Source organism: Gymnoscopelus braueri (genome assembly GCF_963280865.1).
Source record: "Gymnoscopelus braueri genome assembly, contig: SCAFFOLD_58, whole genome shotgun sequence".
NCBI lineage: Eukaryota > Metazoa > Chordata > Actinopteri > Myctophiformes > Myctophidae > Gymnoscopelus > Gymnoscopelus braueri.
In genome coordinates this window covers 163,803-232,800 of record NW_027660470.1, presented here as the reverse complement: position 1 = coordinate 232,800, position 68,998 = coordinate 163,803, and the positions used below count along the sequence as shown (strand labels likewise).

Sequence of the window (68,998 nt, the reverse complement as noted above, 5' to 3'; positions counted from 1 at the left end):
ACAATGATGGTTGGATGGATAAAGGGATGGATGAATGGATGGATAAAGGGATGGATGAGAGGGATGGATGGATGTAGGCTAATAGCCTGGAGCGCACACATACACACACACACACACACGCGCGCGCGTGCACGCGCACACATACTCAAATTTTTTTTTTCCGCTTGACTAATAGTATCGATTCCACAATGTAGAAATATGTAAAAGTACTTTTTTTTCTAAATGTACTTAAAAGTACAAAAACTGTTGGCATGAAAAAATACACAGCTTGTTGTGATGACCCATCCTGTTTGGGTGTAGTGTGGCTGTGATTCTAATGATGCTCTCTGTTCATGTGTAGGAGGAGGGGACCAGCCTGCAGAGGTGTGCCTAGACGACGAGGCACACCTGAGTCCAATCATCCTCTGGAGTATTTAATCAGGCTGGTCAGAGCCATTCTGCCTCTCTCTCTCTCCTACACAGGAAACATTGTTTGTTTTTGGTTCCGTCTGACTTTAGTTCTCCTTTGTTTTGCACCTTGCAGGACGTGTTACCGGAGGAGGAGGTACTATTGGAGGACGAGGGGGAAGATGGTAAAACATTTTCAGTCCCCCACCCACGTGTGTTTTAATGAGTCTAACATTCATTAGAAGGACAATATCAGTCACCAGAAGCAGAGACGTGTGTTTTAATGAGTGTAACGTTCATTAGAAGGACAATATCAGTCACTAGAAGCAGAGACGTGTGTTTTAATGAGTCTAACATTCACTAGAAGGACAATATCAGTCACCGGAAGCAGAGACGTGTGTTTTAATGAGTAACGTTCATTAGAAGGACAATATCGGTCACCAGAAGCAGAGACGTGTGTTTTAATGAGTCTAACGTTCATTAGAAGGACAATATCAGTCACCAGAAGCAGAGACGTGTGTTTTAATGAGTGTAACGTTCATTAGAAGGACAATATCAGTCACTAGAAGCAGAGACGTGTGTTTTAATGAGTCTAACATTCACTAGAAGGACAATATCAGTCACCGGAAGCAGAGACGTGTGTTTTAATGAGTAACGTTCATTAGAAGGACAATATCGGTCACCAGAAGCAGAGACGTGTGTTTTAATGAGTATAACTTTCATTAGAAGGACAATATCGGTCACTAGAAGCAGAGACGTGTGTTTTAATGAGTCTAACATTCATTAGAAGGTCTTTTTTTTTGTTTTTTCGCGATAATTAGTAACGTAGTAACGTAGTGTCATCTTACTACTATATTACAGCTTCTCCTTGTAGTAATGCGTCATATTACCCGTTACCGCATTTCGGTAATATATTACGTAACGGCGTTACGTTACTAACGCACGTTACCCAACACTGAATATCAGTCACCAGAAGCAGAGACGTGTGTTTTAATGAGTCTAACATTCATTAGAAGGACAATATCAGTCACTAGAAGCAGAGACGTGTGTTTTAATGAGTCTAACATTCATTAGAAGGACAATATCAGTCACCAGAAGCAGAGACGTGTGTTTTAATGAGTCTGACATTCATTAGAAGGACAATATCAGTCACTAGAAGCAGAGACGTGTGTTTTAATGAGTCTGACATTCATTAGAAGGACAATATCAGTCACTAGAAGCAGAGACGTGTGTTTTAATGAGTCTAACATTCATTAGAAGGACAATATCAGTCACTAGAAGCAGAGACGTGTGTTTTAATGAGTCTAACATTCATTAGAAGGACAATATCAGTCACTAGAAGCAGACACGTGTGTTTTAATGAGTCTAACATTCATTAGAAGGACAATATCAGTCACTAGAAGCAGAGACGTGTGTTTTAATGAGTCTAACATTCATTAGAAGGACAATATCAGTCACCAGAAGCAGAGACGTGTGTTTTAATGAGTCTAACGTTCATTAGAAGGACAATATCAGTCACCAGAAGCAGAGACGTGTGTTTTAATGAGTCTAACGTTCATTAGAAGGACATTATCAGTCACCAGAACTAGAGACGTGTGTTTTAATGAGTAACATTCATTAGAAGGACAATATCAGTCACTAGAAGCAGAGATGTGTGTTTTAATGAGTCTAACATTCATTAGAAGGACAATATCAGTCACTAGAAGCAGAGACGTGTGTTTTAATGAGTCTAACGTTCATTAGAAGGACAATATCAGTCACCAGAAGCAGAGACGTGTGTTTTAATGAGTCACCAGAAGCAGAGACGTGTGTTTTAATGAGTAACGTTCATTAGAAGGACAATATCAGTCACCAGAAGCAGAGACGTGTGTTTTAATGAGTCTAACATTCATTAGAAGGACAATATCAGTCACTAGAAGCAGAGATGTGTGTTTTAATGAGTCTAACATTCATTAGAAGGACAATATCAGTCACTAGAAGCAGAGACGTGTGTTTTAATGAGTCTAACATTCATTAGAAGGACAATATCAGTCACTAGACGAAGAGACGTGTGTTTTAATGAGTCTAACATTCATTAGAAGGACAATATCAGTCACTAGAAGCAGAGACGTGTGTTTTAATGAGTGTAACGTTCATTAGAAGGACAATATCAGTCACTAGAAGCAGAGACGTGTGTTTTAATGAGTCTAACATTCACTAGAAGGACAATATCAGTCACCGGAAGCAGAGACGTGTGTTTTAATGAGTAACGTTCATTAGAAGGACAATATCGGTCACCAGAAGCAGAGACGTGTGTTTTAATGAGTATAACTTTCATTAGAAGGACAATATCGGTCACTAGAAGCAGAGACGTGTGTTTTAATGAGTCTAACATTCATTAGAAGGACAATATCGGTCACCAGAAGCAGAGACGTGTGTTTTAATGAGTCTAACATTCATTAGAAGGACAATATCAGTCACCAGAAGCAGAGACGTGTGTTTTAATGAGTCTGACATTCATTAGAAGGACAATATCAGTCACTAGAAGCAGAGACGTGTGTTTTAATGAGTCTGACATTCATTAGAAGGACAATATCAGTCACTAGAAGCAGAGACGTGTGTTTTAATGAGTCTAACATTCATTAGAAGGACAATATCAGTCACTAGAAGCAGAGACGTGTGTTTTAATGAGTCTAACATTCATTAGAAGGACAATATCAGTCACTAGAAGCAGACACGTGTGTTTTAATGAGTCTAACATTCATTAGAAGGACAATATCAGTCACTAGAAGCAGAGACGTGTGTTTTAATGAGTCTAACATTCAATAGAAGGACAATATCAGTCACCAGAAGCAGAGACGTGTGTTTTAATGAGTCTAACGTTCATTAGAAGGACAATATCAGTCACCAGAACTAGAGACGTGTGTTTTAATGAGTAACATTCATTAGAAGGACAATATCAGTCACTAGAAGCAGAGATGTGTGTTTTAATGAGTCTAACATTCATTAGAAGGACAATATCAGTCACTAGAAGCAGAGACGTGTGTTTTAATGAGTCTAACGTTCATTAGAAGGACAATATCAGTCACCAGAAGCAGAGACGTGTGTTTTAATGAGTCACCAGAAGCAGAGACGTGTGTTTTAATGAGTCTAACGTTCATTAGAAGGACAATATCAGTCACCAGAAGCAGAGACGTGTGTTTTAATGAGTCTAACATTCATTAGAAGGACAATATCAGTCACTAGAAGCAGAGATGTGTGTTTTAATGAGTCTAACATTCATTAGAAGGACAATATCAGTCACTAGAAGCAGAGACGTGTGTTTTAATGAGTCTAACATTCATTAGAAGGACAATATCAGTCACTAGACGAAGAGACGTGTGTTTTAATGAGTCTAACATTCATTAGAAGGACAATATCAGTCACTAGAAGCAGAGACGTGTGTTTTAATTAGTCTGACATTGTTAAAATTCAACAACTTAAAAACTGTCAAACACAAAAGCCAGATTAGACGCTAAAATGACCACAGCAGTTTTTTAAAGTGAAATATCCCTTTAACTCAAAGTACAAAAGTGTTAACATAAAAAATATATTAAATGTAGCAAAAGTAAAAGTACTCATTATGCAGAATATCCATTTCAGACTAATAATTAACTATTTATGCCCTATTTTATGGCTATTCGAAAATAGATATACAAAAAAGCAGATCTACAAACCACGATTATTAAGAAACCATGATTATTAAGGTTTTTGTCATTTTTAAAATCTATTTTTCATCCATGGTTTCATTAATTATTAATTATCTAAATATGAAAAATAACTAGTAAGTAAAGATGTCAAATAAGTGTAGTGGTGTACAAATGTACTGTTCTGTGGAGTCTGGTTCCCTCTGCTGGTCAAACGTAATACAACACCAATAGAAACGACCAGAGGAGGATAATTTATAATGTAATACTAATAATAATAATAATTATTATAATAATAATTACAATGTGGTCATTTATCAGACGCTCTTTATCCAGAGACTTACAATAAACAAGGTAAACACATACATAGAATGTAGAGACAGTGTAGTATCTCAGTAAACTATAGGATCATAGAATACAGAGACAGTGTAGTGTCTCAGTAAACTATAGGATCATAGAATACAGAGACAGTGTAGTGTCTCAGTAAACTATAGGATCATAGAATACAGAGACAGTGTAGTGTCTCAGTAAACTATAGGATCATAGAATACAGAGACAGTGTAGTGTCTCAGTAAACTATAGGATCATAGAATACAGAGAGACAGTGTAGTGTCTCAGTAAACTATAGGATCATAGAATACAGAGAGACAGTGTAGTGTCTCAGTAAACTATAGGATCATAGAATACAGAGAGACAGTGTAGTGTCTCAGTAAACTATAGGATCATAGAATACAGAGAGACAGTGTAGTGTCTCAGTAAACTAGGATCACAGGTAAACAATGAACCTAGCATCAGTCTAAACTTTAGACTGATGCTAGGTTCATTCTTTACCTGTGATCCTAGATTATTATTCATAGTATATTATTTAGACTCTAAAGAATATACTATCTGAATAATAATCTGTACGTTGAAACTATAGAATACCAGGTAAACAATGAACTTTGTATCTGTCTAACTCTAAACAACAACTAAATAAATGTTTTAACATTGTGGTCAAGAACAAACAAGTTTAAATGTGTCTGCATGGTCGTCATGGTAACTAACAGGTCAGTCGCTGCATCAGTGGAACAGAGGTACTCAGTACTTGAGAATAAAGTATAAATACTCGTCAAACATTACTACACAGTGAAAGTTACTATGTTGTACTTGAGTTAAAGTAATGGAGTACTTGCTTTGTAAAATATACTTTATAAGTACCGCATGCTTTCACAAATGAAGTTTTCACAGTGGGAACATGACTTAATATCATATGTTTAATATGTAACATTTTATATGATTTTTTAATCAATTTTCATCTTGTCTATGAGCTGGTGAGGATGAGGAGAACCTTCATCCCTCTGTCTGTCTGTCTGTCTGTCTGTCTGTCTGTCTGTCTGTCTGTCTGTCTGTCTGTCTGCCTGCCTGCCTGCCTGCCTGCCTGCCTGCCCGTCCGCCTGCCTGGCCCATATGTAGTCAGCACTACGCCTACTCTGCTCAAATAAATAACTACACTTCCCAGAATGCAGCAGCAAAATGGCTTCTCGTTACCTGATTAGGAGCACCTGTAAAGGAAGTGCTCAGTCATTCAAACAAACTCCAGAGAGAAGAAGCTCCAAGTTCCTCTCTATAGCCAAATTCCAAACCCGAAAATCTCGGCCACTCGCTCACTCCCACTCGGCCACTCCGACTCCAAACCGGAAGTAGTCAGGGTCCAATTATTCAGTTGCTTCTTGGAGGAGTCGAGTGGAGTCGAGTGGAGGAGCCGAGGAGGCTCTCCACTTCCGCATTTAGCGAGTGTACATCAAGTGGAGGCTCGACCACTCTCCACAGCTCCTCCGCGGCAGACTTCCGCATCACGTGAAGGGAAGAAGACTTCCCTTCTCCCGTGACGTATACATGGTCCTCCTCCACATGTGGCCACACAAACAATGCCTATAGCCGTACTCATTCAATTCTGAACCGATTCTTAACATTTTAAATTCTCTATTAGCTGTGAAGGGTACAAGCTTGTGGATCAGCTATTTCTCTTTAGATGTTTCTTTATTAGTATAAAGAGCTTAAATGGTTAATTTAAAATGTTTCATAAAAATGTTAACTTTAATAATTTAATGTTGTCTAAGGACATTTACTGTTTGAAAACATTAATTGTTTGAAAAAATAAGAGTTGTGAGAGGACCCGTCCGTGGGGGGGGCTGAGGGAGGACGCCAGTGGAGAGATCAAAGGCCCGAAAGAACGTACAGACTAAATGGACCGGGCCGCTCCAACAGAGCGGCGTTGGACGGGCGTAGATCGGTGGTGCCGTTTCTCCTCCGAGGCAACAGGAGTGAAAGAGGGGAAGCCACTCAACTCAGCAGAGTTAAGACTTGCCCCTCTTCAAGCTAAGTCTGTGACACTTGATGCGTGTGGACCTGTTTTGCTTTAACCTTTTTTACCAGCATGCAATGCGGGTCTACAAAGAGACTCAGCACTAGTTATTTCTCGACATATTCTTGACATGTTTTCGATCATTGGCTGTCCGTTAAAGGACGACTTCACCGATTTTCAACCTATCTTCATATAATTGGTCCTCACTAATACTCATGATAAAATGGTACCTTTTTTTCTACTTGGTCTGTGTCTCAGAGGAGGGCTGTGGACAGTCCAGAAACCTGTCTACCAGTGACATCATCGTTAGGCATGATTTTTTTTTTCCAACAAGATTTCACATTTTTTATTTAGATTTTTATTGACACGAGAACGATGGCTTCTTTTATTGCATTGCAACTTTCCAGGAATAGCAGTTTCTATTAGCTTGGATTCCCCATTGATGATGTCACTGGTAGACGGGACTCTGGGCTGTCCACAGTCCTCCTCTGAGACACAGACCGAGTGTGAAAATGGTACCATTTTATCATGAGTATTAGTGAGGACCAATTATATGAAGATAGGTTGAAAATCGGTGAAGTCGTCCTTTAAGTCAATGGGGATACTTTCCCATACTCTGAACGGGCGGTCTCGTCCTCCCAAGCTATGGTACTAGACACGCCTCTCGACTTTAAAGGCTCCTGCATGCTCCCCCCTTAAGGCTACTATACACGCCTGCCGTCGGTTCAAATCGCCGTGACACAGAGGAATATATAGGACAAAATGTAAGTAAAGTTCATGAGTAAATGTACTTAGTTACTTTACACCTCTGCATACGCGCCGCATAGCGTCCGTTCTGCATGCTGGTATACATGACTGAGTCATGTCTTGTTATAATAGTTATTGCTTTTATGTATTAGCTGCACAGCCCCACTTTAGCTCATTTATCTGAACACTGAGATTTTATATTCCCCATTGAGTCAAGCCAGTCAATTGATTTCATTGACCACCAGCTCTCACCTCATTTTGTAACCAACGCATGATTGTATATGCTATACTTTAGAACTCTTATTTGTGTGTGCAATGACTTTTATGCATGGTGTGTGTAGACAGCAGGCCATGTCTGGGCGGTGTAACTGAATATGATTGTGTCTGGCCCCAAGGAGACCCTGGATTTGGTTCTGGAAGAAAACGAGGACTGTGTTGAAACATGACGTGGTTGCTCCTAAAGAAGGACTCAGTGGACAGGCTATGGGACTGTGGTTTATAATGTATTCTAATTTGTCTGCATTTTTTTTATTAAATCTGTTCTAATTGCACCCTTGGTTTGTTGTGGTTTAACTCTGCTCAACCCCTGGTAAAAGAACCCGTTTGATGTAATTGGTTTCTGTGTATTTAACACTGATTTTGGTGGAGTCCTGGGCTCCATAATCCCAGGTGGCGTAGTCGGCTACTTTAAAATATAGTTTATTTTAACCTTACCACATATAATCCCCACTACCTAGACAACAATGTCTAACAATGTCTAACAATGACAACAAGGGCCCAGCATCCGCCTTTGAAATCGAGTCTAAATAGGAAGTAAAAGTTCATATGAATGGCCTGTAGTTTAACTGTTTCACCTCTGCTGCTGTCAGAAGAAATAACTCTCTATGCAAGCGGATGGGTTTTTGCCGAACTTTACACTTGATTTTATTACCTTAATAAACATTGTCATAAATACTATATGCTTCCAGTCACTAGTTTAAAGTCTTCTTTCAATCACCATGATGTTTTGGTAAATAATGGTCCCATTTATTTTAACGTTGATGATAAAGTAAAGCATGCTGTAGGAGGGGCGGGGCTATCTTGTGATGATTTGATTGAGAAGCTACACAACCAATAGCATTAATTCCCCACCCCCGCTCGGTCCCAACCAATAACATTCATTTAGAAAGATGGTGGATTTGAAATAGCTGAAAAATAGGCTTAATTTACGGTCTGTAGAGTCTATGGGCGTAACGTTGTCCATTCTTTTTACTGATATGGACCAGATCCAGATCTGCAGCCTGGACTCATATGAGACTAAAATGTAGAGATTTAAAAATGAACTACAAATATGGAGGCCAAAGTTTAATGAGGACAAAATGACTTTTCATCTCAACTCTTAGAACAATGTGATAAAGCCCTACAAACACTCAACACTACCCTCTGGTGGTTGTACAAGGAAACAACAGGGTTGAAACCACTGCTCTATAGACTCAATAAAATGATACAACGTCTCCTCATGGCCCTCTAAACCTGGGGTCTTCAAAAGGGGGTCCAGGACCCCTAGGGGTCCTCAGAGTTACTACAAGGGGTCCAGGACCCCTAGGGGTCCTCAGGGGGTCCTTAGAGTTACTACAGGGGGGCCATCAGAGTTTTGTTTGAAAGGAACTTTAAATATAAAAATCACACCCTGTGTGAAGTGGGCGGTGTCTTGCTAGCTAATCACAATACTGAATGGAGTCGATCAATCATGTACAAAGGATAAATACATTTATTGAAACACTCTTTATGATGGACAAAACCATAACTTGAAAAAAACAAAAATTTGGTTTTTTTCAAGTTATGGTTGCTTATATAGGGCTATGCACATGTGTCATGTGACACTGGCCAATCACAGTCCTGAATAGGCTGTGATTGGCCAATCACAGCGCAGGATAATTCTACTAATTTCCTGGGCCCAGATCACAGCGCAGGAGTTAGTACATTTTTCCAAATCTCACTTATAGGGGCGGTTTCACCGCCCAAAAATGTCTGAAAATACACATTAACATGAATCCAACATATTATCAAAGCTGTATGAACAAACAGAAAAACATTTAAATTGCACAACACTGATGATAGTGCTGCAACAAATCTATGAATAACATAATCTGAAGACTCTTCAGATTCCACCTCAGACGGTAGCACTTGACCCACAGTATAGTCATACATATAGTGTATAGCCTTGACGACCATGCAGGGTTATGCAAAGGTTAAAATGTCATTTAAATAGCATGTTATTTAGACATGATGCCAGGTTCATTTGTAGACCTGGTCAATGTACAGATTATTTATTGTTGATATTATACAGTTTAGACCAGTTTTTGACTTGAGAACTGCTTTTAAAATGACCAGCTCAACAAGATCTACCCACCCCAAAACGTATAATTATTCCATTGCTGAAAATACTTTGAAAATGTACCTGAGGGGCTTTGGAATAGCGGTGCTGGCGTTACATATAAGACAAAACACACTTGGAATGGGAAATAGAACATTTGAATTGGTAGGTTTTCATAATACAACTTTGTAATACTACTGACTTTTGCACCTAACACTCTTGAAAACAAAGTACTACTATAGAAGCCGTGAAGTGGGCTGACAGCAGTGGTGGAAAGTAACTAAGTACATTTACTTAAGTACTGTACTTAAGTAGGTATTCTTACTTTACTTGAGTATTTCCAATTTCCAATACTTTTACTTCTACTCCACTACATCTCAGAGGCAAATATTGTACTTTTACTCCACTACATTTACTTGAAAACTTTAGTTACTAGTTACTTTTCAGATATAAACTATGATATTATAAAACATATATTAACCACTTTAACCCTATTTTATACCTAGGCTATTTGAAAATAGCAGATCTACAAGCTCACAACGCGTCGCATCGCGACGCGTTGTGAGCTTGTAGATCTGCTATTTTCAAACATTTAGTACTTTTAATTTTGGTACTTTAAGTACATTGTGATGCCAATACTTTTGTACTTTTACTCAAGTAAATGTTTTATTCTGGACTTTTACTTGTAACAGAGTATTTTTATATTGCAGTATTGGTACTTTTACTTAAGTGAAGAATTTGAGTACTTTTTCCACCACTGGCTGACAGGCCCTTCTTGATGTCAATCAATCAAGTCACCTTAATTCAAGTGGCAGATGCCTGCAAAATCTTTTTTTAGGGGCGTGTCATGTGGTCTACCTGCACAGCATTTGTGATCTACCTTTTGGCCCCTGGTTCAGACTGATGCTAGGTTCATTGTTTACATGTGATCCTAGTTTACTGAGACACTACACTGTCTCTACATTCAATGTACTGTATGTGTTTACCTTGTTTATTGTAAGTCACTCTGGTTAAAGAGTCTCTCTCTCTGTCTGTCTGTCTGTCTGTCTGTCTGTCTATCTGTCTGTCTGTCTGTCTGTCTGTCTGTCTGTCTGTCTGTCTGTCTGTCTGTCTGTCTGTCTGTCTGTCTGTCTGTCAGTCTCTCTGTCTGTCAGTCTCTCTGTCTGTCTGTCTCTCTGTCTGTCTCTCTGTCTCTCTCTCTGTCTCTCTGTCTCTCTGTCTCTCTCTCTCTCTCTCTCTCTCTCTCTGTGGAGTGTGTTATGTTGACATGTTCACACATGTCATGTCCTTAAGTCACACTGGATTCACTGAGTAATACAGTAATACGTGTGTGTGTGCGTGTGTGTGTGTGTGTGTGTGTGTGTGTGTGTGTGTGTGTGTGTGTGTGTGTGTGTGTGTGTGTGTGTGTGTGTGTGTGTGTGTGTGTGTGTGTGTGTGTGTGTGTGTGTGTGTGTGTGTGTGTGTGGTGCTGCATCCGCTTCACTTTTCCTGGCCTGAGACATATAAGGAGAGTTGCGTCACCTCGGTTCACTTCATGGGCCAGGTCTTCTTCAGAGCCTTCTATTGGCCAATAGTGACAAAGCCCTAAACCAGAAGTTTACAGAATGCACTGGAGTCTATGAGCGTTTGTCACTATTTCCAGTTTACATGAACCATGTGACCAGTGCTGTTTTCTCCCCCCTCATTGACGTAACTCTCCAATAGAAGGCTCTGCTCCAGGCTACATTAATATAAACTGTTTTAGATTATGACATATTTTACATGTGTGGCTTGTGTGTGTGACCAGAGGATAAGACTGTGCCGGAGAGAGAGCTGTTATAAAAATCAATTAGATTAGTAAGACACAACAAATAAAACTGTTCTAAATGGGCCCTTATTTATTGTCTCCGCCAGGCCGAAAGGCATGGCGAGAGAGTATGTTTTACCCCCTGTCCGTCCGTGTGTCCGTCCGTCCGTCCGTCCGTCTGTGACCAGCTAATCTCCGCCACCGTTGCCTTGATCGCAACGAAACTGAGCACACACACTCCCTGGATGCCAATTCCGAACTTCTGGCCCAAATTTTTCACATGGGCCTTTTATAGCGCCACCAGGAGGCCGATTTGTGCAAAACATATTTTTTGACAGTACTCCTACAGATTTTGTCCAAAAATCTCGCAAATCGGTACACAGTATCTCTATAGTCATTAAACAAAACAAGTCTTTCAGATTTTTCATATTCCATCCTGATTGGCTAAAAATGGCTTCCAAAGTTTGCAGGAGTGCTTTGTTTTCAACAAAATGCCTCAAATCATGAACACAGCATGCAATTTCCGTGAAATTTTACACGCATATTTCCACTATGCCGAGGAAGAAATGCCACTTGAAAATGTTCAAATCAGCCTCATGGTGGCTGATTTGGCCAATTCATATTTTTACCTATAACTGCACCGATCTGTGTAAAGCTTTGTATGCGCACTCCGTAGAGGTCAAGGAAAAACCTTTGCCCTGCATTTTGTACATTTGCCTTTTATAGCGCCACCAGGAGGCAGACTTATGTAAAACATTTTTTTTTATATTACTCCTTCCGATTTTATCCAAATTTCACGCAAATCGGTACACATGATCTCCATAGTCATGTGATCAAGAAGGATGTGTTCGATTTTTCATATTCCATCCTCATTGGCTAAGATTTAAAGTTAGATCTAAAGTAGTGGCTTGTTTCGAACAAAATTCCGCAAATCATGAACGCACCGTCCGATCGCGGTCAAACTTTGCACGCACATTCACACTATGTTGAGGAAAAAATGCCACCCTTTTAACATTGGCCTGTTATAGCGCCACCAGCAGGTCTAATTTAGCAAAACCTTTTTTTTTGCACAAAATGCCTCAAACCATGAATGCAGTGTCCGATTGCCGTGCAAGGCCTAAGAACAAATGGCACCCTTTAAACATTGGCCTATTATAGCGCCACCAGGAGGCCACAATAACCTACCTGACCTGGTGGAGACCTCTAGTTTGTCATGTTTTCATAGACATATCATGTAGACATGATCAGTTGTTGTTTATGTGAGTAGGAAACCAGTTTGACAACCTTTCTATTCCTTTCTCTGTCTCTCCGCCCAGATCACCACTTCATCTAACCAGGACATAGACTCCATTTTAATATCAGGTATCGACTTGTATCTGACGCTGTGTTCGACAACTAGACATTAGAAGAGTCACAGTCCAGTGCCTTACAGTCCAGGAGGACAGACAGGGTTAACGACAGGTGAGGATTCACTACATTACATTACATTTCATAATAACAATTGCTACAATGGTCTTTTCTGTCACTGTGCCACAGAGCAACACTAAAACTATGTGTGTGTGTGTGTGTGTGTGTGTGTGTGTGTGTGTGTGTGTGTGTGTGTGTGTGTGTGTGTGTGTGTGTGTGTGTGTGTGTGTGTGTGTGTGTGTGTGTGTGTGTGTGGTGTGTGTTTCATTTATACACACAGCATGTATTGTTGTTCATACCTCATGTCCTGGAATGCACTCATTCTGTCTGTAATGTCACCACACCTATATCTCTGCTGCCAGTCTCACGCACACGCACACACACACACACACACACACACACACACACACACACACACACACACACACACACACACACACACACACACACATTTTATTGTGTGAGTTATTCAAGTAACGTGTGATGAAGGGGTTAACAGTTTCTCAACCTGTGGGCCGGGGCCCTTTGAGGATATTACAAGTGGGCCTCTGGGACCCTAACCCCAATATCTGACAAAACACTAAATACCATTTTAATCATCATAACGTTCATATTTTACATGTTTAACTGAAACATACTGAGTTAGTTCCATTGATTCAAGCTGCAACATCATCAATTTAATGATCAGTAAATGAACATGCTCTGATAATGTACATGGTCCACCCATCTGTACCTTTTTAGCGGTGCCAGCCGCTCTACATTTGACCGTCCGTCCGTATGTTTGCGGACGTATGTTTGCGGACGGCAAAGATGCAACACATGCGCCACTTCAAGACATGCACACAAACACACACACACACACACACACACGCACAAACACAAACACACGCACACGCGCACACACACACACACACACAAACACACGCACACGCGCACACACACACACACACACACACACACACACACACACACACACACACACACACACACACACACACACACACACACACACACACACACACACACACACACACACACACACACACACACACACGTAACATGCGGACCTGCAAGGCGCACCGCAGTTCCGATCCGCACCAAAATTGCCAGGGGTCTGCCATCACACTAGGGACCACGTGTGGCACCCAGGGGGCCCGGCAGCACTGCACACGTGCAAAGGCACCGCTTCTTTCACACAGGATGTGATTTTTTTTATCTATACTAAATCTCGATACCAAAATAGCCGATCTACAAGATCGGCTATTTTGGTGAATGTTCCCCCCAGAATAGAGATGCTGTAGCCTGGCATGGCCAGACTAATATCACTGCATAGATATTAGTCTGGAATCTCTGTAGGCTAGAGATACTGTGGTTCAAGTGGTTAAACGTCAAGTATAAAGTAAGGTTCAATGTGTCCTATAATGGAAACAGATATTCTCTCAACTTTTCCTTGTGACATAAACTTTATCTTAGAGGGACAGATTTACATATGTATGTAGTGTACTGTAATATAACATAAATGTAAGCTTCTATAAAGTAACAATGTCCTTCAGAGGTTCTGGGGATGAAAAGGTTTTTTACAGAGATGACCTGAGCTACGTGACCTTTGTGTCAAGATACAATAACATTCAGCTTCAAAGATTAGGACATGGAGCATAAGTTCCAATGTTTGGAACTACAGCCCATAGCAGCGTGTGGTAACTCTCTCTCTCTATGGGTCTGGGTAACATGGCTCTCAGTAAATACATGATTATCACAGTTAGTTACTACATAATAAAAGACATACACTTCTAATCATCTTCCTTACTGGTCTCTTGTATCATATTCATGTTTCAGGGTGTGATTATTATTAATTTAACATGAACTCACAAACCTCTGTCTGACATTGGAAAGTGTCATTCAACTTGCATGTGTCTCTTACACTTTTGGTTGGGTGGTTTCTGCTCTGCCATCTGTTTCCTGTTTTCTTCTGCAATCACAGTTAGTTCCTCTTTGGACGGTCTGGCCTCTGACCATTTTCAAACATGTTTTATATTTATCTGGATCGCGACTGTATGGAACGGCACAGCGGGAGACTGAGAGAAACACGGTCACAAGGGACGGGGGCCGCTGTGCCGACAGCCCGCTATATCTGACTCACGTACACGTACACGTGCACGTGCACGTGCACGTGCACGTGTACACGTACACGTACACGTACACGTACACGTACACACAGGTTGTTCATGTAGGATGGACAATCAGGTGCAGCTGCGGTGGATAGGATTGACTGACTGATGATGACATAAAATATTTTATATTTATATTAATAGTTCTGTGTGTGTGTGTGTGTGTGTGTGTGTGTGTGTGTGTGTGTGTGTGTGTGTGTGTGTGTGTGTGTGTGTGTGTGTGTGTGTGTTGGCGGGGTTCCGCCAAATCTTTGTGTGATAAGATTTTCTTTTATACAATAACCACTTGAACCCTAGCATCCCTATTGTGAGAAGAATTTCAGCCAAAAATAGCAGATAAAAAATAGCAGATCTCACAACGCCTCGCGCTGCGAGGCGTTGTGAGATCTTGTAGATCTGCTATTTTTGGCAAAGAGGTATAGGTGTAGAGGGAAAAAAGAGCAGACCTAATTTAAAAAAAAAAGTTATATAGAGGGGGTCCCTGCTTCATCTCTCTCTCAGCTAGGGGGTCCCTGGCCTGAAAACGTTGAAGACCCCTGCTGTACAGCCAATTCTATAGCGTACATCAGGTCAGAGCTTTGATAAATCTCACGTCTGAAAACGAGCGTCATTTAAATAACACGCCCTTAAATATTCACAAAACGCCCCGATTGAAGAACCAGAATATGACCAAATAAAGCATGAAAAGCCAATAAGAAAGAGTTTCCCCCGCTCGCCTCGCCACACACGCACACGCCTCTCTCTCTCTCGTTTCCTTCCTCTCTCTCTCTCTCTCTCTCTCTCTCTCTCTCTCTCTCTCTCTCTCTCTCTCTCTCTCTCTCTCTCTCTCTCACACACGCCCAACTTTGTCTTTCATGTAATCCGTAGCGTACAATCTTTGTTGTCACGTAGGCAGGCTTGTAGCTTACATGAATGACATATTATGATACCAATCACATCGCCATGAATGGAATACGTTTGTATACCCATTTGTGACTGAATACAATGAGACCTTCCCCAAGTCGCTTTTGTGGAAACAGAGTAAAAATGTGAAATTTACCTAGTTTTTTTCTGTTGTGTTTTTCGTTTTTTTTTTCATATTAACACAGTTCGAATGTTAAAGAAGGTTTCTATTGCAAAATATAGTCGTGGGAGAATCATTAAATGGTTACATTTAATGATTCTGATTCAAATGATTCTGATTCAAAAATAGCAGATCTACAAGCTCATAGCGCGGCACCCGGTGCCGCGCTATGAGCTTGTAGATCTGCTATTTTTGAATAGCCCAAAGAAATCTAAAAATGACACACAGATGCGTTCCCGGGCTTAATGGGTTAACTCCATCTTTAAAACTATATTGTTATAGTTATGCTGTCGTTTTGTCAGGTTTTATATGGTATAAGGATAAGGATAATTCCTTTTAACAGGTCGTTCATGAAAGTCCTTGCGGTCTTGTTTCCAATGAGAACCTGTGAGCAATTGGGGTTAAGAGTCTTGCTCAGGGACAAATTTCATATCATCGGCACATATGCTGGGATAGCCTGGAATCGAACCTGGGGCAACCAGGGCCAGCTGGTTCCCTAGGCGGGCTCACTAACCACTCAGCTATGGCCGCCACTTTTGGTTGGTAATGTATACAGACAGCTGATAGACTCGGGGGTTAAAATCACAGACGACCTTAGCAGTTATTTCAAATGACCAGAGGTCACCTCAGGTGACACCAGTGTGTTTGTGACGTTTACTTCTAAATCTCTCCTTTGATTGTCGGTTGAACAGGTTCATCAGAGAATACATGTCTCCACGCCCACACAGCGCTACTGTAGCTCACATTGTTTCTGACAGGAAACAACATTCCTGACGTTAGACGACTTCACTGACATCATTAAGGAGGACAGAGTAAAGTTTGTTGGATCCACTGAGACACAAACAACATGAGTGGTTTGTGGAAGAGGAGAGTGGAAGAGGAGAGTGGTTTGGAAAATGTTAAAATGACAGAACGGGAGCCACTGACACCAAAACTGAGACCAACACCAGAACCAAGTGACATGGCCGATCACAGTGACACAGAGAGAGAACAGGTAGAGGTAAGAGTAAATATCGACGGTGAAGACGAACCGAACACCACTGGACCAACACCTGAATCTGAACATATTGTCAGTGACACCGAGGATGACAATGAAAAGAAGAAGGTGAGCATATAAATATAAAGCTTATGTGTTTATGTTTATTCATGAAGACCTTAAACAACGTCTATTTTCAAAAGAATGAATGCTGTGGGTGAAAAGATGTAAATGTATGTAGCAGGAAGGAGTGTGAGGATTAGAGAGAACGGGCAGGAAAATTAAGGCCTGAACAATTACCATAATTTTAGGCCCGAGGCGGCTCAAAAGCCCCCCCCCCCCCCCCCCCAAAAAAAAAGGCCACCAGGCACTAAGCAGCGCTAGTGGCTCAAACTAGTGAGTGTGAGAGAACAGACTTATAGTTGCCATAATGGCAACATGCAAAGTTGCAACACAAAAAAGGTAAATCTCCCCCAGACTGTCTCTCTCTCCCTGACTGTCTCTCTGTCTCTCTCTCTCTAGCCTCGGAAACCCAGGCTTTTTTTTTTGTTACAAAAGAAAAAAAGCCTGGGGGAGCCATGCAGGAACGATGGTCTTGGACCTTGTTATCTCCTAACCAATCAGAGTGTAGAGGGGCGTCGCTCTAAATTTGGTGACGTCAGCGTGCTCCGTGCACAGGCCGAGGGGGGGAGGGGAGGGGAGGCGGGGACATAGATTGGTGAAGCAATAGGAAGCCACGCACAAATCCAGGCGGCTGTGTTTGGGTCCGCCCTTCAAGACCATGGATTGAGCTCGTAGCCTCAGGCTACTCTCTCTCTGACTGTCTCACTTCTCGCTGGCTGCTGCTGCCTGTAATTTATACTTTGACAGTACAGCGGTCGCGCACTGACCACACAGCAGAAGATCTACAAACCCACAACTCATGGCAGCCGTGTTGCATTCTGGGTTTGCATATCTGCTATGTTCAGTGTGGAACACCGCTCTGTGACAAAATACACATCAGGCTTTTGTCTGCCTCTGTGTCTGACAGACGTCTGTCTGATTTATGAGTCTAATAAGTAACAACGTGTTAGACCACAATGCATTATGAGCTTCAGTGAGCTTGCAGATCAAATGGCTATTCAGTGTGCAACACCAGAGTACAATGAAGTATAAATCAGGGTTAGGAGAAGAAGTAACTTTTCTCTGATGCACGTCTTCTCTCCATTAACCCATTAAGACCAGGAACACGTCTCTGTCATTTTTACATTTCTTTGGGCTATACAAAAATAGCAGATCTACAAGCTCATAGTGCGGCACCTAGTGCCGCGCTATGAGCTTGTAGATCTGCAATTTGTTGAAGAATCCTGGAAAATATGTGCAAATCTTTGAATATATATATATTTTTTAAAGCAAAAATGTTTAACTCAAATCTTTGCTTCTGGGAGGATTCTATAAAATGTCTTCTAAATCCTAACAGTTTGTTGAAAACATTTATGTTGCTATAAACTTTTTTCATGTCAAGGACCCCCAAAATTGTATGTATTTGGCCGCGGACCCCCATCTCAAAATATGTTGTTCCAGGGACCCCCCAGAAGCAAAGATTTGAGTGAAAAAGTTTACGATTAAAAAAATATATATATAATCAAAGATTTGCAAACATTTTCACGATTCTTTTCAAAACAATAGCAGATCTACAAGCTCATAGTGCAGCACTCAATGCCGCACTATGAGCTTGTAGATCTGCTATTTTTGTGTAACCACTTTATCCATATTTTATACTTTTGGCTCTTTTTTGAATAGCCAAATAAATCTTAAAATTACACACAGATGCATTCCCGGTCTTAAACAACCCAATCATCAGCAGTCACTGTCAGAGCAGCTACAAATACAGTATAAGGGTCCTGAGAGCACTTTAGTTGACAAAAGAGGAAACTCTGACCATAAATCTGTTTCTCTGATTTACTCTTTTGATCACCTTGGTAGCCATGCTTTCACCTGTCAGGTATTTGTATTATATTATTTGCTAGAGATAACTGTGTCATCGACTGAAGTCATTTACATTCATCTTACTGAGGGAATGTTTGGTCCCAAAGAGAATGGATTTGGTTTTACTGAAGAAGGTGTAGTGACAGTTTGTTATCAGAAAGTAACACCATTAGTAAAGGTGTGTCTGGGTGACATAATTATCATACAGTTCATGGGTGTGAAGCCGGAAGGGCATTGTGTCCTTGTTGCTGTAATAGAGAGTCCTACTAGTCGGGTCACTTGTTTGGCAGGCAGGGGAATTTGGTGAGATAGAATGAAAGTTGCATGTTAAGCAGATGTAGATTGTGTTAATAGCATCCTCAATCTGCATACACAGATCTACTATTATAATGATACCCCTTCTCTCTCTTCTTTGTCTTAAAGAAAGCAGACACGGATACAAGTTCCCAGAAGGGAGGTGAAGGTATGTATCTTTCCAGAAGACACTAACTATCATTAGGGCTCGAGCACTGCAGCAGTGTGAAGCCCTATTGAAGTTGCAAAGATTATTAATCAGACATTAAGGGAAATTTGCCACCGTGGCTTTTCAAGATCACCGTTGTAACCACTGGCCCAAGACATTCGTCAAGTATTGATCCCATAATAAGGAAAATGAACAAATGTGATCTGAATTTCCCCTAAATAAAAAATCCCTTATTTTGCCCTAAAATAAACAAGCAAAAAACCTCACTTCTGCTGCCTTTTCCATATCATGTGTAAATAATTATTTGTTATAACTACTACAACTACTATAGATAGAAACATTAATATAGGCTTCTTCTAACACTATGGACCAGAGCTAGGGGTCCATGACATGAAAATATTTGAGAACCACTGGTTTAAATAATAATTAAAAACTCTGGAAGCAAGCCCAAATACGCAACTACACTTTAAAACATTTACAGAAAAAAAAGCCCAAAGTCGCTTATAATAATCAGACATGGCAACACTGTGTATGCTAATGATTTGCTGCGGTACAACGGTGAAAATGCTGACCTTAACTCATTCAGTGCCCAGCTTATTTAAAGAGGTGGTGCCATGGTTTTGCACTTTTTCTGTTTTAGGGTTAGGGCTATGTGTCTATGAGGTTGATAGAACTTCATTAAGCCCCCCGGTGGTGTTTTTATGGTGTTTTATGTCTTCTCTGACTATTTGGAGTTTCTTCCTGGAGGCTGAAACCTTGAGGGTCAAACGTGCCAATAGAGAAACAGCGCTTTAGTGACATCACAAAGCCATACCCTCCCCCTCATTATCATAACACAACAGGTGTGGGCATGAGGAGGAGGAGGGACTAGGACAGGTGGGTGGTGCTAAGGTGGTGGAGGAGGTGCTAAGGTGAGAACCAGGTATACTTAATGAACTGGAGGCGTGTCCACATAAAAACAACATTTTAACACTTACTGTACACTTTTTTGTTGTTGAAAAAAATCCTTACATAATAATAATACCTTATGATCAGGTTTTAGGGTTGAAAAATATCATGGCACCCCATCTTTAATGAATTTGGGCTCTGAGTGCCACAGCCAAAATTCATTGTAAAAAAAAGTGCTTAGGAGCCGAGATACAGCCTTTTTCAGTAAGAAGTTAAACAAAGAGTGAATGGAGAAGCAAATCTTCAAATCATCATATCTTTAGCCTGGTTCCATACCATAGACCCCGCCCACTCTCTGAGTGGACTGCCTCTTGGTCTGGAGTTGTAAATGTGAACCTAAGACTTCTCCGGTACAAAATGCGTTGTCCAATGAGAGGCGGAGGTGGGCGTGGGGATCCCTTAGGATTGGTTTAGGGAATTTCAGACTGAAGCTCCATGCAGCTTCAGTCTGATAATCAGGCTATCATATCTTGGGTTCTGAACATGTTTTTCAAAAAAAAAACGTCTTAGACATCCAGTGGCACTCAGGGCTTCCAGAAATCCCACAACATCGTTCAAAACATTGAGCAGGGTGGGTGGCGGGGGTCTGGAAGGAGGGTCCAGGGACTACAGAAAAACCAAACTGGGGCACAGGTCTAAACAACCTACTGACAAGGAGAGGCCAAGGAACTAGACTGGTAGAGACAGGGCAGGACAGAACAGGACTGAGGAAGGGAACTGAAAGCTAGGCTAGCGGGGACTGGGCAGGGCGGAAAAACAGACTAGAAGGCAGACACAGTAAACAGTCAAACGAACCAAGCAGGGAAACAAGAAAACAGGGAGAAGCATACAAAACCAGGTACGCAGAAACACGCATACGGAAAGCACATTCAAACAGACACTGAAACAGAAACCAAGCCAACAGACAGCACTCAAGACTAGCTGACAGGCAGACAACTAGCTGTAAAACTGACAACCGGGCAGAAAAACAAGGAAACACAGGCAGACTGACTAGAGGGAAACAGTACATATACACAGAGAGAAAAAAAAACTCCTACCAATGTTGTCCAAACCTCACCCACATTGGTACACATTATTATCCCTGAAGTCATGTTATCAAGATGTATCTGAAAGCTAATGGTAGTAAAACAAAATGGAATTTGAAAACCTGACAAAGCCTTTTCAGGAGGGGCACATAATGCCCTGGACCCATCAGTGAGAACATTTGAACACACACTCCCAGTAGGCCAAGGAAGAACCTCAATTCAAAAGTATTCAGATTGTCCTGGTATAGCGCCACCATGAGGTCGATTTTAGCTACCTGCATGGCCTGGTGGAGACCTGTGCTCCGAGGAGCACTTCATGTAGTAATAGACTAAATTCATACTGATACATTTCTCTTGTTATGTTTTCCAGATCCTTGCGTGCTGCACCCTGGAGTGAAGTGTGACGGCTGTAAGGGACGTGTTGTGGGCATCAGGTATAAGTGTACAGTGTGTCCTGACTATGACCTGTGCTCTGCCTGTCAGTCCACTGGGCTTCATGAGGAACACCGTCTGAGGTCCATCCAGAGACCCATTCTGAGCCCACCCCAGGTCAGAATATAATCATTGTTGTTGGCAGAAACCTCATATCTCTGTATGTTAATTGTTATGTTTCCCCTCACCCCTCCTGTAAATTAAAGTCCTACTTCCCCAGACTAGTGTCACACAGAGGAAGCACAAATAGCCAACCTGCAAGCTCACAACGCACAGCGTTGCAATGCGTTGTGAGCTTGTAGATCTGCTATTTTAGCTTTTTTGTTTGTGTGTGTGAAAGTGTGTCTGTGGATTTTATAAATATTCAACAATGAAAAGTATTAATATGAGCTTGTGATGAAATAATAACTACATTGGATCCATTAGAACGCGGGTATTTTTATTTTTCATTTACTGAAAAGTAGCGGTTTTGGACATCAAGGTTTACACCCGACAATAAACGTTTTCATCTGAAAACCGTGCAGTTGTAACCTTTAAATACCTCAGGAAATGTAGAAAAGGAACTAATGTTGAAAATAAAAATGCAGTCACTGCCATTTCATCCTGTAATGTGGATGATGATAGATCTGTAGGCTACTTGTAACTTCCCTAGTTGCTGATGATATTTATATTTGACTGTCTACTTTATTCACTTGGATAATATTTATATATATAAATATATATATATATATATATATATATATATAATGTATGTACTGTATGTATTAGAGATGCGCGGATGGGCTTTTTCGTCACCCGAATCCGCGTATACATGTTCATTATCCATCCGCCATCCAACCGCACTGATTTTATCATCCTATTTATAGTTCCGCACCAACCGCACCACAGGGATGCACATGGGATTATATTCACCTCTGTAGTGACTGTATACAATACATATCCATGGTAACAGCAAGCCCTCCGTCTCCCATCACTTTCTCACATCACAACTTTTCATATTAGACACATCCAGTGATCAACAGGGTTCAGAACTTCACTAAATCACTCCCACACCAAACTGTTATTCCTCCCTTCTTTTTTTTATTGTCTCCGCCAGGAGCGAAAGGCATGACCGAGGCTATGTTTTGCAATTGCACCCTGTCACGCCGTCCGTTTGTGTGTGTGTGTGTGTGTGTGTGTGTGTGTGTGTCACCCCCTCCGTCTGTGATCAGCTGATCTCCGGCACTGTTGGCTTGATCGCAACTAAACTGTGCACACACACTCCCTGGATGTCACGTCAGAACCTTTGCCCCAAATTTTTCACATGGGCCTGTTATAGCGCCACCAGGAGGCCGCTTCTTGCAAAACACATTTTTTGACAGTACTCCTAGTACTCCTAAAGATTTTGCCCAAACGTCACGCGAATCGGTACACAGTATCTCTATAGACATTACACAAAACTAGTCTTTCAGATTTTTCATATTCCATCCTGATTGGCTAAAAATGGCTTCCAAAGTTTGCAGGAGTGCTCCGTTTTGAACAAAATGCCTCAAATCATGAACACAGCGTGCAATTTCCATGAAGAAGAAATGCCACTTGAACATTTTCAAATCAGCCTCATGGTGGCGCTATAACATGCCGATTACTGTTTTTAACTATAACTGCACCGATCTGTGTAAAACTTTGTACTGTATATGCACTCTCTAGAGGTCAAGGAAAAACCTTTGCCCTGCATTTTTCACATCTGCCTTTTATAGCGCCACCAGGAGGCCGACCTATATAAAACACATTTTAATATATTTTATTATATTACTCCTTATTATATATTTATTATATTACTCAATTATATCCAAATTTCACACAAATCGGTAGACATGATCTCTATAGTCATGTGATCAAGATGATGATCTGTTAGATTCCATCCTCATTGGCTAAGATTGACATCTAAAGTTTGGAGGAGTGGCCTGTTTTGAACAAAATGTTGCAAATCATGAACGCAGCGTCCGATTGCGATGAAAACTTTGCACGCACATTTGCAGTACGTTGACGAACAAATGCCACCATTTCAACATTTCCCTATTATAGCGCCACCAGGAGGCCAACTTATATAAAACTATTTTTTTTATATTACTCCTTCAGATTTTATCCAAACATCACGCAAATCGGTACACATGATCTCTATAGTCAACCAATCAAGACGGATCCATCCGATCCGCCTGATTTTTCACATTCCAGCCTGATTGGCGAATTCCCAACATTGCTGCCCCACACTATCGAAGCTGACCTGGCGGAGACCTGTTTTCCGAGGAGCACTTTTTCTAGTTGTTATTGTTATTGTTATTATTAGGTTGAACAAGGTTCAATGTCTTTATTGTGACGATCCATGACATGTGCTGTGTCCCTGCTGTGTTTTCTTATGTTCCTTGCTTGTTAGTATGGTTTTTAATTTACCCGTGTGTACTTTTATTATGAAGTGATGTCCTAGTGTTTCCTGTTTTGTCTAGTTACTGTTTCCTGTCTTGTCTCACCTCCCTGTTGACTACTAGATTTCTCCACCTGTGTCCTGTTAGTCCCCCAGCCAATCACCTGTGTCCTGTTAGTCCCTCAGCCAATCACCTGTGTCCTGTTAGTCACCCAGCCAATCACCTGTGTCCTGTTAGTCACCCAGCCAATCACCTGTGTCCTGTTAGTCCCTCAGCCAATCACCTGTGTCCTGTTAGTCACCCAGCCAATCACCTGTGTCCTGTTAGTCCCTCAGCCAATCACCTGTGTCCTGTTAGTCACCCAGCCAATCACCTGTGTCCTGTTAGTCACCCAGCCAATCACCTGTGTCCTGTTAGTCACCCAGCCAATCACCTGTGTCCTGTTAGTCCCTCAGCCAATCACCTGTGTCCTGTTAGTCACCCAGCCAATCACCTGTGTCCTGTTAGTCCCCCAGCCAATCACCTGTGTCCTGTTAGTCCCCCAGCCAATCACCTGTGTCCTGTTAGTCCCCCAGCCAATCACCTGTGTCCTGTTAGTCCCCCAGCCTCTTTGTGTTTATGTGTAGCCTAAATATAAAGTGAACATTTTGGGGCAAACAAACAGTGTAAAACCTGCAGATATATGAATTTAGATTTTCCAAAGTATAAATATCCATGTTTTACATTTACATTTATCCCATGAATAAGATTGCAGTGAGCTGTCATAACATCCCATAATCTGTCTATGTTTTCAGATATGGAAACCAGAACACTTCAAGAAAAGAGAATGCAACACCTTTATAAAAGATTCTACCAGGTAAACAAACCTCCATTATTGATAAACATGTTATGATTGTACAGACACATCATTAATGAATTAATACATTACTTATTTACTTATACATATTGATATGTATGTGACTGAGGACCTCCATATTGATATGTATGTGACTGAGGACCCCCATCTGAAAATATGTAGAGCCATAGACCCTCATGAGAGAAGACTGGCAACATTTCTCATTATGTTGTATTATTCAAAAATAGCTGATCTACACACATCACAATAGGTCATATGAGCTTGTAGATCGGCTGTTTTTGAATATAGCTGAAAGTTAAAAAAGGTATTTTTACCGGGACCCCCTGAAAGCCCCTCAAGGACCCCTGGGGGTCCCCAGAGCCCACTTTGAGAAGCAGTGGTGTAATGATGTATTGTCCTGTTGTGTCATCAGTGATGGACGGTGTCAGTGTGGACGTCCCAGAGATCATCCAACACACATCAACACAGCTGTGGACACTGAGTGGACCAGTGAGCAGCACTCCTCTGAACGGCCCACTGATGCTTTTGGAACGTTGGACATTATGGGAGTCAGATGGTCCATACCTGTAAGTATCTGACTGACAATGTGATGAATGTTCTCTGTGGTTCATGATACTCTGTCTTACATCATCTATTTAACATTATTCACTCAAGAGATTCAACATTAAAGTTTGTATTATTTATTACATCCTACATGCAAGTACATCAGAGTAAAATGATTAAGTTATATCCTAAAGCTGCTTTAAAGTCCCTGAGGATGATGTAATTGACTTTAGAATAGAAATTAGGGGCAGAAATCAGTGTGTAAAGCCAGACCCTCTTGATATGACAGTTCAGTGTGTATTTATTAGTTTATGGGACATCTAGAAATATAAGTCCAGTGAATACTCTTTACAAATTTGAAAATAATAATTAACTAGAAAAAGTGCTCCTCGGAGCACAGGTCTCCACCAGGTCAGGTACGTTATTGTGGCCTCCTGGTGGCGCTATAATAGGCCAATGTGAAAAGGGTGGCATTTATTCTTAGGTCGTTCACTGCAATCGGACACTGCATTCATGATTTGAGGCATTTTGTTCCAAAAATGTGTTTTGCGAAATTAGACCTAGTGGTGGCGCTATAACAGGCCAATGGTAAAAGGGTGGCATTTCTTCCTCGGCCTAATAGAAATGTGAGTGTGAAATTTCACGGAAATCGCAAGCTGCGTTCATGATTTGAGGCATTTAGTTGAAAACGGACCAATCCTGCAAACTTTGGAAGCCAATCTTAGGCAATCAGGATGTAATATGGGAAATCGGACAGATCCGTGTTGATCACATGACTATAGAGATACTGTGTACTGATTTGTGTGATGTTTGGACAAAATCTGTAGGAGTAGTAACTATCAATAAATGTGTTTTGCACAAATCGGCCTCCTGGTGGCGCTATAACAGGCCAATCTGAAACATTTGGGCCAGAGGTTCTGACTTGGCATCCAGGGAGTGTGTGTGCACAGTTTCGCAGCGACCGGGCCAACGGTGCCCGGAGATTAGGTGGTGACGGACGGACGGACAGGGGGTAAAACATACTCTCTCGCCATGCCTTTCGGCCTGACGGAGACAATGATATAATATATATAATAAACATAATAATTATGTTTTACATTTAGATTGATCATGTTCATCACTGTCATCTGATTTGTCTCTTTGATCACCTAGTTCCTGCGTCTGTCATCAGACACTGAACCCTCCCTTATCTACGACCTGATGAGAAGAGACAGAGACATAGATGGTGGGTGGTGTTGGGACACACCCTACATGGTGGTGTCTGTGGTGGGAGGACAAGGCAGTGCAGAGGTCAACCCCTGGGTTCAGAAGGTCATCAGACAGGGACTGGTCAACGCCCTGGCTAAAGGTGTGTGTGTGTGTGTGTGTGTGTGTGTGTGTGTGTGTGTGTGTGTGTGTGTGTGTGTGTGTGTGTGTGTGTGTGTGTGTGTGTGTGTGTGTGTGTGTGTGTGTGTGTGTGTGTGTGTGTGTGTGTGTGTGGCGGCGGGTCTGTGTGTGTGTGTGGGGGGGGGAGGATCGCACCACAACTCGGGTCCGCGGCCGTGTATGCGCGGACACGCACGTGCGCATGCACGTTGGGGAGGCACGTGTCAGAATGTACATTATTTGTGTTCGTGACGGGGGATGCTCTGGCTGTTAGATCTGTATAGCCTTTGCTATGTGTTTGTGTGTGTTCTGTGGCTCCACGACACCACGACGGGATGTGCGTGTGGTGTGTGTTGTACACACTACAGAGTACAACGTCACTTTCCATCCCTGATAAACTGTCTGTTCACAGCGCATAAGCCAAACTGCACACTTTGGATGCTCGCATCCCCCGACAGGTATGGTCTAGTTTAAGTATAACACAAGTGGAGAAAACAACTAGTGAAGCTACTTTATGGTCTGATGGCATCATGCATGATGCTGACCAGACAGACAGACAGACAGACAGACAGACAGACAGACAGACAGACTAATAACACACTAACACTCTCCCTCTTTATCTCACTGACACACACACACACACACACACACACACACACACACACACACACACACACACACACACACACACACACACACACACACACACACAGGCACACACACAGGCACACACACATACATACATCCAGGAGGCTGCAGCTGGATACTGACAGAAGGCTTTGATGATGGCGTGGGGAGATGTGTAGGAGAGGCGGTGAGGGACAGCAGAGTGGTCCATGCGGTGGGCATCACTCCCTGGGGCATCGTGCACAACAGAGACCAGTTGGTCTCTCAGGTATTTACGTTGTGTTTTCCTCCACCTAATTAATAATATTTATTAAATTATCATTCTCGCAAACTCCACTATATTTACATTGTAAAATACTGTACTGTGTGTACTGATATTTAATGTCTGTTCATTAATATGTTACTGCCACTCTCTAATAATAATAATACATACTGAGATCACAACATACAGAAAGAGGAAGATTGTGTTATCATTGTTTTTGATTCCATGAATTAGGAAGTCTCCCCCCCATCTTAGACTCACCAGAAGCCCCCAGATAACACACTGTAAGATGTAGTTCCTGTTTTCTTCCATCTCAGGGCAGAGGTGTTTATTACTCTGTTGAGAACAGAACCAGTGATTCCTGTTGTCTGGAGAAGAACCATGATGCCTTCCTGCTGGTGGATGATGGGAGTGAAGGTCGTAGAGGAGGAGAGAAGAACTTCAGCGTCAAGTTAGGGGAACACATCTCTACACAACACATCTCTACACAACACATCAGAGGTAAGAGATGATGGACGTTATGTCACTGGAATTAAAATAATCATGGTATTATTTACCATAACCAGGTCAAAAGGTGACTTAAGTTAAAAGCAGTGAAACACCCAGCATTTTAATCATTTCACTGTATTTGATTTGATGTTGAACTGCTACAAGATGTGAAATATTATTTATATTGTTTGTTGGACATACTCCTGGCTGTGAAAATGTAAATGTATGTTTGTAACAAACAATTCATCTGTCCATTATTTTCTTTTGTATTCATTAAATTGGTCTATAAAAGAACATAAATGTTGTTAAATATGTATTTCCCAAAGTCCAAATGTGAGACATAATGTCTTTGTCCACAACATAAAGATATTAATTTGACTGTCATAGCAAACCATGACATTTAAGAAGCTGTAATCAGAGACTTTAAGGGTGTTTTATTATTATTATAATTGTATTTGTTTTTGATTGTGGAAAGAATGTATCTCATGGTGCGTTCACACTGGCAGAAACATTGTGGTCCTATGTATTCAATTAATCATACAGGGGGGAGGGGGGTGAGTTATGATTTAATAATATTCATATTTCCTTACAGGCAGCAGCATCAACATTGCAGTCCTCAACATGCTCATATCAGGAGAGACATCCATGCTGGAGGTACAATCAATACTTTATACATTATTCATTCATTCATTTACATTACAATGATTGTATACAATATAACTTGACGTTTATGAGCCAGGAGCATTATAGGAGCATTACTGTCATTATACCTGATTATGTATTATTATCATAATGTAGTTAACAGCTCCAGATGTTAGGTCTGTGCTCTTCTACATAGTGTTGCTGTCAGGCAGAAACAATCTCCATGGTTCTACTTTATTATTTTCTTTAATAAATCAGTGTTATTGAACAGCCGTTAGGTCTGTGTGTGGGTTTATAAATCAGTGCTATTGAACAGCCTTTATGTGTGTGTTTGTGGGTTTATAAATCAGTGTTATTGAACACCCTTTACGTCTGTGTGTGTGGGTTTATAAATCAGTGTTATTGAACACCCTTTACGTCTGTGTGTGTGGGTTTATAAATCAGTGTTAATCTGTGTCTCTCTCTCTCTCTCTCTCTCTCTCTCTCTCTCTCTCTCTCTCTCTCTCTTTCCGTCTCTCTTTCTCTCTCTCTCTCTCTCTCTCTCTCTCTCTTTCCGTCTCTCTCTCTCTCTCTCATATCTTCATCAGAGGGTGGGCGTGTCTTTGAAGAACTCCACACCCTGGTTGGTGCTGGCAGGTTCAGGAGGTGTGGCTGACCTCTTGAGTGACATCTTGGAGAACCAATCACCTACCTCTGATGGTGTTGATGTTGACAGAGTGACAGAAGTGATCAGGAAACACTTCCCTTCTGAAGCCCTGATAGATCAACTTGTTGAACAGGTAAGAGCAGTGATTGGTTCACATAGTACAGTGGAACAGGTAAGAGCAGTGATTGGTTCACATAGTACAGTGGAACAGGTAAGAGCAGTGATTGGTTCACATAGTACAGTGGAACAGGTAAGAGCAGTGATTGGTTCACATAGTACAGTGGAACAGGTAAGAGCAGTGATTGGTTCACATAGTACAGTGGGAGGAAGGGGTTTTCATGCACCCCCCGGAAATATACTTCTAATCAGTGTTTGCTGATTGGAACAATGTTCTGAAATGATGAGCTATGTTATAAAATTAAAGTTCAAAATCTATGTTCACTATATCTCAGCCAATATTGCACTTAACTGACAAATAAGATATCCAGACCTATATATGTTTTGAGGGTCAAGGATCACAATGAAACTATTCTTAAAATGATCACATGTACCTGTGGCATACTGGTAAGCCATAGGCTAATCACATCTGTACCAATTATTATTATGCCAAAGTTTTTATCATTTAAAAACAAATCTTACTAATAACTTTCTTCATCAATGTGTTAATAAAGGTACTAACACCTGTCAATTAGTTCCAATCAAAGTTGGGGTATCCAGAGGGCCTGTCGAGCGATACATTTACATTATTGGGGTTCCAAGAAAGATAATCTTAGATTCTCAGTTTAATTTGCATTATGTAAAAAATTAAACCATCATGAAAAGCAGATTGTGAAAATGAATTTCATCGTAGCAATACACTGCATAGTACAGTATGCATATAAGACAACAAGAAATGAAGAGCAACTTAGAAAAAGTGCTCCTCAGAGCACAGGTCTCCGCCAGGTCAGGTAGGTTATTGTGGCCTCCTGGTGGCGCTATAATAGGCCAATGTGAAAAGAGTGCCATTTCTTCTTAGGCCTTGCATGACAATCAGACACTGCATTCATGATTTGAAGCATTTTGTTAAAAAAAGGTGTTTTGCTAAATTAGACCTGCTGGTGGCGCTATAACAGGCCAATGTTAAAAGGGTGGCATTTGTTCCTCAACATAGTGTGAATGTGCGTGCACCGCAATCGGACGCTGCGTTCATGATTTGCGGCATTTTGTTCAAAACAAGCCACTACTGCAAACTTTAGATGTGAATCTTAGCCAATCAGGGTGGAATATGAAAAAATCTTAGCCAATCAGGGTGGAATATGAAAAATCAAACAGATGTGCCTTGATCATGACTATAGAGATCATGTGTACCGATTTGCGTGAATTTTGGATAAAATCAGAAGGAGTAATATGAAGAAATTTGTTTTAAGTCAGCCTCCTGGTGGCGCTATAACAGGCAGATGTGAGAAATGCAGGGCAAAGGTTTTTCCTTGACCTCTAGGGAGTGCGCATACAAAGTTTTACACAGATCGGTGCAGTTATAGGTACAAACATGAATCGGCTTGTTATAGCGCCACCATGAGGATGATTTGAAAAATCTCAAGTGACATTTCTTCCTCGGTCTAGTGGGAATATGCGTGTGAAATTTCACGGACATTGCACGCTGTGTTCATGATTTGAGGCATTTTGTTCAAAACAACGGAGCACTCCTGCAAACTTTGGAAGCCATTTTTAGCCAATCAGGATGGAATATGGAAAATCTGAAAGACCCGTTTTGTTTAATGACTATAGAGATACTGTGTAGCGATTTGTGGGATGTTTGGACAAAATCGGTAGGAGTACTGTCAAAAAATGTGGCCTCCTGGTGGCGCTATAACAGGCCCATGTGAACATTTTGGGGCAAAGGTTCTGAATTGGCATCCAGGGAGTGTGTGTGCACAGTTTCACTGCCATCAAACCAACGGTGTGGGAGATTAGCTGTTCACAGACGGACGGACGGACACACACACACACACACACACACACACACACACACACACACACACACACACACACACACACACACACACACACACACACACACACAGTTTAACAATGTATTTCTGTCCAAACACAGGGAAAGCATACAGGGACACAAACATTTTAGGGTCAGTAAAGGTTACATTCACAACCTCATGGATATGTCCTCATGATACAACATGCACGTCACTCAGCACTATGCGTAGCGGCGGCTCCGCCACATATGGGAGCAGAGACAGCACAATACTTTAACCAGCCTTTCTGCCTCGTCTTTGGGCATCCAAAGTTGTTGAAACCCTCCAACAACCAGTCCGTGTGTATAATGTCCTCTAGGCTGGATCACCAGAGGAAACAAAGTTCTCAGTCTTGCTCTGCTGCTTGGTGTTAAAGCTCTCTCTGTAGTTGTTCTCATGGGCCTGGAGGTTGACCCGTTACTATTCCGACAGCGGACGGACATACCGCTGGAAGGCCGCCGGGTCTATTACCTCTCTTCCCGGTAGCTGTTCATAGGAGGGAGGGGCCGTCAGGTAGCGTCGGCTGTTTATAGATTCCACCGGTGAGAAATGCCTTCTTATGCAAGCTACATAGTCCACAGAAGTTGCAAATGCATCCACTGTACCTACTATATTGACGATGGTAGTTACAACGGGGCAGTTTAACGTCATGCCCAGGACACGCGGACGGACACACACACACACACACACACACACACACACACACACACACACACACACACACACACACACACACACACACACACAGACGGACGGGCGGACGGACGGACGGACGGACAGGGTGCTTCCCCTCGTCATATCTATGCTATAGTTATGATTATGGGATCTATGCTCTTCAGTGAGATACTGTATGTGTCTGGGTACATGGACACCATGGCTGCAGACAGCAGCGTGACTTTGAAAAGTTAATCTAAGGAAACATTGTTTACTCTGTCAGGACCAATGAATTATTTTTTCCAAAGTAAAAGCGACTGAACTGGGTATTTAACGACATGGATATCCATCCACTGGCCAGGATTCTGGGAATATTTTCCTCCCGGACACACATTACGTTATATATTATATTTAGTTTTCTGCCTCTAAGCCACAAGGTACCTGTGAGGTGTGAGTGGGATTCAAATGTTGTGCAAGCAAAGCTAAGCTTAAAAGACAATGGTAGCCCCGCTGTCTGGGGGAGAAGGTGTTTATCCCGCTGCCTGGGGGAGAAGGTGTTTATCCCGCTGCCTGGGGGAGAAGGGACGTAAGGAGCCCCGAGGGGTGACAGTGGCCAATGAAATCGCAGGAAAAAAAGGTCAATTTGATCTCATGTCCGCTTGTGTGGTAGGTGGACTTAATAATGTCACACCAGTGTTAAAGGGATAGTTTATTTTGGGAGAAATGTATTATTTTAACTACTTATCCAGAGTCATACAAGGTCATGGATGTATTTTGTATGTCTGTGTTTTCTGTTTGAATGTATGTTGAATGGTTAACTAGGTTATCTTCATTCCTGTACTGGTCTGTGAGATCAAGTAGCAGCTCCTCTAAAAGATATGGAAATACTGTCAGCATACCAGAACATCATGAGTTTATCTGATTCTGTTTAATTACAGTGAAAACATAATATAATTCCTCTCTAAACCCTTATAGTTTCTCTGCCTGTGGCTGTTGGCTCAGTGAGTGGAGATGTACAGTACATCATGTGTCACAGGTTTGAATCTGGCTGATGACATGTGTTGCATCCGCTGTGTAGTGCCAAGCAGAGCAGAAAATACATTACACTTTATATGTATTATTAAAGGGATACTTCACTTTCACATAAAATAAACATTAAAAATATATATATAAAAAAATGAAAGAAGTTATGGCAAAATAAAGGCCCCCCTCACACATTAGTAGGACACTCTAATGCGTGAGGGGGCCATGAATTTTCCATTACTTTTTTCATTTATTTTTAATATATTTTTTAAATGTTTCCCCGACCCGAACCTAAATGCCATCAGAATATCACAAAGTTTTACAAGTTCCTGTTTTGCAGAAATGTCTAATTTGCCCATCATGTGACCTTTGACCTTGACCCTCAGGTTCAGAGCATCTACGAGAACAGGAAGCTGATAACATTTTACCATGAAGACCAGAGACCAGAAGACTTTGATACAGTCATGATCAAAGCCCTGATGCCAGGTACAATATAGAGCAATACCCCTAATTAATATATTTAATATGAAAAACACTGTGGGCTACAGCACATGATGTTCATTTAACATGCTGTGTGTGTGTGTGTGCGCGTGTGCGTGTGCGTGTGCGTGTGTGTGTGTGTGTGTTTTCAGCCAGTAAGCACTCTGCATCAGGTAATACCTTCCCTTACATTAAGGAGCTGAGTCTAGCAGGGAGATGGAACAGAGGGGACTTTGCCATCAGAGAGCTCTTCAATGATGACATCAGTGATGATGACTTCCTGACTTATGGCGTCCTGGAGGATCTCTACAGAGGAGTGGCTAAAGACACACTGGTCCACAAGCTGCTACTGGAACGCCTGAAGGAGAGACTGGGAACCTCAGACCTTGACTCTCTGGAAGAGATCAGCCTGTTTGAGGTGGGTTTAGGTTTAGACTAATCTATATCATGACCCTTGATTGATCAGTGGTTCTGAAGAGATGACCTTCACTCACTACTTAATGCTGTAATGTGTGGGGGGGGGGCAGTTAAACTGACAGCACAATCTACTTGGAATGTAAATCAAATGTGTAATTATTTGGTCAATAATATGATCTTGAAATCATTATCTGTTGAAAATATCTGCAGAAACTTTGTATGGAAATTGATCAAATAACCTGTGTTCCTATTTGCTACAATATAATCATTATTTAGTCACAAGCTCTTTTCATTGGTTCAATATTTATGAAACCCACAGACACACTTGGCCTTTTTCACTTTCATAACTTAAAACAAATAGGAAAGATAGCAGATCTGCAATCTCACCTGTTGCTTTTCTTTGGTGCTATTTTTACACAACATTCTTGTATGACAAAGTTGGACATATAAATATAAAAATAAAAATACATTGAAAAAAATACATTGAAAAAAGCAGTAAGATTTTGACAATGCTGCTTGATTTGAGGACATTTGGGCTTGATGATGATGAAGATGATGATGATGGAGGTTTGTCTTATGCTCTGTCTCTCCAGGTGTCAGGTGTCTTGAAGAAGTTAATGGGTGATGTGAAGCCTTTCTACGTCACTGTTCTGGATCTAAAAGACACCTTTGACAAGAAGGCTCTGGAGGTATTCTTCTGAATATATAATACTGTTATGTTCTTTGATCTAATCTTTAAATAGTCAGCTTCTACTGTGCTGCAATATTTCAAGGATATGTGACACTTTCTTTTCTTTTTTTTTAATCAAATCAAATAACTGGTTTCTTCAGTTAAATCAGTAATATACATCAATCACATAACCCTGGAGCCTGTATTATAAAAGCAGAATGAAGACATCCAGGATTTAACCCTAGAACACTAACGTTGGGTGATTTTTATGTGACAGTCACGACAAACATGGGAGACGACACACAGGATTAAATGAAAACTTATTTTATTTGTAACATAAAATACATAAATGATACTTAATAATTAGAATGTGGTGTGAATAGTCAGTTGGATCAGTAGTGTAGTGTATGTATGGATGTGTGAAAATGTAGTGTATGTGTAGAAACAAACCAACTCAAAGGAACCAAAAGCTAACAGTGTTTCCTGTGAGGAGAGAGAGACATAGTGACATTGACCAGCCTAATTAAATACTCCAGAGGCTGATTGGAGTCAGGTGTGCCTCTTCCTCTATAGGCCACACCCCTACAGGCTGTTCCCTCCTCCTACACATGAACAGTCCTCTATAGGCCACACCCCTGCAGGCTGTTCCCTCCTCCTACACATGAACAGTCCTCTATAGGCCACACCCCTGCAGGCTGTCCCCTCCTCCTACACATGAACAGTCCTCTATAGGCCACACCCCTGCAGGCTGGTCCCCTCCTCCTACACATGAACAGTCCTCTATAGGCCACACCCCTGCAGGCTGGTCCCCTCCTCCTACACATGAACAGTCCTCTATAGGCCACACCCCTGCAGGCTGTCCCCTCCTCCTACACATGAACAGTCCTCTATAGGCCACACCCCTGCAGGCTGGTCCCCTCCTCCTACACATGAACAGTCCTCTATAGGCCACACCCCTGCAGGCTGGTCCCCTCCTCCTACACATGAACAGTCCTCTATAGGCCACACCCCTGCAGGCTGGTCCCCTCCTCCTACACATGAACAGTCCTCTATAGGCCACACCCCTGCAGGCTGGTACCCTCCTCCTACACATGAACAGTCCCATAGATGTAGAAACCTAGATCCTCATTGGCCGTTGCAGTGCGTTGGAGCAACTGGTATCGCGGCCGTCATTTTAGCGTAGGCAAACTGACACTCAAAGTGACTACTGGCCAATCACAGCGCTCACAGCGCGTTGACTACTGGCCAATCACAGTGCGTCTTTTCCAGGACTTGTCAGTGCAATGTTTCTCAACCAGTAGTCCGGGGACCACCAGTGGTCCTTGAGGGGGTCCAGGTGGTCCCCAGCTAAATGATGGAGAGTTGATAACCAAATGGACCCTTATAGAGCTTTAAATCTTGAGTATAACATTTCACACTGTCAAGAGTCAAATTGTTAAACATCTGCATTACTTACTATACAGGTAATAATAATAATAATAATAATACATTTTATTTGTATTACTTACTATACAGGTAATAATAATAATAATAATAATAATACATTTTATTTGTATTACTTACTATACAGGTACACAATTAGATTTTGACAGCATCTTATCGAACGATAACAACATATTCTACGTTTTGGGTGTGAGAGGCTAAAGCTCATCAAACGGTGTTCTGTGGCTCAAATGCCGAATAAATAATGGGCCTTGACATGAAAAAGGTTGAAAACCACTGTTCTAATGCATTTATGTCCATTGAAGCAGACCTCTCTCCACAATTAAAATCATCACAACTCCCTGTACTTTCAACCTATTTTCAAGCGGTTAAGTTTGTCACAAATGTGAGACATGGAGTTATGGATCCAGTAGGCGTGGCCTATATTTGGTTACATCTAAATTGCATATTTTCATACCAAAATATTTTCAAGTAACAGTAATAGTGACACAATATTTGTGTCTCCATTCACTGACAGACTACATGAAATCTGCTGGCCACATTGCAGAATTGCCTTTATCCAACATCCTTAATGTTAGCTATTCAGGTCAGAACAAAGCTAGTCTGGGAGGCATTGCGTCGGAGCTTGGACAGCAGGGGTGCGCCACTGCATTGTGATTCAAATCAACAGCCAATGAAGAAAAGGGGGCGGGATCCACATGCACTGGGTGTTGCATCTAAATAGGATCGACGGGAAGCAATTTCCCCTTGAGAAATTGCGGCCGCCATTGTTGTGTACTGCTGTTTGCCTCTCGTCTGACTTTTTAGACGAGTTGCACAGCTCTCAGACCGGTAAGAGGCGTGTCCGCTCAGATTCTGAGCGCAAGTTACATCTCGCCCACAAATACCAGGGCTCTGGCCCAGAAGTTCCTCGCCGAGCTGGCGAAAACTTCTGGGAACTCAGATTAGAACAGAGCTATCAACTTTGAAAGACCATGTCTCTCATAGGAACCTGTTTAAACTGCAGTAAAAGACGATTTATTATTGCACAAATCCAGAGTGTGGAGTTTGCCAAGTTCCAACTAACTTCCAACTTCCTCCTACACATGAACAGAGACCAATAGAATCATACCAAAACAACACCACACACAATCAGTGGGATGGGTCATCATGTGTGAGTTGGGTGAGTCCTTGGGCACCTTCAGGCTGCTCAGTCGAAAACCGGTCTCACCATTCACAAGGACATCTGCTCAAAACACCTGCAGCTCTACACAAACACCCTCAACTCCACCCGCTCTGCCTATTTTTCTGGAATCATCCAGTCTGGTAACGGCAACCCCAAAGTCCTTTTCTCCACAATCAATAAACTCCTCAAACCCATGGACACCATCTCACGCTCCTTCACTGTCGATAAATGCAGTAACTTCCTCTCATTTTTCCATGACAAAATCAACTCCATCCATAACCAGCTGACCATACATACACTACACTACTGATCTACAAACATTTGCATTATTTCAAGTGGCTCGCTCACTACCGACAAGCAATTGGTAGCGGACTGCTTTAACAGTTTCTTCACCACAGTTGCAACCCAGTTGGTAAGCAAACTCCCTCAGCATTCAGGTCTGTTTGGCCCCGACCACATTCAAGCTCACTATGAGAAACTAGGGGCTAAAAAAGATTCCTTCTTTTTCAAACCTGTATTGACTGTTGATGTGCAAAACAAACTCCTCGCCCTAAAGCCAAACAAGGCCACCGGCCATGACAACATCCCCACCAGATTCCTCAGAGACGCAGCGGTCTCCATTGCTCCCATAGTAGCCCACATTACAAACTTATCCATCAGTCAGTGTCACGTCCCACAAGAATTCAAGTTGGCAAGAGTAATCCCTCTATTTAAAAAAGGAAGCAAACTAGATCCTGGCAACTATAGGCCTGTTTCCATCCTTTGTTCCATCTCAAAGGTTATAGAGCGATCAATCCAAGAACAAATCAACAGCTACCTCAGTGAGCGCAAACTGTTGTTTGAATTCCAATCGGGCTTCAGAACATCCCACTCCACTGACACATGCCTACTATATTTGACCGACTACATCAAACGTGAGGTAGACTCGGGCAAATACTGTGGCATGGTCATGCTGGACCTCACGCAATTCTACTTGATAAGCTGAGGGCGATTGGTTTTGATCACTAAATTGGATGAGATCTTACTTGGAGGGTAGAGAACAAGTGGTTGACATCAACGGAACCATGTCCTCATCCCTCCCGGTGAGCTGCGGGGTTCCTCAAGGCAGCATTCTAGGGCCGTTACTGTTCCTTCTATACATTAACGACATGAATGCTGCCTGTAACTGCAAACTGTTCCTGTTCGCTGATGACTCGGCACTCCTGATCTCGGGTGAGGACAAGTTGCAAGTTGAGGAAGCTCTCAGCTCTGAACTCTCAAAAATCCGTACCTGGCTTACCGATAACAAACTGTCACTACACCTTGGGAAAACTGAATCCATCCTATTTGGGACCAAACATTCCCTCAGTAAAATGAAGGTAGATGACTTCAAGGTCATAGTCGATGACACAATCATCACTAGCAAAGAAGAGATTACCTATTTGGGATGTATTCTTGACAAATACCTGTCAGGTGAAAGCATGGCAACAAAGGTGGTCAAAGGAGTAAACCAGAGAACCAGATTTATGGGCAGAGTTTCCTCTTTTGTCAACCCTCAGGCCCTCAGGACCCTCTCGGGGGCCCTGATTCAGCCCCTTTTTGACTATGCTAGCTCCTCTTGGTACTCTAACACCTCAGTGTCACTGCAGACTAAGCTTCAAACCTCCCAAAACAAACTGATCCGACTACTTCTCGGACTGGGGCCCATGACCCACCTCTCTCCCACTCACTTTGCCAGCCTAGGCTGGCTCAGGGTGGAAGACAGGGTTAAACAACTAAAAATGGGTCTGGTCTTCAAAATTGTAAATGCAGATTTGCCCGAAATGCCCCCTATACCCGCATATCTGTATAAATACCTCGAAAAAGTTAGTGACACCCACAGCCACGAAACTAGAGGGAGCGTAAACAACAATCTGGTACCACCCACCCATAAAACAAACATGGGCAAATTCTCCTTCTATAGCACAGCCACCAAGGAATGGAATAGTCTAACCCCATCCCTCAAAAAATGCAGTTCGCTGGGCTCATTCAAAACAGCCCTAAAAACCCATCTTTCTGGAGGCCGAAAGAGGAGCTAGTACCAGTTTCCCTGTAGACAGACGACCCCCCCCCCCTCCTCTTTTTTGTACATATTTTGTATTTCCTCATGCATTTTTTGTATATAATCGTTATTTTTCCATGCTTCACCCCCCCCCCTTTTTTTGTACATTTATTTTTTATTTTAATTTTTTTTCATGCTCCTTTTTTTTTGGTACATAGTTGTATTTTTTCTGTATTATCTGTATTTTCATGTTGATTTTTGAACTGTTTGGTTGCTACTATATATGTCTATGAAATTAATTCAAGGACCCCAACGGAAACAAGTCCGCAAGGACTTTTTTGGCCGGACCTTTTAGTCAAAAGCATTATAAATGTAACTGTGTTGTTTTACATTCTTTTGCCTAATAAAAATTTCAATCAATCAAAAAACCATCTCTCCCCCCCCGGACCTCAACCTGACCCCCCTCCACTCCCCACTCACTCCTTCTCCACATTCCTCGACATAACCCCATCTGACCTCTCCTCTGTTATAGTGAGCATGAAGTCCTCAACCTGCTCACTGGACCCCCTCCCCACTTCCCTCCTCAAGGACTGCCTCCCCACTCTCTCCCAACTCATTACCAAAACTGTTAATGCCTCTCTCTCCTCTGGTTCTGTCCCCGCTCCTCTAAAGCTTGCCGCCGTCAGTCCCATTCTCAAAAAACCTGGTCTCGACCCCGACTCCCCCAACAACTACCGGCCCATATCCAACCTACCTTTTCTGTCAAAAATCCTGGAACGCGTTGTCGCCACTCAAATCACCACCTACCTTGAATTCAATAACCTCTTCGAAAATTTCCAATCCGGCTTCTGCTCCAAACACAGCACAGAGACTGGCCTCATCAAAGTCACCAACGACCTCCTGCTCTCCTGCGACTCCGGTTCACTCAACATCCTCATCCTCCTTGACCTCAGTGCTGCTTTTGACACCATCAACCACTCCATACTCCTCTCACGCCTCAAAACCACCCTCGGAATCACCGGTACTGTCCTCTCCTGGTTTACATCCTACCTCTCCGACAGACATCATTTCATTTCCATAAATAACTCCAAATCCACCACAACCTCTGTCACCCACGGTGTCCCCCAGGGCTCAGTGCTTGGCCCCCTCCTGTTTATTCTCTATATCCTCCCCCTCGGACAAATCCTTCGTCACCACAGCCTCAGTTTCCATTGCTACGCAGACGACACACAGCTCTATCTCCCCTCCAAAACCATCACTGCTACCACCATCTCCACCCTCACCTCCTGTTTGACTGACAAAGTCCTGGATGCAAAAAAACTTCCTCAAACTCAATTGCAATAAATCTGAAATTCTCATCATGGGTCCAGATGCCCTCACCCGCCCCACTCATAACTTCTCCCTCAATATTGACGGCTGCACTGTCACCCCCTCCACCAAAGTCCCAAACCTTGATGTCATCCTGGATCCCACCCTCTCCTTCCAATCCCACGTCAATCACATCACAAAAACAGCCTTCTATCACCTCAGAAATATCGCCCGCCTCCGTCCCACTCTATCCCAAACTGCTGCAGAAACACTCATCCACGCATTCATCACTTCCAGACTCGACTACTGCAATAGTCTCCTCTACGGTGCCACCGCAAAAACTCTCAAAAAACTTCAATATGTCCAAAACTCTGCTGCCCGCCTCCTCACCAGAACCAGATCCAGAGACCATATCACCCCAGTCCTCCATGACCTTCATTGGCTCCCAGTAAAACACAGAATTGATTTCAAAATACTCATCACCACCTACAAAGCCCTCAATAACCAGGCCCCCCTGCTACCTCTCTGACCTCCTCCACCGCCACGCCCCCTCCCGCTCCCTCAGGTCTGGCGACGCAAACCTCCTGGACTTCCCCCAAAAAATAAAAAAACGCACCTGGGGTGACAGACAGGGCATTTTCAGTTGCGGCCCCCACCCTGTGGAACCCACTCCCACCTCACATCAAAGCCGCCCCCACTCTTGCCGTGTTCAAAGCCTCCCTCAAAACCCACCTCTTTAGACTCGCTTTCCCTGCCTAAACCTAACCAAACCTCACTTTCTTCCTCTAAGTCTTAGCCTTTGTTTTTAGCCTTTTTAATGTTTTCTTTTCTCCTAATAAAATTGTTTTGAAGCTGTTTTGTAAAGCGACTTTGGGTACTAGAAAAGAGCTATATAAGTCTGATGTATTATTATTATTATCAGTGACATCATAGAAGGCAGGCTTGTTTCCCTGCCCCCGTGCCTGGTTGTTGGGTGATCGGGTGATTTGAAGGAAGTTATGCAAATGATCTGTACTACGGAGAGACACGCTGTATTGTTGACTGCCTATATTATTGTTCATAGAAGTGTAAGTGCAAGCTCATAGTAGTTTCCATTGTCTAAACGTACTATCTATGCTCTTCAAGTACATTTGCGTCTCTCAAATCATTGAGTGCCATTAAAGGAGAATTCCGGACATTTTAAGTGTTATCTTTGATGTGTCGTTACTCACCTACCGACGTAAACAGTGGCATTGTTTATTTCCAGTTATTCCCCTGTCGTCATATTTTCAACCCCCTCCGTTGTCATAATGGGAGCGCGTGTCATAGGGAAATTCGTCTATTATAACCGATGCAAAGTTATTTTTTTCTCTACTACTACTCATTGTGGAGTCTTATGATAGTCAAACATGCAGTGAAAGTTCCTGAGAGGCTACCGCTAATGACGAACGAGCTAACGCTAGTTGCTTGTTTCTCTCCCAGAACCTGGCAACTTGGTGTTGCCATGTTGAGAAACAAGCAACTAGCGTTAGCTCGTTCGTCATTAGCGGTAGCCTCTCAGGAACTTTCACTGCATGTTTGACTATCATAAGACTCCACAATGAGTAGTAGTAGAGAAAAAAATAACTTTGCATCGGTTATAATAGACGAATTTCCCTATGACACGCGCTCCCATTATGACAACGGAGGGGGTTGAAAATATGACGACAGGGGAATAACTGGAAATAAACAATGCCACTGTTTACGTCGGTAGGTGAGTAACGACACATCAAAGATAACACTTAAAATGTCCGGAATTCTCCTTTAACGTGTTTCACGTGTTTTTACCGCTATGGCGCTGGGTGCCAATGACGTGTTTGACGTGTTTTTGAAAAAATAGTAAAAAAAAAGAAACATGTTCAGAACCCAAGATATCATTATCTGAAGATTTGCAGCTCCATCCACTCCTTGTTTAACTTATGACTGAAAAAGGCTGTATCTCGCTTCCTAAGCACTTTTTTTTACTTTGAAAAAAACTCTGGCACTGGGACAACATAGCCAGAAATAATTCTGGCAATTCTGGCACTCAATGAGTTAAATGAAACATTTGTGATGCCCCACTCCCTTATATGGAGTTATGCTCTGCTCATGCTGTTCCTTCTAGGTGAACAGGGTGGGGCAGTCTATCTACTAATGGCTCATTGGAGAGCACCTGGGCCCGGTGCCTCCAGGAGTCTATAAAAGCCCTGCCCGTGATCAGTCTGAGTTGAGATCCAGAGGAGAGAGGACTGCTGTCCTCTTCAGCTGTACCCTGCTCCCCATGCGTCTGTTATGTTTGATTATTCTTTCCATCCACACACCCTGCACTACACCATGTTCCACTCATCCACACTTACACCACTGATTTACTGATTCCACACCTCATAGGATCCTTACTGTTACCATGTTCCTGTACCTTCAGTAATCTCTCAGTTGCTTATGTTAGTTTATTAGTTAATAAACATCTTGTTTATACTTTCCGTTGGTCTCCCTCCCCTATTATTTGTCGTGGCAAGAGCCAGCCATGACAAATAACATTCACAATTTTCAGTTTTCTCAGATAATTTAGTAGAAGCACAATTAACATGAATGTTTTTATTCTCTAGGTCTTGATTTAAGGACTAACACTATATCAAACTCTGTAAGAATGTATTTGAATACAACCATAATATAAACCTAATTTAAAACAATCCCAGATTGGGCCTGGCATTTTGTTTTAAATTACAAAAGGACTATCCTTTTTTGTCAGAGTTGGTATGGTCGACTTTAATAGTTTAAAGCATATCTCTCATTTCATTCATAGTTCTGTTCTTCTCTCCATCTCAGAGTGCCAAAGAGCAGCTGAAAGGAGAATGTTCATACAGGAACCAGCTCTGTGAATCCCCCTGGTTTCATCTCTTTATCTGGGCTGTCCTACAGAACAACAGTGACGGTGCTGTCTTCTTGTGGGAGAAGGAGGTAAAACACCTGATGCTCACAGAAGGCTGAAGGATTTTTTTTATTTACATGTACATTTATATGGTGTGTAGCGTGTCTGTAACCAGCCCTCTGTCACTGTGTATCTCTGTCCCTCTGTCCATCTGTCCGTATCTGTCTGTATCTGTCCATCTTTCTCTCTGTCCATCTGTCTGTATCTGCCCATCTGTCTGTCTGTATCTGTCTGTATCTGTCTCTGTCCATCTTTCTCTCTGTCCATCTGTCTGTATCTGTCTCATTGTCCATCTATCTGTATCTGTCTCATTGTCCGTCCATCTATCTGTATCTGTCTCATTGTCCATCTGTCTGTATCTGTCCCTCTGTCTCTCTATCCGTCTCCCAGGCAGAGGAGTCAGTGCTGAATGCTCTGAGTGCTTGTAAGATGCTCAGAGAGATGTCAAAGATGGAACATGGGACAACGACCAAACTTTCCATGAAAGAGTCGGCACAGAAGTTTGAGAACCTGGCACATGGTGAGACCTTGAATATATCATCAAACTGAAGTTTCTCTCTCTCTCTCTCTCTCTCTCTCTCTCTCTCTCTCTCTCTCTCTCTCTCTCTCTCTCTCTCTCCCCCCCAAGTTACCCATATTTCTTGTTAATAACAACCTGTCTGTGTGGTTTGATTGAATTGAACTTTATTAACAGTTTGCAAAGACAAGCACAGGGAAGTACAGTTCAATGACAAACAAATATACACTACTATGAAAAACCATCAGGCAGGCTTTGACTTTTTACAGGGGCCAGTTCTGAACTCTATAGCCACCTGTAAGTAGTAAGTGTAAGTAGTAACTTACATTTAAGGATTACATGACTGTTGGTAGGGCGTTCCACATTTTGGTGGCATAGCAGTAGTAGCCTGGTTCCAGACGAATCTGCCATTGCAAAAAAGAAATGGCCCGTGGCAGATTAGGTCTGGCCCCTCTCAATAGAGATTTTATTTCTCTCCCTCCAAAGTTGTGAGGGACCAATCAGGGCCCAGTATGCAAATATGGGGCGGGTTTATCACCAGAGGCATTTTTTTTTATTTGCCGCTCGGAAATGCAGGTTCCACACAGAGATTCAGACTAATATCCACACAGTGATATTAGTCTGGACATGCCAGGCTATAGCAGTAGAACACATTTAACCCCTTGTTTGAGCGTGATTTGTGGAGCTCCTTCTGGTGTTGTGATATCTTTGACGTTTGTGAAGTAGTTTGACAGGTACACGGGTGTCTTTGTGGTTGTTACGCCCCGGCTAAGGCTTAACTAAAAAGTGGACTCCCTCCTTCCCAGTCAAACAGCCAGACCACACAGGTTTAGAATCCCAAGCATTAACACATTGACCGCCGGGCCCGTAGTTCTACGGGCCGTTAAATCCAACCGTAAAGCGCCGATCCCGTAGGCTACGGGCTATGGTCTTTTTAATGGTCCAGGTTAGATTACCCCCTCAGGCACATTGTCAGTTAATCTCATCCATGAAAATTACATAGAAGTTGAAAAAAAAGTGCTTTTTTTTATTATTATTATTATTGTTATTATTATATTACAAAACACTAAAGCCAAGATATAACGTCAATCAGGGGGTCCGCCATCAAACCGTAAGTTTAATCCGAGCAGCAAGCGGCTGCATGTGATCAGTGAGGAAGCACCCGGGGAAAACATGCAGCCGACCGTGCTTGCGCACATGCTTGCGCTTGTAATGTGCACGCGCGGCTGCCTGTGTTCAGTGGGAGGGGGAGCATGCATGCTGCACCGGGGGGAAGCATCCGTGTTCACGTCACATGCTTGCGCTAGTAATGCTCGTGCACGAGTATGCTCGTGCACGAGTATGCTCATACACGCACGGGGATGCACTTTCCCTGACCCCACACACATCAGCCAAGCCGAGTGATGTGGTCGCCTCGCCATCATTGTTTTGAAACAAATAAAGAAAAACTTACCGCGATCATTGCAACATGCGCGCGTCACAGTTGCCATGAAGTCCATGGAGTTTATTTTTATATGGATAAATCCGTGCACCATGGTCGTCGGGTTGCAGAGGACGACTGCGAAGGTAGGACTTTGTTCTTTTTTACAGCGCCCTAACCCGCCTCGGGAGTCACCGTCCCTGGGCGCGGACGTGGAACCAGGGACCCCCGGGGGTCCCTGGTTCCTCTCCTCTCCTCTCTCTCTCTCCGCAGGCTCGACGCCAGCGTCCCAGGGCACGGAGGGTGTGGGTGGGTGTGTGTGTGTGTGTGTGTGTGTGTGTGTGTGTGTGTGTGTGTGTGTGTGTGTGTGTGTGTGTGTGTGTGTGTGTGTGTGTGTGTGTGTGTGTGTGTGTGTGTGTGTGTGTGTGTGTGTGTGTGTGTGTGTGTGTGCGCGCGTAGTCACCGATCGCGTTGTGGTAAAACAAAGAGAAAAGTTACGCTTGTGTTTGTGTGTGCGCGCGCGCGCCTCACACAGACGCACACAAGAGTTGCCGATCCCTAGGTGTTGTTATGAAACAAACAAAGAAAAACGTGGGCGTGTGTGTGCGTGTGTGTGCTGCACGCGCGCTTACACACACACAGTATCTTTGAAACAAACTTCCGAGGCTAGTCTCTCCCTCTCCTGTGTTCGGATCGCCGTGCTCACAACTGTGTGTTGTGGATCGGCTATTTCCCCACTCGACTTGAAATGTGATGTTTGGACTATTAGTCAATTTAGTAAGTTACGCGGTACAAATAGTACATATCTATCACTTTGTTTGGGCTTGTTTTCATAGACCTGGTTGCTTATTTCTCTCTCACAACCTGGCGTGAAATGTGTCTCACGTGACCGCTAGCAGAGGGTCTTCAACCTGTGGGTTGGGACCTCAACGCCTCGTTGTGAGCTTGTAGACAGATATACTTTATTGTCCTTGCGGAAATTCATTTTGTACTAAGCAGCCATCAGGATACAAAAAAATCACAAAACATAAAATAAATATATAGACAGATCACACAAGACAGACAGACAGACACACAGAGAGAGAGGAGGAGGAGGAGGAGGAGGAGGAGAAGAAGAAGAAGAAGAGAGGGCTAGCTTGTAGATCTGCTATTTTCACAATATGTATCTGTGGAACCAGTCAAACAAAATGGTGGTCCCCAGTTCAAATATGACTATTTTGGGGGGTCACGCCCTGGCATCCCTTATTTTTATTTATTTTCACAAATTGTTATAAATGGCATAAAATAAAAAAAAGCTGATCTACAAGCTCAGTAAAAGCTCGTAGATCTGCTATTTGTTGCTATGAATACAGGTGTGGCTTGAGATTTTGACTTGTGTGGGCAAAAAGTTTGGAAAAGGAAGCTCTCGATGAATGTATTGATGTTGCACTTTGAACTTTTAATTATTATTATTTGGAAAAAAAATATTTAGAAACAAAATAAATACAGTGAAAAATGTTGTTTGAAATGAGCTGAAATAAGCTTGCACTTTGGAAACAGTGATAAATGTACAATCAAAGGCATTTTTTTATTTATTTTTTATAAATGAAGTATTGTTTACATGACTGATGTCAATGAAGGTGCAAAATAAATGTCAAACACTTTTGAAATCATTTTTATGCCTCTAAAGTGTGTGTCTTACTAAAACGCTCATAACTCTGATTCTAAACAAAAAGGTCTGTTTTTGGTGAAAACCAAGCTGTATTCAACTACCTCTAGCTAAAAAACGGAACATGCTATCAATTTCATAATTTAAGATAAAAGTCATTGTACACATTCATAAAAGCCTCATTACAAAACAGAGGACAAACTAATAACACAAAAGTCCTCACCCACCCCTACACACACAGATCTTTAACCCATGAACATTATAACAACAATACAGAACGCTGGTGTTTAGAGGCTGGCTAGGAGGAAGACATCTGAATGCTGGTGTCAGCCAGCTTTATAGATGAGCCCATCGTCACAGGAGCCAATCACCAGCCTGGCTCCACCTATTAGTTACTCAGTCACCTGAGTCACCGTGTGTGTGTGTGTGTGTGTGTGTGTGTGTGTGTGTGTGTGTGTGTGTGACACACACACACACACACACACACACACACACACACACACACTGCTTTTATTCAAATAATAAAATCATAATATTTTATTGTGTGTGGTATTTTTCACCTCAGGTGTGTTGGGTTCATGTTGCCAGAGCGATGAGGATAAGTCCTTCAAGTTGCTCAACACAGAGTCTCCAGTCTGGGGAACAAACTGCTTCCAGATGGCCATATCTGCTGAATCACTCCTCTTCTTCAACCATGATGGATTAGAGGTTGGTCCATCTCTGACGGGAGCGTATCTATGTTCCCCAGGTTCTATGTTCCCCAGGCTCTGTTCCCCACTTCCCTGTAAAAAAGTTCTATGTTCCCCACTTACCCAAACAAGGTTCTATGTTCCCCAGGTTCTATGTTTCCCCACTCAATTAAAAAAAGGTTCTATGTTCCCCGTTTATCAAAAAAAAGGTTCTATGTTCCCTGTTTACCTAAAAAAAGTTCTATGCTCCCCGTTAACAAAAAAGGTTCTATGTTTCCTGCTCAACAAACAAAAGGTTATGTTCCCCGTTTACCCTAAAAAAAGGTTCTAGGTTCCCCGTTTACATCTCTTAACACACACAACAGAACATAATGGGGAGAAATGACTGGTTATATATATTTTATTATTATTATTATTATTAATAATATAATATAATATTATATTATTATTATTATTTTATAAATGATGGTTATAATGTGGTTGTCTACCAATGTCGATAAATAAAATAATAATTATTGCTGCTAAAATAAAGATAAACAAAGTGAAAGTCATTTTTAAACACTAGAGGTTCGGGCCGATCCGACCAATAAGTCATATAGTGTTGGGGCTTTGTCTGGTACCTGTTGTACCCCTCTGTCTGTGTCCCTCTGTCTGTGTCCCTGTTGTACCCCTCTGTCTGTGTCCCTGTGTCTGTGTCCCTGTGTCTGTGTCCCTGTGTCCCTCTGTCTGTGTCCCTGTCCCTGTGTCCCTGTGTCTGTGTCCCTGTGTCTGTGTCCCTGTGTCTGTGTCCCTGTGTCTGTGTCCCTCTGTCTGTGTCCCTGTGTCTGTGTCCCTGTGTCTGTGTCCCTGTTGTACCCCTCTGTCTGTGTCCCTGTGTCTGTGTGTCTGTGTCCCTGTGTCTGTGTCCCTGTGTCTGTGTCCCTGTCCCTGTGTCCCTGTGTCTGTGTCCCTGTCCCTGTGTCCCTGTGTCTGTGTCCCTGTGTCTGTGTCCCTGTGTCTGTGTCCCTGTGTCTGTGTCCCTGTGTCTGTGTCCCTCTGTCTGTGTCCCTGTTGTACCCCTCTGTCTGTGTCCCTGTGTCTGTGTCCCTCTGTCTGTGTCCCTGTTGTACCCCTCTGTCTGTGTCCCTCTGTCTGTGTCCCTCTGTCTGTGTCCCTGTTGTACCCCTCTGTCTGTGTCCCTGTGTCTGTGTCCCTGTGTCTGTGTCCCTGTGTCCCTGTGTCTGTGTCCCTGTGTCTGTGTCCCTCTGTCTGTGTCCCTGTTGTACCCCTCTGTCTGTGTCCCTCTGTCTGTGTCCCTGTGTCTGTGTCCCTGTTGTACCCCTCTGTCTGTGTCCCTCTGTCTGTGTCCCTGTGTCTGTGTCCCTGTTGTACCCCTCTGTCTGTGTCCCTGTGTCTGTGTCCCTGTGTCTGTGTCCCTGTGTCTGTGTCCCTGTGTCTGTGTCCCTCTGTCTGTGTCCCTGTTGTACCCCTCTGTCTGTGTCCCTCTGTCTGTGTCCCTGTGTCCCTGTGTCTGTGTCCCTGTTGTACCCCTCTGTCTGTGTCCCTGTGTCTGTGTCCCTGTGTCTGTGTCCCTGTGTCTGTGTCCCTGTTGTACCCCTCTGTCTGTGTCCCTGTGTCTGTGTCCCTGTGTCTGTGTCCCTGTGTCTGTGTCCCTGTGTCTGTGTCCCTGTGTCTGTGTCCCTGTTGTACCCCTCTGTCTGTGTCCCTGTGTCTGTGTCCCTGTGTCTGTGTCCCTGTTGTACCCCTCTGTCTGTGTCCCTGTCCCTGTGTCTGTGTCCCTGTGTCTGTGTCCCTGTGTCCCTGTTGTACCCCTCTGTCTGTGTCCCTGTGTCTGTGTCCCTCTGTCTGTGTCCCTGTGTCTGTGTCCCTCTGTCTGTGTCCCTGTTGTACCCCTCTGTCTGTGTCCCTGTGTCTGTGTCCCTCTGTCTGTGTCCCTCTGTCTGTGTCCCTGTGTCTGTGTCCCTCTGTCTGTGTCCCTCTGTCTGTGTCCCTGTGTCTGTGTCCCTCTGTCTGTGTCCCTGTGTCTGTGTCCCTCTGTCTGTGTCCCTGCCCTATATGGAGATATATGTATCTGTCAGTCCATGTCCCTATTGTGCCCATATATGGAGATCCCTGATGTCATCAGTATATGCCCATATATTGGAATGCCCATATATGGGCATATTGGTTGGATCGGCCGTTCTGGACAACTGGATATCCAAATAACTCTACGGCGGGCACCGCACTCCCGCAGCTAGTTGATAATTAGTTAATGACAGGCCAGAATAGCTAATAATATGTTTGTATTAATCAACAAATGACAAACCAATTGATAGTTAATTATTAGTTAATATGCAAGTCTTGAATAACTACCTACATTTTAATAATTTACTTGCAAGTAACTGCTCAGGGCTGTCTGAATGTTAATGTTATTATTATTATTATTATTATTATTATCTAACCCATAGTTCTTGAATATTGAATTACATGATATACTATATTTAATAAATACCCTTTGTTTTGCAGTTTTCAAATATGTTTTTTCACAGAATCAAATGTTTTATGGTCATGATTCACCAGGAGCCTGGATGGCTTGATTCTAGCCTTAAAATAATTGATATATATTTATCAATATAATTGATAATATTTTTGGAAATCTCTTTGGGAAAAATTAGTTCCCACTGCCCTATGGAAGCGAATAGATGCCATAATGGCAAATTCGAAAATTCAATTGAAAGAAGAGATATGCTTTTTAATCTTCAGGAAAGGAACGCATTGTTTGAGACAAAAATCAATGTAAAATGTAATAGTGTTTACATTTACTGTACAGGTGTGCTCATTCTTTGACGGAATTAAAACTATAAATAAAAGATAATTTGATTTTCAATTCAAAAAAATGTTCCTGCTAAATAGTGGATAATATTAAAATGAAAATGCAATTTTGAAAATTAAAATGAAATAAGTGAAATGCTTTTTAATCTTCAGATAATTAAAGCATTTTTGAGACAAATGAATATATAATGCAATAGCATTTACATTAAATCTTCAGGTGTGCTCATTCTATGACAGATTTAAATTAATACATAATCATTTATGTATCATTTGATTTAACATCTGGAAAAAATGCTCCGCTAAATTATGGACAGTACTAAAATGAAAAAGCTATTTTGAAAATGTAAATAAAATAAGGCTAATGCTATCTTAATCTTAAGCTAATAAATACATTTTTTTAGACACAAATGAATGTATAATTCAATAGCATTTATATTTCATCTCCAGGTGTCATTCTATGACCGAATGAAAAAGCTAAAGAAAATTACATTGCTTTATCATTTTCAAATCCTACCCTGCACAATAATAGTAGGATTTGAAAATGTTGTTTTCTATAGCTTTTTCATTCGGTCATAGAATGAGCACACCTGGAGATGAAATGTAAATGCTATTGTATTATACATTCATTTGTGTCTCAAACCTGTGTGTATTAGACACATTTTCACACTTAGTTTGCCTGGGGGGGGGAATAGATGTACGTATTATCTCTCTGCTCTTAAATGGTTGTCTGCTAATGTGCTGAACAGGGAGTAATGTATAGCAGAGCCTGAACGCCAAGATCAAATATAATATTCACACTTGTATTTACATTTTATGAATACATATCTAGATATCAGTGGTCTCAATCTATTCGTGAGTTATCTGATCTAACCCTAACCCTGATAACGAAAGAGTTCCAAAGTCTTTCCCACTTTACTGAGAAGAACTCCAAATGAGGTATTGTACATGGGACTGTTTTTACCTGCAAAACTAATTATCCCCTTTAGTTCTGAGAAATGGTTTTGGAATAAACTGTAGCTTATGCAAATCAAATGACATACAGTAGTTAAATTACACTCATCTGTGTGTTACATTAACACAGACATGACTAAAAAACTGACCGTTCTGCTTCACAGTCTGTGCTGTCTCTGGTTTGGTGGGGTGGAGCCAACACATGGTGGGAATTCCTTCTCTGCCTTCTCCTCCCCTGCTTTGCTCCATTCTCTGTCTTTGTGTGGAATACAGTGATGTACATCCTCTTCCTCTTCCTGTTTGCCTACGTGCTGCTGGTGGACTTTAAGCCACCGCCCCCTAGTGGGCCGTCCATCAGTGAACCGCCCCCTAGTGGGCCGTCCATCAGTGAATACGTGCTGTACTTCTGGGTGTTCACCTTCTTATGTGAGGAGATCCGACAGGTGAGTGAAGGAGCTTCTCTCTCTCTTATTGCGTTTCCTGTGTTAACACACACTCCCCACTCATTCAATAAATACCTATAACAGTGGAATGAGGTTTGTATCATATGTCATTAATATAACAATTAGACAGCAAAGAACAAAACCTTCCAAGCCTTTAATCAGAATATAAGTTTTTTTCTATGTGGTATAGTTTGTATTTTTGCATAATATGGCTACTTTCAGGCATACTTTGTGGGCTACCAGTACATGACTTTTTGCCAGAAGATGAGGCTTTATTGGAAGGATTTCTGGAACAGGTGTGACCTCATTGCCATCATTCTGTTCATTATTGGTCTCATCTGCAGGTTGGTACAGAATTATTTTCATTATTAGTTACTATAGTACTGGAAGCAGTGTCGGGGGTAACTCGTTACAGTAACGAGTCGGTACTGTAATATATTACCAAATTGCGGTAACGGGTAATATAACACGTTACCGAAATGCCAATCAGTAATAAATTAGAATTACCATCATAATTAGCCAAGTTACTTGCCGCGTTACCGACCAGGGTCCCATCGTCCCGTTTTGACCCAATATGGGACGCAATTTGTTTCATATTTTAATCATCATCCCCCCCTGTCCATCAACACTTAACAGTAAGGAACAAAATAAAACACAAGGAGAAGGCCAGTAAGTTTGTCGTAGGACCCAGGTTGGACCTCCAGTGCCATTATGTTCAGTCTGAGCTCTGCTGGCCGCACTGTCAGGGTGGAAACGGTAAACGGAAGACTTGCCCCTAAACACTTCACCATTTCTTTCGCAGACAAGCTGTTCTTGTATTCTTGTTTTACTGAGGATAAGGTTAGGAATATAGTTTTACTGAGATAACGTTTAGGAATAAGGTTTAGGCATAGTTTACTGAGGTTACGTTTAGGAATACCAGGTGAATACCGCCGGATTTGCCCCAGGGCGACTGTGTTTTGGGGCGAGCATTCTGGTATACATGGTAACCACTGTGCGCCTGGGAATTTAGACCCATGATAGCTTAGTAAACCTAAGCCTACTATTTTTGAGCAAAACGCGAAGGAAAATAAAAGCTTGGAGATTGAGGCTATAAGCCTACTAACTCTAGCCTGGTAAACCCTCCCTCCGGAAATCTCATTTCCATTTGATTCCAGGAGTGAGTCTGGCATGAAGGCTTGTATGGGCGTTTCTAGTGCATTACCAAATAACCGAGCCAATCAGCGTCCTCGCTCATTGTTTTGTGATTGACAGCGGGGGTAGGCCAATCAGGTGGAACCCGAGTGGTTCACACGTCATTAATCAATACACCTTTCATACAAGCTGCTCATTAACATCAGAGACAAACCAATTACTCCTGGTGATAATCACTGCAGCCTAAAGTGGCTTAATTGGACATCAGAGGGCCACTTGGACATCAAAGCTACATTACTCCCGCCCAGCTCCAGCCCACGGCCAAATTGCCCATATAGGTCTGCAGGCCAGACTCACTCCTGAAATAAAATACAAATGAGATTTCTGGAGGGAGGGTTTACCAGGCTATACTAACTCCACCACATCTCCACAACTGAAGAGAAAACGCACGCTAATGTTAATGTGTAAACGATGCAACTCATGTGTTCTGTCTGATCAAACAGAATTCCCAAAACAAGAGGAAATAGTCCCGTAACGTCACGTCACGTCAGAAACACTGAACACCCCAGCAGCATTGTCACACGTTGGCTACACCAAGAAAATTATTAAGTCGAATAAATAAACATGCATTTAATAAATGAATCACTTGGCCTATACAGTAGTGCCTATGAAGAACAACTATATGAGCATACAATCTAATGATTATTTATTGATATTTGTTTACTAAAAGAGTTGGGCATTTTGGTAAAAAGTTACTTAAAAGTAATAAGTAATTTTAATGTATTCCGTAACCAAATATATTACGTTAAAATGAAGGTAATAAGTAATCTATTAAAAATATAAAGCTACTTGCCCAACACTGACTGGAAGTAAATAGAGAGTTATGAGAAATACAGAAACCGTGATAATAATCATCAAATCATAAACATAGGAGTTTGATTAAAATGTGTTTTCTTCTGCTCGTGTGCTTCAGGAGGTATGAGCGGTCCTATGAGTTTGGACGATGTGTCCTGTGTATCGACTACATGGTCTTCACACTCCGTCTCATTCACATCTCTGCTGTTCACAAAGAGATGGGACCAAAAATCATCATTGTTGGCAAGATGGTAAGATATAAGACAGATATTAATGCTGTTTTATTACACGGCTTGTTTGAATGTTTGATTGTGATTGGTCAATCACTGAATTCAGCGGTGTGTTATTTTTGAATAATGAATGACCTCTGAACTCAATAACAGACTTCTGTCTAATCAAAGACTCAGAACACCTGCTGCACTGCAATGTCCAACATGACAGCCATGTAATCTATCACACCATGTCATTTACAGCTAAAGAACGCTCAAGAATGTCTTTGAAAACATTTGAAGCGAGTAATAGACAAAGCAGTAACCATAAATGTATTCTAACAACACTACCCGTTGTTTTCCGAGGCAACCCGTTGCAATGGACACACCTGGCATAATTTAATGTAATACTCTCATTACCATAAGCAATGAAGTGTTGTTGTTACTTGTGGGTCAATGTATTCATTTCTTTATTAAGTAGCTGTGTAATAAGTGGGATAATCAATGGGGAAAAGGTCATTATTGAGAAATAAATACATGTTATGATGAACACAACATGTCTTGTTTCTCACTGTTCAGATGAAAGATGTTGCCTTCTTCCTCTTCTTCCTGGGGGTGTGGCTTATGGCATATGGAGTAGCCAATCAGGCGCTGCTCTATTCCTACGATCCCAACCCGAGTCGTATCTTCCGTCGAGTGTTCTACAGACCTTACCTCTACATCTTTGGAGAGATGGATCTTCAGGAAATAGATGGTGTGTGTGTGTGTGTGTGTGTGTGTGTGTGTGTGTGTGTGTGTGTGTGTGTGTGTGTGTGTGTGTGTGTGTGTGTGTGTGTGTGTGTGTGTGTGTGTGTGTGTGTGTGTGTGTGTGTGTGCGTGTGTGCGTGCGTGCGTGCGTGCGTGCGTGCGAGATAAGAGGGCCAAGCACCACAGATGTGTAGGCACTAGGGTGCTTAATCTTCATCTCTGAGGTCGATTCGACGCATCTCGATACACTGTCAGCGAAAAACGATATATTAACAATACATTGAAGGCCCTGGCGTTACGATGCGTTACGATTCACCCCTGTTCACATTGTGGTTTGATAAGGATTTCATTTTACACAACAACACGATTCGGTCTGATACCATCCCTATTATACATTAGACAAAAGTCCCATCTTCCGTTAGCATTCATTTCCCGTCGCCACTAATTTCATTGTTTCGCACTAAACGCAACAACAACATATCACATGTCACAACACTAGCCACAACGTGCGCGATGAATTTACGGGTGGAGTAGGCTACTTCTCATTGCTCACCACACATTTGCCTCCTCGAAGCATAATTAATTGCGGCCAGCACAAACTCACCACATTATGGGGACACCCTTTTGTTCCCTTTAGCGTGGGCACCGCCGAAGACGTTGCCAGGTTGCGCGAGAGAAGTAAGCAATCCGGTCTGTGAATCCTCATCCGGACGACGCATTTGCCTCCATTCCTCCTCGCTCACAGTCGCTTACAAGTCACTTACAATTAATGGACATGGCAACACTGTCTACTCTCTATACAAACTGATGGTCACTCGACCATGCTCCCTCCAGAGTTCGCGCGACCAACAAGCAATGCACACACAATTCGTTTGCATCTTTCCCTTTCGTTAATTCTCCCTGTACTCTCAGAGCTAGACCACACTTGGTCTATGACGAGCTTAATGCAGCTTCAGCAGACAAAGCCACTCATTCAACTGTGTGTTGTTACACACCACTTAATGCAAGTAAATGCATGTCTTTCCCTGTGCGCGCCGTTGTTGCTTCGTGTGTGTGCGTGTGTGCACGCCCGAGCGTACTCAGAGAGAGAGAGAGAGAGAGAGAGAGAGAGAGAGAGAGAGAGGGACGGAGAGATGACACGAAGGAGCTGTGTGTGTGGGGGGGTTGGGTTGGCTTGAGTGGTGGTTAGCTAAGCTGTGGATTGTTAGCACTCAGTGTGCTTCAGTGACACAACAACTTATCAGCGGACAGGGATTTTCAGTGCTTAATTTGTAAATTAATAGGTGCCGGAGCCGGGCACACATGCACGCAAGCGTGCGCGCACACTAAAATGTTAGTTTTTTTCCCGGGTTTGTTACTTTTTTCGGTTAATTTGGTTAATTCGGTACATGTGCTGTTACATTAACACATTATCTAACCATATAGTAGCCTCAGATAAGCCAAACAACAAGGTTTCTGTTTCCTTCAAATAATGCATTTATTAATTAAAGCAGTACATAAGAATGTAGCAGAATGCAAAATATAACAATAATTTGTATTTTCAATGTATGAATGCTTCTGTAAAAAAAATATAAATAAAAGTCGGAATGGCAGGCGCGTTTCTGACGCCCTCTCTCCCTCGCTCTCTCGTCCACTGTGACTTCACTTCTCTCATTTATCTTCAGTCTATAATGCGTAGGATTGATTCAGAGGGGAGGGGGGAATGAAATTAGGGATGAATGTTCTATTTACCACCAAGCAGGTTAAGAAATCGAACATTTATGCGTTCGGTCTGCTTGCCTATCTATCGACCTCGGGTGTGTGCGGCAACACAGTACACACAACAACCAGAGCTGTCCATGGTGCTGAAATAACTATTCGGAGATGTGTGGATATAATAGAGTGATCAGGATTTAAAATAAGATTTAGTTATTTTACCATAATATTAAGCTTTTCAAATCGGTTTCATAACACTGTATAAATATTTGTCTAACTAACTTTGGCTTTATTTATTTTTCAATATTTTTTTATCCCACGATTTTGTAACCCTTTTTCACCACACAGCCTAGGGAGCCCAGAGCCGAGCTCATGCCTCCTTCAATGCATGAGAGCCAACTGACCACCTTATCACCTGACGGGGGAGTTTCCCCGATAGGACGTAGCGGGTGGAAGGAACACGTTATTCCAACCAGTTCCTTTCCCCTCCATCAGACGCCCCGGCTGTCATGGGGGAGGCGGTATAGCGAGCAGGATTACTGCATGTTTTTGTGAGGGTATTAACTACCCTAGGAGACACGGGAGAACATGCAAACTCCACACAGAGTAGGCCCTTTCACCAACCCCACCTAGGATATGGGCGCTGATGACGTGGAGGAGAAGACACGCCCCCCAGCGCCCACAGCGTCCCTGGCGGGAATCAAACCCAGGACCTTCTAGCTGTGAGGCGACAGCGCTACCGACTTAACTTTAAGTCGGTAGCTGCTGGCAATCCATCTCATGCTCAAATCCATATGCTGGCCTGTGTCTTTTAGCTTCCCTGTATGCAGAGCGGAAAACATGCTGTTGTGGATATTTGTTGTGCTTGGGCGTTAACGATGATTTGCTCCAAAGTGTTCTCGCTCGCTTTCTCTACAATCATCTTCATGTTCCACCATTTTTTCCCTCTTGGCCCTCTCCCTTTTCTTCATGTCAGATGCAGTAGGGTTAACGGTGCCTGTCACCCACTGTTTAGCTAGTTTCACACCCACTCCCACACCTTTCTTGCAGGACCAATCAGAATCAGAATCAGAATCCGGTTTATTGTCACATCACAGGTTTACAAGGTAAAAAAGTGGGTAAAATTAGTTTTTGTACATCGTTCCCATGGCAACGTTAATTTCCATAGAAAGAAGAGGGGGGAGGGAGAAGAAGAAGACTAGTTATCTACATATTTACAAAGTACCTGAGATAAAGAAACAAACTAAGGTGCCTGAGCATAGCAGCAATGTATGTATACTGTGCATGATATACTTATGGACGTTAAAGAAAAAAAGAGCACAATAAAAATAAAAAAAAGACAGAAAAAAAGTCAGTGCGTTATACATGGGATTAAGGTGCAAAAGACATGTGTGGCTATGCAGTCATACGTGTACAGGGAGTGCTCCGGTGTTGAGGGTCAGGGGGTCCTGTATCCAGTCGCACATGCTTGGGTGTAGCCCTAGGTCTCTGAGCTTTTTGTCAAGTATTGCTGGGACAATGGTGTTGAATGCTGAGCTGTAGTCCACGAACAGCATACGTACATATTTGTCCTTCAGCAGCTTGTTGTCCATGTGCGAGAGGACGGTGTGGAGAGCCATGGCAATAGCGTCGTCGGTGGATCTGTTTTTGCGGTATGCATACTGCCACGGATCCAGCGAGGCAGGTAGCGTGGAGCTGATGTATTCCCTCACCAGTTTCTCGAAACACTTGCTGACGATCGGGGTGAGAGCGACAGGTCTCCAGTCGTTCAGGCATGTCACTTTGGCCTTTTTGGGAATGGGCACAATGGTTGACATTTTGAACCCTGCAGGGACCACAGCCTGGGAGAGGGAGAGGTTAAAGATGTCAGCGAAGACACCCGCCAGCTGGTCTGCACATGTCTTAAGGACCCGGCCTGGAATCCCATCAGGTCCGGCTGCCTTGTGGATGTTGACCCGTGTGAAGGCTGTACGCACTTCTCTCTCCGAGATGGTTAGAGGGTTCTCCTCTGCTGGTGCTGCTGATGGCCCCGCTTGGAGCTGATCTCGAACCGGCCGTAGAAAGTGTTCAGTTCGTTGGGGAGGGAGGCAGGCGGGTTCACCTCGCTTCTGGTTCTTGTTTTGCAGTCTGTCAAGGTGTGTACCGCCTGCCACGTGCTCCTGATGTCGCCATTGCTGAGTTGGTCTTGCATCTTTTCAGTGTAGGCCTTTTTCGCCTTCCTGATGGCGCTGTTTAGGGCCGCGCGCGTCGTGTTGCGCGTTTCCACGTCGCCAGATTTGAAACCCGCATCCCGTGCATGCAGATGTACACGTACTCCACTGTCCATCCATGGTTTCTGATTGGGATAGATCCGAACTGTCTTTTTTGGGACTATGTCGTCTATGCACTTACTGATAAAGTCAGTGACTGAGTCTGAGAGTTCGTTGATATTATTCCCAGCGGCGTTCTTAAACATCCCCCAGTCAGTCTGGTAGAAGCAGGATTGTAGCATAGCGTCTGTGTCCTCAGACCAGATTCGGATCTCCTTCTCAACGACCGGCTCCCTTTTTAGCCTCTGTTTGTAGGCAGGTAGCAGCTGGATGGCGTAGTGGTCAGAGCTTCCTAGCGGTGGGCAGCGGAGAGCTTTGTATCCATCCTTGAAGGGCGTGTAGCAGTGGTCAAGAATATTGTCACCGCGGGTACTGCAGGAGACATGCTGGTGGAATTTGGGAAAGACCTTTTTTAGGTCTGTCCGGTTGAAGTCGCCTAGGCAGATGGCTGCGCAGTCCGGGTGACGATTTTCTTGTGCACTGATAGCCTGGTGTAATTCCCTCATAGCTGTGTCCTTATTAGCTCCAGGATGAATGTAAACAACGGCTACAATCACGATGCTGAAGTCACGTGGTAGGTAGAAAGGACGGCAGGCTATGATTAAAAGTTCAAGGTCTGGTGAGCAGTGGCTATCTAGGATTTTAACATCTTTGCACCAGTTGTTGTTGATCAGGGCACAAACTCCCCCCCCACGTTGCTTACCGCTCAGTACAGGGTCTCTGTCTTTTCTATACGCGGTGAAGCCGGGGGGAGTGATGGAAGAGTCAGATGCTAACTCAGTTAGCCACGTCTCCGTTAGCACAACAATCGACGTGTTCCTCGTCTGTGTTATACTTAACGCGCGCCAGTAAGTCGTCCATAGTGGTCACTGTTCTTGATTCACACAGAGATCTAACGTTCGCTAGCAGGATTGAAGGCAGTGCAGGTTTATATCCACGTTTTGTTGTTCTTACGAGGAGACCCGCTCTTGTACCTCGTCGACCCGGTCGCCGCCGCCGTTTTCGCCGCTTCCATGTTATTGTCCCAGCCGAGACAAAGGGAAGCCCTTCCCCCACAGAGCCGTGTGGAGGGTTTTCGGCAACCAAGTGATCCTACCTGACCACACGCTGTGCAGCCAAAGTTAACTCCTTTTCCAATCAGCCATGGGTGCTTTGTCTGGTGGACTTTAAGCTGCTCCACAGTCCAGATAATGGATGGCCCGGGCATTTCAGATCCCTTTTCCACATAATCTTTATCTTCTGGCGACTCATTGTCCCCACTCGACTCCATGTCCACTTCTCTTTCATCCACAACAACAACAACAGCTGCTGCTGGTGGTGGCGGAGAGGGCGGAGCAGGAGGCTCATTTCTGCTCTGCTTTGGCGTGGTTTTGCCAAAGAAATGTAAAATATGACTCTGTCTCTTAGATATTTTGTTTGTATTGTGTCTTGACTTATTGACTTATTTGTGTGTAGGTCCTTCACTGACTTCACAACAACAATTTCGATTCCGGGGTTATTTTTGTCTACCGTAGTTCTGTTCTGGCGTTTTTTTCCCATTAGGGGTAACCGGAAGAGTGGCTACAATGAAAAAAATACATTGTAGGTGCATTTGAGGACCCTCTACAGGTTCCGGAGCTTAAGTGACAGGTTCCGGAGCCGAGCTCCGCCTAGCTCCGTTATTAATTAAGTCCTGGGGATTTTTATACAGTGAAGTTGTCCCTTCTCTTGCACGTAGGTTGGAATATAACATGAAAAAAAAAAACAATTGAACCATTTTACTGATGCAAACATGTGATGACCTACAAATCATGAAATATTCAACACACATGCCTCTCCTCATGAGGAACACATTTGCCTCAAAGACCCACTTTGGAAAAACACTTACATTCATATTCCTTCTAAGATATCTGAGCAATGCACAAAACTTCCTACACATGATCCATGGACCAATCTGTAAAATCCCAGTGATAGAAATTTTTGTACGTCAGAAAATGAAGCCTCCATGAGCCAATGAATATTGTAGAGTGTTGCTTTCCACAAAAAGACAAATAGCATAAATGCTTTCATGTAACACCACATGGTCACCCACTTTGTCTGTTTATCAGCAGAAATGAGCAAAGGTTGAAACTCAATTACTGGTCCATGACAACCCCATGGGGGCGCTAGCGAGCTCATGATAAACACCTAATTTCCTTCTATTCATAGGATGTTTGAACAAAGTCCATGAACAATGGGCTGCACATTTCTTTCTTTTTCCCTCAACAAATTGTGATCAAATAGCCATTTCCTGCAAGTCTGATTAAACCTATGGCAGGACTTACTAGTATTTTTTCTCTGCTTTATGTCGGTTCCATTCTACACTACCATGTACAGAAATATATTTTGCCCTTAAATCTACACAGCAAAACACATTTTTACTAGAGAGACTAGACAGTAAAACAATCATGGGAGGGCCAACATATAAAGGTTCAATACCATTCTGACTAGATTATTGTTTGAAGTTCAGTTTGAATCTGTTTCAGGGTGCACCGATGTAATAGAGGCATATCAAACTGAAGCTTTATTAAAACTGACACTAACAATTGCAGGATTTCTTTATCCAAAGATTTAGTAGACCACCTTGTTTATAACTCAAAATCACAACCAAAGGATTTATGTTTTTCAATCAAAGTGTCTCGTACTATAACACTGACCTCTAAGGTGGTATTAGAGCACCTAATGACAATATTAGAATATGAAGTTGATGGTCCAACTGCTGTCGTGTTGTGCTGCTTCGTCCCCGTTATTGTTGCTTGCAGCTATATTTATATTTGTTTTAGTTCCAGTTTACAAGTTTTTATTTTACTACAACCTGCCCAACGCTTATTATTATTATTATAGAAGTAGTAGTAGTAGTAGTAGTAGTAGTAGTAGTAGTAGTACAAAATATTAATGTATTTGTTTGTTTGTATCAAAGGGGGACAAAAGTGGGACATTACCTGCACTAACAACATGACACAGATAGAGGGCGGTGCTGAGCCATGCAAGAGCATGAACAACAACTGGCTGGTGATCATTCTGCTGGTGGTTTTCCTGCTGGTCACCAACGTACTGATCATCAACCTGCTCATCTCCATCTTCAGGTAGAGAACCAACCTTCTGTCTGTGACTCCATTAATGTTACTCTGTCTTTCTTCTTGGTTTCCTGTGCCTGCCAACAGCCATACTATAAAATTTTCTGAACTTCTGATAATCGGCGCCTTGCCATACTGTATAGCCTATTTGTTCTGATGGGTCTATGTGCCATATAGCCTGCTGGCCACTGTGTGTGAGACAATCCTATTATGTTTAGGCTATTTGATATTACATTGCAACCTGAGCGCTGCAGCGGACGACGATTCTGCACTTAATTCTAAAACGATTTCTGTTATTAGAATTGCTGAATCAGCAAAGCCTGGTTAATTGCCTGTGACAGAATGTTTATTAGTCGGGAAAGTGTTCTTATTAAAAAGCCAAAGCAGTCTGTCAGTAAAACAACTACTACGGCATTCACAATGCCTTAGTAGTATATGTTTTATGTGAGTCGCTGTCTGCGGAGCTGTAGGAACCCCCATGTTGCATCATTAGTTTCATGCCAATGTTCCTCAGAATAATGAGCAATAGCCTAAAAGTCTGTGCAATTCTTTCGTAAGGTTGATTGATTATTTTTTGTTGTACATAATGTTATCTTTTTCTGTTTTTTTGTATTGATATTCGAACTCTGGTGCCACTATATATGTCTATGAATTGAATACCAAGGCCCTCATTGGAAACAAGACCGCAAGGACTCTTATGAACGGACCTGTTAGACAAAGTATTTTAAATGTAACTGTGCTGTTTTGCATTTTTTGCCTAATAAAATATTCAATCAATCAATCGATTCATCTGGCCAGCAATGAATCAAAATATAAGCTACTCACCATATATGGTCGTATGGTGACATGATTATGTCAGGAGTGCGTCCATGTTAGATGCAACTTTGGGAAAGTTGAATAAGCTTTAATGAACTTAAATTCAAGTGTTTAATGTTTGTTTACGGACGTGTTGGGACTGTGTGTGCATTCCATCTTCCTGGTTTAACCACGCTATGAGACCTGACGCTGAAATGGACAGCTGTTGTCTCTGCTTCATCTTCAATTAAATGTGTGTATTGTTCTTGATTTGTGCAGCCGCAGAGAGGTGCAGGGGATTTGAAATTGTTTTAATCAGTCGGGATGCCCGGAAAGAATGTCATTTTTCAGCCTTTCTAGCCAGGAGCCACCACTGGTTTTGTAGTGGTTTGATTTGATACTTTGTTGTTTTGTGCCTTCAACCCTCCATGCAGCAACACCTTCAACAAGGTGGAGGAGAAGAGCGTCCTCTACTGGAGGTTCCAGTACTACAACCTCGTGATGGAGTACGAGTCCCGTCCTGCTTTGGCTCCTCCATTCATCATCCTCTCACACCTTCGTTACTTCTTCTTACGCTTTTTGATGCGCCTTTGGTGTCACAAGGACGACCCTTGTGGCTTCTGCACCGACTGTGGTCAGTATTTGATTTGTATTAAATCTAATGAACATAAAAAATACTTATTTCATCTTGTATCTTTTGGTAAAGGTTATAGTGTGATTTGACCACTGGGTGAAGTCTTGAACAACATGAGAATCATTGATAACTGTCTATTTTATTGTCTGTGCATGAATGAATCTACTAATGAATGAATACATGAATATATGAATGCACGAATGAGCAGGTTACAATGATGGGAGTCATTCCTGAGGCATTCATCTTAACAAACTGATCTCATCTGTACAGAATAATGTGTAACTGTGTTTTTAGTATCTATCAATCATTACATTGAGTATGATGGTAATCAATGTAATGATTGAATTTGTTGACATCGTCTAGGCCAAGCTTTTCAGCCCAACATCAGCTCACAGCTGCTGAGATACTGAATACATTATGTTCATGGTTCATGATAATCATTTAACCATTTTCCCCAATGGTTAGGAGTCATGAGGCGCATTAATAGAGAGAACATGGTGGAAGAAGTTAAGAAATGGGAGATGGATCAGAAGAAGAAGTTCCTGACAGCTCAGAGTGAGACAGAGAGAAGCAGTGACTCTGAGAGGATTAAACAGATTTCTGACAAGTAAGATGATGATGACTGCATGTTAATCACTAAATAGCTGGTTATTGCATTGTATTGTATTGAACTGTGTGTGTGTGTGTGTGTGTGTGTGTGTGTGTGTGTGTGTGTGTGTGTGTGTGTGTGTGTGTGTGTGTGTGTGTGTGTGTGTGTGTGTGTGTGTGTGTGTGTGTGTGTGTGTGTGTGTGTGTGTGTTGGACAGTGTGCAGGAACAGCTGACTGAAAGCAGAAACTTTGACCAGAAGATCCAGCAGATTTCTGACAAGTAAGATAATAAATACTATAATAAATGTGATTTTACTAGCACACACACACACACACACACACACACACACACACACACACACACACACACACACACACACACACACACACACACACACTTAATCAAATTGAGTCCAATGAAGCCAATGAAGATGCACAACACTAGTGTGTGTGTGTGTGTGTGTGTGTGTGTGTGTGTGTGTGTGTGTGTGTGTGTGTGTGTGTGTGTGTGTGTGTGTGTGTGTGTGTGTGTGTGTGTGTGTGTGTGTGTGTGTGTGTGTGTGTGTGTGTGTGTGTGTGTGTGTGTGTGTGCGCGCGTGTGTGCGTGCGTGTGTGTGTTTTCAAATAGCCTAGATATAAAATAGGGCTAAAGTGGTTAATGTATGTTTTATATGTAGTAATTTATTTCTGCAAATTAACTAGTAACTATAAAGTTTTCAAATAATTGTAGTGGAGTAAAAGTACAATATTTGCCTCTGATACGTAGTGGAGTAGAAGTAAAATTACAGAAAACTGGAAATGCTCCAGTAAAGTAAAAGTACCTCAAAATTACAGTACTTGAGTAAATGTACTTAGTTACTTTACACCCCAGAGCCCACATACAGGACATGCTAAACCACTAAAGTCCTCTGTCTGCTGCAAGCGTCCGACTGAAGCTCAGCAGACATGTTCCATTCAATAACTCAAGTAATCATACAGATGTAAGCCTCTATCCTAAAGTCAGCTGTTCAGCATACATTAAAACAATCCCATATCAACCTCTTAATCAATCAATCAATCAATCAATCAATCAATCAATCTGTGTGTGTCTATGTGTGTTCTGGCAGAGTGGACAGAATGGAAAAACAACTGACTGAACAGTTCACTGAACAGTTCACTGCACAGTTCCAAACGAATGCTCAAGTTTAAAAATGTTTACTGCAGTGTGTCACCAATTATTACAATTTACAATTTACTAATAAATATGTGCACAAAATAACTTGAACAGTGAGCAAATAACAAAAGTGGTCAACAAAATATAACTCTCCCAGCTCACCCCACCTCCATGGTCAAATCAGCCTTAGAGTGGTGGTCAATCAATGGTCAATCAATCAATCAATCTGTGTGTGTTTTGGCAGAGTGGACAGAATGGAAAAGGAACAACAGAAACAGCTGAAACAACTGACTGAACAACTGACTGAACAACAGAAACAACTGACTGAACAACTGACTGAACAGTTCACTGAACAGTTCACTGAACAGCGGAGAGACTTTGACCAGAGACAGAGAGCTTTGTCAGAACAACTGACTGAAACCACAGTCAACATGGAGCAGAGACAGAGAGCTTTGGAGACCAAGGTAACGTCCAGATGTTTATTCAAACCTCTTCTCTCCTCAGTGTCTGTTCCTACGGATAAGCATTGTTCTGTTTGATCTGTAATGAATCCTCATAGAACACTTTACTACACATGTTGTCCACCGTTCTGTCACAGAGTTTTATCATTTAAACCTTTATGCTGTTCTTACTGTGTGTGTCCACTAGGTGGAGAATGCTCTCAGTCAGATCTTGGAGGCTTTGACCAAACCCCCCTCAACCTAAACATCCTGGAGGTTGTGGGTTTGAATCCAGCGCCGTGCGTCTGCTTTGTGGAGCGTCTACGACTACATGACTGACCCGTGTTCTGGAGAGGAGGAGGAGGAGGAGGAGGAGGAGGAGGAGGAGGAGGAGGAGGAGGAGGAGGAGGAGGAGGAGGAGGAGGAGGAGGAGGAGGAGGAGGAGAAGGAGAAGAAGGTTTGTCACTGTATGTACTCCTATGGGGTGGGAGGGTGGGAGTGTTGGGTGGGAGGAGTAGGATGAAGGCTCTAGGTCCTCTCGGTAGGGGCTCCTCACTGGTAGGTGAGTCAGTAGGAAACAACACAGTGACAACACACAGTAAATTGGGGAGAAAAGGGTTAAAAAGAAAAAAGGGTTAAAAAAAGAACATGACACACAGACCTGCTTCTCTAGAGCACCGGTTCTCAACCTGTGGGCCGGCGCCCCCTGGTGGGCCGTGGGGATGTTGCAGGTATTTAATGAGAATATAAGGTTAATATGTCAAACTAAATGTCATGGTATCTTTTTCCTTTAAAACTAAACAAAAAAAACCTGTGTGGAGTTTATATTTAGAAAAAGTGTATTTGTATTATATTTAAAAAATATATATCTATGGCTTTTATTTTGAAAACAAAAACACTACATCTGGGGGCAACTATGTAGATGCTTTTATTTTGATTATTATTTTTTGGTGGATTGTTGTTATTGATGTATGGGACTTTTATTGTCTCCGCCAGGCCGAAAGGCATGGCGAGAGTATGTTTTACCCCATGTCTGTTATTCTGTCATTCTGTGTACAACTAATCTCCGCCACCGTTGGCTTGATCGCAACAAAACTGTGCACACACACTCCCTGGATGCCCCAAATCTTTCACATGGGCTTGTTATAGCGCCACCAGGAGGCCGCTTTTTGCAAAACACATTTTTTTTACATTACTCCTACAGATTTTATCCAAAAACCACGCAAATCAGTACACAGTATCTCTATAGTCATGTGATCAACACAGATCGGTCCGTTTTCCCATATTCCATCCTGATTGGCTAAGGTTGGCATCCAAAGTTTGCAGGATTGGTCCGTTTTGAACAAAATGCCTCAAATCATGATGCGAATCGTCATGCGATTTCCCACTAGGCCGAGGAAGAAATGCCACTTGATATTTTTTAAATCAGTCTCATGGTGGCGCTATAAAAGGCAGATTTGCGTTTTTAACTGCACTGATCTGTCTAAAGGCCAAGGAAAAACATCTGCCCTGCATTGTTCACATTTGCCTTTCATAGCGCCACCTGGAGGCCGACTTATGTAAAACACATTTTTTCTATATTAAGCCTTCAGATTTTATCCAAATTTCACGCAAATCGGTACCCATTATCTCTATAGTCATGTGATCAAGATGGTTCTGTCCTATGTTTCATATTCCATCCTGATTGGCGAATTCCGAACATTGCTGATCCACAATAACCTACCTCACCTGGCGGAGACCTGTGCTCCGAGGAGCACAGGTCTTTTTTTCTGGTTTTGGGGATTTAATTTTGAAAAGAAAACAATGTGAGGGGTTTTATTTACATATATATATATATATATATATATATATATATATATATATATATATATATATATATATATATATATATATATATATATTTGAAGATTGTTAAAATGTATGGAACTTCTATTTTTCTTGTTTTAACTGGGTTTGTGAATTCTATTTTGGAATAGCTTTTATTGTGAAACATGATGTCTGGAGCTTTCATTTAGAAAAACTATATCTGGAGCTTTTACTTGAAAAACTATGTGTAGGGCATTTATTAAAACTGTCTGGGGCTTTTGATATAAACATATACCTCTGTGTGGACTCTGTGTGGAGTTTGCATGTTCTCCCCGTGTCTCCTAGGGTGTTAATACCCTCACAAAAACATGTAGTAATCCTGGTCGCTATACCACTTCCCCCATGACAGCCGGGGCGCCTGATGGAGGGGAAAGGAACTGGTTGGAATAACGTGTTCCTTCCACACGCTACATCCTACCGGGGAAACTCCCCCCTGTCAGGTGATAAGAAGCTACGTCCTACCGGGGAAACTCCCCCCTGTCAGGTGATAAGAAGGTCAGTTAGCTTTCATGCAAGGAGGCATGAGCTCTGCCCTGGGCTCCCTAGGCTGTGGGGGGAGTGTAGCGCCCAGGATCACTTAGAAAATTGGCACCGGGTGAAAAAAGGGTTACAAAATCGTGGGATAAAAAATATATAAAAAAAATACATCGAACGATCAGGAAAGGGGGCGGAGCTAACTAATACCAATGAGGAACAAGGAGAGGCGACTCCAATGTTACATTACTAATTATCATGTGTGCATTATGCAAATGACCGTTTATGTAAAGCAGGCTGTAGACTGGATCACACTGGATCACACTGGATCACACTGGATCACACCGGGTCTGATAACTTATACCACTATAACACTCAAAACGTAAAGGTGTAAATTAATCCAGGAAAAAGTACTTATGGTTGTAGTCGGGCAGAAACGTCTTATTGGTAAATGAACTTGATCATACTGCAGCGTAACAAAAAGTATCAAAATGTCAGATCTACAAGCTTATGGTGCATCGAGTTGAGAGACGCTTTGAGCTTGATGTGAAACAGTTTGAGAGTCTTGCCTTATATAAACCATTATATAATATACAGTATATAATATACAGTATATCATATACAGTATATCATATACAGTATATCATAGAGTATATACCTATCATCCTCACAATCATGTGTGTTTATCAATATCATTGTATTCAAATAACTACTTTAATAAAATCATAATCATGAGTGTGTTTATAATCGTTGTTTTGTCATGAAGAGAATGTTGTTCTTTAGAAAAAAATTACATGTAAAAAAACATTCTGAAAATCACATTAATTTTCAAATATGATAAA

General features: G+C 42.3%; 1 protein-coding gene across 1 annotated transcript; it reads left to right on the top strand.

The window, feature by feature from the left end:
* Nucleotides 1-16,770: 16,770 nt before the first annotated feature.
* Nucleotides 16,771-66,159, top strand: LOC308081206 (transient receptor potential cation channel subfamily M member 5-like; the record flags this gene model as incomplete). The annotated part of the gene is made up of 26 exons (XM_080457596.1): nt 16,771-17,028; nt 19,291-19,330; nt 21,674-21,852; nt 24,932-24,993; nt 25,406-25,559; nt 26,689-26,884; nt 27,615-27,804; nt 28,113-28,291; nt 28,872-28,933; nt 29,509-29,700; nt 33,640-33,739; nt 33,886-34,151; nt 34,744-34,839; nt 43,580-43,711; nt 44,073-44,202; nt 47,833-48,194; nt 51,883-52,161; nt 52,384-52,505; nt 54,269-54,401; nt 54,939-55,113; nt 62,049-62,214; nt 63,435-63,634; nt 64,100-64,241; nt 64,441-64,503; nt 65,621-65,840; nt 66,025-66,159. 26 exons carry the CDS (start codon nt 16,771-16,773, stop codon nt 66,079-66,081), a joined length of 4,155 nt encoding a protein of 1,384 aa, XP_080313722.1. The 3' UTR covers nt 66,082-66,159.
* Between the last annotated feature and the right edge of the window lie 2,839 nt (nt 66,160-68,998).